This window comes from Mercurialis annua, linkage group LG5, assembly GCF_937616625.2.
Source record: "Mercurialis annua linkage group LG5, ddMerAnnu1.2, whole genome shotgun sequence".
NCBI lineage: Eukaryota > Viridiplantae > Streptophyta > Magnoliopsida > Malpighiales > Euphorbiaceae > Mercurialis > Mercurialis annua.
Genome location: NC_065574.1, coordinates 42369445 through 42433904, shown reverse-complemented (window position 1 = coordinate 42433904; position 64460 = coordinate 42369445). Strand labels below are relative to the sequence as shown.

Below are 64460 nucleotides of genomic sequence, written 5' to 3'. Positions count from 1 at the left end.
TTCTTATAGTAGATTTGCTTTACGCATTTCGTTGGGAAATTCTTACCTAGAGCCGGTTTATGAATTTTCCATGCACCTACCTCATTTCGTCTATGGCAAGTGATAATGACACGTGATAATGACACATATTCCATAATATAGTTTTAATTTAATTATATACTAAATTTAAAATAATAATAAACAAAAATTATTTATTAATAAATTAAGAGCAAATAACTCTGAGTCCTCTCATTATACTGTAATTAACAGTTGGAATGTCATGTAGGATTCACGTTTGCCATGTCAACAAAAATTTACATACCATGCATATTAATACTTCGTCTAAGGGAAGGGCTTATTTGCACCTTTTTAAAAACATTAGGGACTTATATGTTCCTTTCTAGACATTAGGGCATATTTACCCCTTTTTCTTTAATAGTTTGATACCTTTTATTTAAAAGTTCTACTTAATGATCCCTCATTTTTTATTCTGTTAACAATTGAGGGCATCCGTTAATGCTTTTTTATTAAATTAAACAGTTAAAGAAAAAGAAATAGTCAAAGTTTAAATGAAATTTTTTAATCCGAAAATATTCTTACACCATATTAAAATGTAAAGAAAATTCAGGGACTAGTTAGCACTTTTTACCTTCCATCTTCTCTCCTCTGCCAACAACTCTTGCTACCTCCCCACCCTGTGTCGTCGCCACCCTATCCCAGCGATCTGTTTGTCAGAGAGACGAATTAAGTCTGTTTGTCTTTTCAAACAAACAAATTTGTTCGTCTGAAATGGACAGATGTTGTAGACGACCAAAAGAATCCAACTTCGGTGACAGGTTGCGTGTTTTTGAGTTTTTTTTTTTGTAAAACGAAGTCGTTTGAGTAAAGAGCGTTTCTGTCTTTTCGTTCGTATTTAACGGTAAAAACATAAAAAATAATGAAGCCTTTAACCGTTTACATAATTTGAAAGTGAGGGAACGTTATAATAGATATTAAATTGCTAATTACGGTATAAGGAATCTTAGAATAATTTGCTCATAAATTAATTGTATTATTTATAAATTATTATATGAAAGAAGTAATATTACTTTACTTTATTAAACAATGAAAGCAGTAGTTTATAATGTCTTTTTTAATTAATAATTACATTAAAAATATTAAATATTAGTTTTTTTTAATAAAGTTATAATATATTTTATGAATTTTTTATATAATATTCTATCAAAAGTATTTTAATATTTTTAATTTAATTATTAACTAAAAGTTATATTTAAAGTTATAACCATTTAATTAAAAACCTTTAATATCATTTATAATAAGAGAAAATTACTTTAAAATCTCACATTTGTCATAATTCATATTTGGATCCCACTTGTTTGAACATTAAATGATTTGATCCCTCACTTTCGATTCTGTCAACAATTTAGACCCTCTGTCTTTATTTTGATGTTAGTCAACCAAGTTAAAAGATTTAGGGGTAAATTAATTTCTAAATTGAGGGACTAAATCGTAGATAAAAATAAAAATGGGGGACCACGTAGTTTTTTTAAATTTTTTTTTTTTTTGATATAGTCATTTGACTCGGTTGACTAACACCAAAAATAGACAAAATGGCTAAATCGTTGACGGAAATAAAAGTGAGGAATCAAATCATTTGATTTTCAAATAAGAGGGAACAAAGTGTGAATTGTAATAAACGTGAGGGGTTTCAAAGTAATTTGCTCTTATAATAATCAAACCTTTATCGAGAGAACTAGAGTTAACTAATTAAATATAATAATTATTTTAAAATTTGAGGAAATTCAATTATCTGACCTAATTTCATAGAGATTTTCCACAAAATACCCTATTTTCGTAAAATAATTACAAAAGTTTGGCTCATAAATTGCTTAATACATTTGGTACCCAGTTTTATAAAAATATATTTTTTGCCCAATGTTTACTCATCGTATATACACTATAAGTACGCTATAAATACATCATTAATATATTATAATTACACCATAAAAATACTAAAAAAAATAAAAAAAATATACCTGTGAGTAGAGCGAGATTCAGAGGCCGCCCGCCGAGACTTATGGCTGACTTCGATTTGGAAAGGTTTGAAAAATATAGTCGCCACCTTACTCAGTTAGAAAATATCTTTTCTACCGATTAGACTAGTTTATAGGTGAGATTATCACGCATTGAACCAAAAGACGGGAATCGTGGACATTTCAACAAAACTCGTATACTCGACCTATCGATTGCATTCTTATTTACATAACATATCCGGTTATTTCTTATCTCGACATTCATGCAATTCATAGTATAATGTATTGGAAAGTAAACACGTATGAAAATAATAAAGGAAGCACTAAACCACGTAAGACGCGCATATGACTATTTGGACTAGCATGTGAGGCAAGTAGCATGTACTCCTAAACATACATCTAACCATGTGATGTCTATCAAATAACAAAGGATTAAATGCACCAAAAATCATCAACTTTCGCGTGTTTTTGGTATTTAACATAATCTTTAAATTTTGACATATTTAACATGAATTTTCCAATTTTTTGCAATTAAGACCACGTGTGTTTTTCTTTGAAAAATAGTGTTATTTTACATCCAAAACGACGTCGTTTTAATATAAAACGGTGCTGTTTTACATCCAAAACGGTGCCGGTGTCTTTAATTGCAAAATTTTGAAAGTTCATGTACTTTTTTGCCAAAATTAAAAGATTATGTTAAATACTAAAAACACGCGAAAGTTGGTAATTTTGGGCACTGTTTTAAAAACCGGACTGGACCGGCCGGTTGAACCGGTTGAACCGGGGACCGGCCAGTTGTCCGGTCCAATTGACTGCTATGAACCGGAAATCTGGTTTAACCAGATTGAACCGGACTAAACCGGAATGAACCCGGAATTGAAAACCGGGTTGAACCGTCCAATTACCTAATTTTATTATGAAAAATTATTTTTTGCTGATAAAAACGTATTAATCCAAAACTGGGTTTTGATTAAAATTTAAAATTCAAATTAAAGAAACTCCATTAACAGGAAAAGAAGGAAAGAAATCTTACCCACATACAAGAATAAAAACTCAATTAACAAAAAGAAAAGGAAAGAAATCCTTTAAAATACAAGATGTTCAAATTTTAAAAGAAAATATTAAAATACTAACAATTAAGGGAAAAGGAACAAAGTATAGAAAGTTTTAAACAATCTTTGCAATGAGATCTTTGATATTTTACGATATAAAAAGTTTTAATGGAGATGAATTTTTTATAGAGATAAAGAAAGGGAGTGGCTCTCCTCAAGTCCTCAATTCCTCCATTTCCCTCCATTCCACCGTTAGATAAATGACACCACATTAAAATTTATCCAACGGTTATATTTTATTTAGTGATTTAAGATTAGAAACTAAGTTGCATTTCCAATCCCTATCAAATTAAGCGCCAAAATATAGAAAATGAAGAGTTTATTAACAAATAAGCCATTTATGAAATCAAGATCTATTGTAAACCTAAAATTGTTGCTGTTGCTTCGTACTTTCCAATTTTGGCAGACTCGGTCATAGGTATATGTGGCCCACGTTTTAAATTCTCTGAAAATTGTATAGAGCCGGCTGAACCGGCGGTTGAACCGGTTGAACTGGTCAAACCGGAAATCGTTGGGCATACCGGTTCGGTTTTTAAAACACTGATTTTTGGTGTATTAAGCCAATAACAAATAATTGGCTGGTCTGGATCATTTTAAATGCACAAAGCCTAAAACTGAATTTCTAAGTGAGATTGATTTTATTAAGTCATTTTAAATGCCTATACAACCTTATATTTATATTTTCATGGCAATCCTATGATTAGGGGTGTAAACGGGCCGAGCCGAGCCCGAGTTAGGCCAAGCTCGAGCTCGAGCTCGAGTGTGTTTTACAGGCTCGAGCTCGACCTCAAGCTCGACTGGCTCGAGCTCGACCTCGAACAACATTCGAGCTACTCGAGCTCGAGCTCGAGCTCGAGTTGAATTTAATAAAAATAAAAACAATAATAAAAAAAATCAGATTTGATGTATTTTAATTATTTTTCACTATATATTATACAATTTAACCAATTTTTATGATGCATATCTAAATTTAGAGGTGTAAAAATTTAATATAATGATAATAAAATTATTATTGTTAATTTATAACAAGCTCGTTTAGTCCCGTTTAGGCTCGCGAGCCTCACTAGCCTTAGTAAATGGTACTCGAGCTCGGCTCGAGATGGAGCTACTCGAGCTCGAGCTCGAGCTCGACTCGAATGTTTTGAGCCGATCTCGAGCTTTTTTCGAGTCGATCTCGAGTAACTCACGAGTAGCCCAACTCGTTTACACCCCTACCTATGATTTCTAGGTGATTTGTTGGACTTGTTAGGTTTGATTACTAATTTATGTGTTTAATTCCTTTAACCTGTTAATATTTAGATTGGACGTGCTTTTGAAAAGCATTTAAACATTGCAAGCATAGACATAAGGCAGGTGATATACATATAAGGTTATATATACTTTTATACCTTGTAGACCAGAGTGTCTGGCACTCGATGTGATTTGGATGTCGAGGTGGTTGGAATCATGACTCGGTCAGAAAACGGAAGTTCTTTTTCTCATCGATACAGATCCACTGCTATAAACACAAGTCTTCTTTCAAACCTAAAAATGTTGTTTCAACTACTAGACCATTACAATTACTTCACATGGACTTGTGTGGACCTATAAGAGTAGCTAGCTTGTGTGGCATGCACTATGCATTTGTGACTGTTGATGATTATGCTAGATTCACTTAAGGTTATATTCTTAGCTCATAATAAGGATGCTTTTAATTCTTTTAAAGGTCTTGCAAAACGTGTTTAAAAAGAAAAATATTTGCCTATTTCATGTATTAGAAGTGATCATGGAACCGAATTTCGAAATGAGTTTTTCAAAGTGTTTTATGAAGAAAATAGTATTTTTCACAATTTTTCTTCTCCTAAAATGCCTTAACAAAATGGGGTTGTTGAAAGGAAAAATTGCACTTTAGTTGAAATGGCTCGCTCTATGCTTAATGAGTATGATTTACCTCAATACTTGTGGGTTGAAGCCATTACTACCGCTTGCTATGTTTTAAACCGTATTTTCAAAAGACCAATTTTAAACAAAACCTCTTATGAGCTTTTGATAGGAAGAAAGTGCAAGATCTCTTACATTAGAGTTTTTGGATGCAAGTGCTTTACATTGAATACCAAGGATGATCTTGGAAAATTTGACTCCAAAATGGATGAAGGTGTATTCTTGGGTTATGCCTCTACTAGAAAGTCTTTTAGAGTCTTTACCAAGCATACCTTAGTAGTTGAGGAGTCTATGAATGCAATATTTGATGAGTCCTCCAAGGATTTTCCGGAAAAGAACACATTTGCTCATGATTTTATAGGTACCTTTGAGGATCTCACACTTATTGGGAATCAAGAAAATCCATCAAGAGTAGTGGAGGTTCCTCAACCAACAAGGAGAACACAAGATGGAATCCGAATCTCCTCCCTCGGCTCAACCCATTCATGATCTACCTAAGGATTGGGCTTTCATGAAAAGTCATCCTCAAGACTTGATCATTGGTGATACATCAAGGGGCATAAGTATTTGCTCTCAATTTCAAATTTTGCTAATGTTGCTTTCTTCCCTCAATTTGAGCCCAGTAAAGTTAGTGAAGCTCTAGTTGACGAATGTTGGGTGATTTTCTATGCAAGATGAACTCAATAAATTTGAAAGTGATAAAGTTTGGGAGCTAGTTCCCCCTCCTAATGGTCATACCATTATAGGAACAAAGTTGGTTTTCCATAATAAGTTGGATGAAAACGAAGCAATAACTCGGAACAAAGGTCCGATTGGTTGCCCAAGACTATAACCAAGAGGAAGGCATTGATTATGAGGAGACATTTGTTCTGGTTGCTAGATTAGAAGTTATTCGTATGATATTAGCATATGCATCATGCACGAAATTTAAATTTTTTTCAAATGGATGTTTAAAGTGCTTTTTTAAATGGTTTTATTGAGGAGGAAGTTTATGTCAAACAACCTCCCGGTTTTGAAGATTACAAGCATCCAAACTTTGTTTTCAAACTCAACAAAACTTTATATGGTTTAAAACAAGCTCCTGGAGCTTGGTATGATAGGTTGAGTAGCTTTTTGCTTTCAAATGGTTTTTCCAAAGGCAAGGTTGATATAACTCTTTTTAAGAAAACTCATAAGCATGATATTCTATTTGTCCAAATTTATGTTGATGATATTATTTTTAGTGCTACTAATGAGTTTCTTTGTCAAGATTTTGCTACATGTATGACTAGGAAATTTGAGATGAGTCTCATGGGAGAGCTCAAGTTCTTCCTTGCAATCCAAATCAAACAAAATGAGAATGAAATCTTCATCAATCAATCCAAGTACACAAAAGAAATGCTCAAGAAGTTTGGCATGGATACCTCATCAAGTAACATGACGCCAATGAGTACCACAACCAAATTGGACAAAGACGAATCTGGTAAATGCAATGATATTACAATGTATAGAGGTATGATTGGTCCAGTCCTTTATCTTACAGCTAGTAGACCCGACATTGTGTTTAGTATATGCTTATGTGCTCGTATTCAAGCTTGTTCTAAGAAATCTAATTTGCATGCCGTTAAACGTATTTTCAGGTATTTACATGGCACTTTGAACCTAGGAATTTGGTACCCTAGAAATGTGGACCCTAGGTTTCTTGGCTACTCCGATGTCGACTATGGGAGTTGTCTTTTATATCGTAAAATTACCTCCTAGACTTGCCAGTTTTTGAGTCATAGTTTGATCTCATGGAGTAGTAAGAAACAAGTATTTGTGGCTTTGTCAACCGCGGAGACCGAATATGTAGCGGCCGGTTAGCGGCCGGTTATTGTTGTGCTCAAATCTTATGGATTAAGCAACAACTTGTGGATTATGGTCTTGCACTTAGTCACATTCCCATCAAATGTGACAACACTAGTGCAATCAACCTATCCAAGAACCCTATTCAACACTCTAGGAGTAAACAAATAGATATCAGTCATCATTTTATTTGTGATCATGTGAAAAAAGGAGACGTAGTAGTCAAATTCATCGATACCACTAACCAATTTGCGATATTTTTACCAAGCCTCTAAATAAATATCGTATGAATGTAATCATTAGAGAGCTTGGTATGCTTGATGGGAGAAATCTTTCTTGATTAGCATGTTGATGTGTTTAAATTAGTATATTTCTTGTGTGTAATGTCCCATTTTTGTATTTATACGCCTTAAATGCTTAATTGTTTAGACCAACGTTGATGTATATCATATTTAATGATTTTTAATTTTAGTGTCTTTTGTATATTAAATTTTTCTTACTTGTTGAAATTAAAGGCCTGGCAATGCATAAAATCATTTTTCTTCAAAAATTGCATTTTTTTGTCTTGTCACGGGGGTGACAGTCATGTCACAGGCGTGATGTTCTTGACCGTTGTGAAAATGACTCTTTTTGTGTTTCGCGGGCGTCACCTGCATATCACGGGCGCGATCCACTTGATCGTTGCAAAAAACGGCTATTTTTCGAACGTCGCGGGCGTGACACCCTTTTCACGGGTGTGACGCGCAGATTTTCAAAAATCTTGACCGTTTTGACACTTGTCAAAACGGTGGCTTTTTCAAAAACTAGCCGTCTTATTACCGTTTTTCTTAATTATAAATACCCATTTTGAGTAGCTCTCTCATTTTACAGCTCTCTAGCAATTGTTTCTTATATTCTTAAGCAAAATTAATTCTTAGTTCCTCAAACTTCATATTTTTCTTGCAAATTTCATACACATTCCATCATTCATTCATCTTCATCATGACTTCACGCGCAAGAAAGGGTCCAAGGGCTCAAGGTACCTCTTGACCATCATCTTCAAGATCTCCCGCACTTCTGACTCCTCCTCCGCTTAATGAAAATTGGCCACCCAATTTCCATGAACTTGCCACCAAACGAGCAAGGGCTTTAGAAAATTGTTATATTGAGGGTACTCGGTTTCCGGTTCTAACGGATTTTGATAAAGATGGGTTGGATTTCCAAGTGATGGATTTAGTTGTCTCTATGGGATGGCGCAAAATGTTGTTTCAAAATCGGGAAGAAGGGTATGATCAAGTCACAATTCAATTTCTATCTACTCTTCACTTAGTGACTCGGCAAGGCAACAACTTCAGATTTGCGGGGATTACCTTCCAAATTAATGGTAATCTCTACAAATTAACTGTGGCGAAAATTGAGGATGCCCTTGGTTTTGAAGCAGAGTTCCCAACGGATCCGACATAGGCGCTCGAGTTTGAACCACAAGAATTTTGGAGTTCCATAAGTACGGAAACTTCTCATGCTCCGAACACCTCTATTGCTAAGAGTATCAAATCACTTCCTCTTTTCATCATTCATCACATTGTCACTTATTCCCTTAATGCGAGGAATGACGAATGAGAAAGTGACTATCAAGGACTTGGCAATCCTTTATTGCGTGCATCATGGCATGAAGATCACTTGGAAAAGGTATTTCATGGATCATCTCTACGATCTTCCTAAGAGAAAAGGTACGCTTCGAGTTGCTTCATTCATCACGACATTGGTGATCAAGGCGGGTGCCTTCTCTCCGGCATTACAAAAACTTCAAGGGCAGATCTTGCCTTGGAATGCGGCTCCTCTCCATCTCTCCTTCTTTTTAGATAAGGTTGGTCGACTCAAATTGGTCAATAATCATTTTGCGTACATGTTTGGAGAGAATTTGGGAAGGGTTAAGATTCAACAACTTGCCCGAAAAAAGGCAAAGAATGGTGAGGCAAGAGCAAAAGGCGGTTCATGGTGAAGAAGAAACAGTAATTTAACAGAGATTGGGCAAGCTTAACAGGCGGCTCTACCACCTCCTCCACCAGTCTTCGCAAGCTCTCAATATGTTCCTCCTTCGGGTCAATCAACGGAGCGAATTCTCTCGCTCATTTATGGACAACAAGAGCGCACATATGCCTCCTTTGACACTCGATTCACTAACTTAGAGACCCGCTTTGGTCAGATAGAACTTGATGTGGGGTATATGCAAAATTGCATGGATGAGTATTGGGGTGCAATATCCCCTCTTTTCGTCGATGATGACGATGATGATGAAGAGGAAGAAGTGGAAGAAACCAAGAGCAATGAGGATTGAGGACTTCATCTTGCATTTCATTCATATGCATGCACTTTCATTTTTCAATTAAAATTTTTGCATTTTTTATTTGCCAAAAACATCTTGTATATCAACATGTGGTGGAATATATGATTTCTATGTTTGTTTATTTTGCAATGACTTGTACTTGTCGTTTCCTTTCAAATTAATGAATATTTGCCTTTATTTCTCCATATCTTGTTCTTTATAGTATGCTTCAAATTTCTTGCCATTTAACATTGATATCTCTCTTTGGTATGGACTAATCCTTTTTTTGTTTTTGACAAAGGGTTTCTCTTGTTTTTAAACTTCTCTCAAAATTGAAAATTTTGAAAAATGCCTAGGGTTTTATAATCTTTATTACTTTATGCCTCTACTTTATTTTTTATATCTAGTGCATAAAGTGAGGGTAAGTCAAAGTTCATTTGAAGTCCCACAAACTTAGCCATTTAATTAAATTGATTGTCAAAATCTAAAAGCATGAGATTGTTAGACCAATTTCTTTTGATCTCTTTAATTTTTTACTTTGACTAATCAATTTAAAGTTTATAATATTATTTATTAGCGTATAAGAACCTACAAAACTATCGTGGATCGATTCGGAAGCCTCTAGCGAGAATCGAAATTTTTGAATTCCCTCGAATGTAGTAGGTTTTCTCACGGGCATGACAATTTGGCTCTCTAGCGTGACATTCAGGGATGTCAAAACTCATTTTTAAGGCATGATTTCGCAGGGGCGACACATTGGTGTCACGCCGTTAAGGCTCTAACGACTATTTTCCACATCCCCCAACGGTCACAAGCCACCTAGCTGAAGACAATTGGACCACCTGTCCAAAAGGCATGTCGCGGGCGCGACATATAGTATCGCGGGCGCGACATGCAGTGTCACGGTTCAGCTAAAAAACTTCCTTTTTCCTTAAAGATTTAGAGGAGGTTGTTGGGGTTATAAATACCCCCCCATCTACTATATTTATGTCACGACCCAAAATATTGAGCCACAACCGGCGCTAGGGAACGGGAGTGGTAGCTCCGGAACCCGTAGCAAGCCTCAAATCACTATAAATTTTTCGCAAATAATAACAAATAACATTAAACATATGTATAACATATAATCAAGTATTTACACTAACTGTTTAAAACCTCGCGGGCTCTAGTTATCGCACCCTGTACGAACTGGCCTCGCGGTACTATATGCACCAGTTAGCGTATCAAACATTTCACCGACATCTGGTGTCGTGAATAACGTATAAAGCACGTAACTTACAAAATATAAACAAGACAGCAAATAATATGTACAATCAAAATGTACTGCTGTCTAGGCTAATACTCCGTCGACACTGGACTACTATTGCATCACTCACAGAAGTCAGAGAACTATACATACACAGCTGACTTCCGGATTCCAAAATTGGCTTCTAGCTAAGTCCACACACTAAGAACCTGAAAACATCATAGTGAGGGGTCAGTATTTGGGAAAATACTGAGTGAGTTTGCAACTTACTAACGGTATTATTATAAAAACATAGCATCACTTTTCAAGAAAACAATAATATAAAATAATACATATAAACAAGTATTTGATCCGTACGAAACTAATATCCTAGCATGCGACACAATTTTCGAATAATCAAATCATACTGATCCAGATAGTCCGACCCGGGAGTGCTCACACTCTACCTCGTCGATCGCGACCTATCTCTTAATCCTAAAGTGTGAGTCCAACTCACTAGATACGGGGATCCAGACTACACCGTAGCCGAGTGCTCACTCGTATCAAATTCATTGTCCAACTTCGAAATTCATATTCATATCGTGTCATTTCATGTCATATCGTATTAAATCATCTCTCATATGCAAATACACTAGACCGACTCGATACTGGTGATCACACAGCCTATTAACACCCAATAGGTAGATAGTTTCTTCGGATCGCATACTAGTTCCTCGTATATAAAAACTTAATAAAACATATAGCATTTTAATCAATCATATATAATGCAATGCGTGTAAACAATTTACATATATATAAAATAACTTTGATATATATATATATATATATATATATATATATATATATATATATATATATATATATATATATATATATATATATATATATATATATATAATACATGAAAGTAAAGTGCAACTCACTGTGACCGCTATTCACTCTATAATGAAGCCGATGTGGTAGTATGTGTTGGCGTGGGTGCCGCCCAACAACATGCTCGTACTAGTCCTCGTCTAGAGCCCTCACTGCTCGCTCGTATGTCTGTTACATATTAATTAACGTTTAATATTCAGATGTTAATTCCGTGTCGTTATACGTTTAACACTTTTCAATTCTAGGGTATAGTTTCATTCTTAACGTTATCCGTGAACTCGATATTTCTTTATTGTATTCACGATATATCGAACTCTGCTTCTCGTATACGAGAAACATATAATATCCTTAACGTTTCCCATATCGTTAATCTCGTAAAATGTCAAACTAAATTCTCACTTTTTAAATTATCGGGGTCCTTAATCATTTTTAGGGTCTAATATTCGAAAACACTAAATCCCGCTCAATTAGGGCTAAAATCCCATTTTGGTCCCCGTGGACCCACTGTGCGGGCGTGCAAAAGCAATGTGCGTCCGCACACCTTGGGTGTGCGTCCGCACAGTGTGGTGTGCGTCCGCACACCGGTGTGCGATCGCACACTCAAGTGTGCGTTCGCGCACTGTGGTGTGCGTTCGCACACCGTATGCGATTTCGCACACAGCCCCGGAAATGTCGTTTCTGTGCGCCCCATCGTGCTACCACTCGCCAAACACGTATAAAACTTCATTTCCTTCAAAACCCGTATTCTCGTTTTTACCAAAACGCTAAAACGATCCAAAAACATTAAATTTCTAACCTTAACTAAAACAACCATTTAATTCAAATTTTAACACCAATTCTCGATATATTATCTTGAAACGAAGCTTGAAATCCGTAGAGTATTCGATTCTGATGAAATTGCCGCGAAAATCACTCGATTCGAACGTCGAACGGCGAAACGGCGGCGAAACGATCGTAATCGGCGATAATTTCTCAATTCTCTCGATCCTTCTCTGTATCTCTCTGATTCATTTCTTCTTCTTATATAACATGGCTAAAATGCCACTTTGATGCTTGTTCTTTTAGTTTCTTATCATTTATCCTTTAAAGTTTTCATTTGTTCGATTTAGTCCATAACTTAATCAATAAACTCTTAAATTATTACTTTTACGTATTATTTATATCCGATAAATAATACGAAGCTCGATATTAATACTTTCCCGTCAAAACCTAAAATTTCCATTTTCGAGATGTAGTGGCTATATTACCACTTTGGTCCCTGTATTTTATTTTAGACTTTTCTTGACATTTTTCCTTTTTGATTCCAATTCTAACTTTAGAATTGAAATATAATCATATTTTCCGCATGATTAATTTCCCAAAACTGACCTACTTGAAATTTATTTACTTTACTTTTATCAGAAATCTTTCCTATTTCACCACTCTGGCGAGTCCAAACTGGACACGTGGTCCAATTAAATAATTAAACATTATGGGGTATTACATTCTTCCCCCCTTATAAAAATTTGTCCTCGAATTTTCATAAAACTTGTTGGGATCTTAAAATTGTCCTTATACTTTCCTAGATATCCACTTATACGTTTTAGTCGTAGCTTTTTGCTCTCTTCTTATAGCTTCGTACTATCACATAGTTGAAAATCTTCTTGTTGTTATTCTTGTTCATCTGTTATCTTTTGGAAGTAATATGGCTTTAGCATGTCTTTGATATTGAAATCTTTGTATTCTTATCACATGGTTGTCATTAATCATTAACTAATGTTCTCCGGATCCATTATTCTATTCTTAGTCGTCATTGGGTCGCTACTCTCCTCTTCTATACGCGAGTAGTCATGACATGTCGGTTACATACTTAATGACGTACTTATCTTATTCATAATTCTATAAGTATTTTCCTTTATAATCATAATCTACGGCGTCCAATCTTTGTTATCATCTAACGTTGTCACCTTTCTTCCTTAACTGGTTATCGTCGTTTCTTATTTATCTCCATCACTATCTGACACATCTTTTACTACTTCCAATTTCTTTTAACGTAGTTGAACCTGATACCTCTTTTACTACCTTCAATTTCTTTTTCTTTTGCTCTCTAAACTATTGTGAATTTCACGTCGCTCTGTTGGCTATGATCCTTTGCTCCTTTTTCCATTGTCCTAAACGTTCTACTTTACGTTACTCTTAATCGTGTAACTTGTACAGCCGTCTTCTTTGATCGATACTATTCGTATTCTCATTTTCTTATCTTATCTTGATTTGATCCTTTAAAGATCGTTTCAAGTCTACTATTGACTTATCAGCCAAAACTATCTCTCCTTTACGTCACAATTCCTTATTCATGTTGACCTCGTATATTTCTTAACATTTTAATTTTCTTAAGAATCCTTTTTACTGACTAAGCTTCGCTTAACTTCATCTTTACCTTTAATCCTTAATTGATTCAATGGATCCTTAATAACTTATTTACTTTCTTCATCATCATTTATTTTTACTGTATAAACAACTTTCTTTTTCATCTTATACTTCAACTTCTTACTTTCGAGTAGTTCCACTACTATATTCTCACTCTTCAAGGTATCGGCTTAGTACTGGTCATGATCGTTTCTTAACTTTATAATTTCCAAAATTAGGGAATAGTTTCAATTTTGTTATCCTATACACTTTATGCTTCTTTAGCACTTATAATATGGTTCTAATTGTCTTTTAAATAACTTGATCTCTTTATACAATACCGACTTTCGTCTTATCTTTTACTTGTTATATCTGTTATGTCTCCTTTCCGTTTATAACAGCTTGACCGCTGCTGTTCTATTCCGACAATCCTTCTGATATGCTTCTAGAACTTTCCACTTCTCTATTCATCTTACTAAATCTCGAGGGTATATGAGTTTTCCCATTACTATTTCTTTCTTATTATCCATCATTCTTACAACTTAACTTTTCTCCTTTCTGCTAAAGCAACTTATATTACTTAATGCTGATATTAGTGACTTCACTTAATATCAGTCAATTAACATCATTATCTCTTGATCTATCTAACTTTAAACCTTCACATTTTGTAATATCACATGCTTCGTCGTTTCGTATTCCTTCTCTTTCTACTTCTGTATCTTCAAACACTGATATTGATAATGTTATATATCCTTTAAATATCACTTGATGTTCATCATTCATATTATCATCTTCTTGTTCTTCATACTTTTAATCTCTCTCTTCCAATATATCCCTCGATTGTTACGTTACTTATCTCAACATAAAAATAATCATTATATTCTTCATCCTTGCGTATTCGTTACGTTTCTTTCGTTTAACATGACTTTCTGTCATTTCATTATTTATTCTATCATAAGGATAAATACTGTATCCTTAAAGATTGCCAGTGCATCACATCTTAACTGTGTATGCTCTCCGGCGATAACTCCTTATTCACATTCTCCTTTAGCTTCATTAGCTTTGTTGCAATTAATTGTTAACATGGCTTTATTCTGTTATTGGGGGTTATTTTACAAGTCTTATACTTGTTTATTAAGAATCTTTTATTATTCTCCGCAGAGTTTCACATCTGAGTTCACTTATCAAACAAAAGATTTCAAAACATTCTTTGGCTGGCCAGCTCTTTTAAATCATTTAAAATCGTCAATACAATTGTAGCTTAGAGTGATGACACCTCTCATCACCAAAGAGTTGCTCAAAATCGCATATTTCTACATTATTATAAAGATATGATGCATGATCTACATTTTGAAAATCATTTTCTTATGCATTCCTATCATGATTATACAATATCATATGCGATGTCTGAGCACAATTATACCTTGAAAAATCATAAAAAGTTTCAAATTTTTCATAAAATCGTAAGTTAACTCTAGATTGTACACTCTGCGACTATTAATGGCTTTCTTTATACTTATTGGGTATATTATAAATTTTTGTATTGCTGTCACCTTCTGTCATTTTCCTGACTATTCTTCTATCACATCACATCTTTTTGGCCTAATTATCTAAAAAGCCCCCACCTTGAAACAATTTTTCGTTTATACCCTGACCTAGGAAAAAGTTCATTTGTACCCTTTTTTGATTTTTCATTTTCAATTGTACCCCAAAATTTTATTTTTTGGCAATTTAATTAATTAAAGGATGAAAACATTAAAAATAATTAAATAGAAGGGTTATATCATCTTTTATTATTTGAAAAAATACAAATAAGTTAAAAAAATGAACGATTATTTTAAGCTTTTTCTAAATAAAAAAAGTTCAATTTAGTGCTTTAGGGTAGAGTTGAAAATGAAAAATTTAAAAAAAGGGTACAAATGAACTTTTTCCTAGATCATGGTATAAACGAAAAAATATTACAAGGTGGGGTTTTTTTAAGTAATTAGGCCCATCTTTTTCCATATCTCCGATAACTTAATTTAATTTAAAGTTTTCTATTGCTGTAATCTCCACATCTACTTCTTCAACACACTGTATCATATCATATTCAAACACAGGTACCGATGTTCCACATCGATTCTTCTTCCAGTAATCTATCTTTTCCTTTATAGCTTCTAGAACGTAATATAGGAATTACGTTCACGACAAATATATTATATAGTGTTTATTATATTATTGCTTTTGTAAATTATGTTAATATACTCTTTCATTGGTCGCGTGTCTCTTAACCTCACTTCCTATAGGTTCTCACTTTCTGAGGTATTATCCTATAGGCGTATCCTTATACCAATATTCTATTATGCAATGCAGCAAATATATAAACACAACATATTAACATCAATACACAAAATATATAAATCGCTGATACCTGGAGGTGCCTGATGCGGAACGGTAGGTTCCCTAATGACTATGCCTGTGTGTCGGCCCCTAACTGTTCTACCGGAGTTGCCTCCGCCTCTGTGCACAAAATGGGGGTTGGTCCTAACTCTGGAGGATGTGTTGACGTAGTCCGGATGGTATTCACGTCTAAACTAGAAGGGTCGTACTGGATCGCCCTCCCACTCACGCTCAGTCTCGATCCTACGGGCCATCATAGTGAGCGTTCCAAAATGTTCACCTACGTACTCATATAACTCACCAAACTCAGGTCCTAAGCCTCTGACGTATCTACGATTGATGGTTCTATTACCTTCATTCAGATCAGGGACTCCCTCAACCATTCGCAGAAAATCAGCAGAATATAACCCTACTGTTAGCATCCCTCGAGAGAAGGAACGCATCTGTCTCCTAACTTGGTTTAGAGCTATCTGTGCCTGGCCATTTGCTATATCTGCATCTTCTCTCAAATCGCGGTATATCTGCACCCTACTTCTATACTCTGCAATGTCTGATTCTTCTAACAGTTCCTCTTCTTCATACTCTTCCTCTTGAGGATCTACTTCTTCTAACTCTTCTTCTAATTCTTCTTCTAGGTTCTCTGCTAGGTCCTCTTCTGGATCCTTCTCGGGATCCTCCTCCGGATCCTCTTCTGGATCCTCCTCTAGATCCTCTTCCTCACTATACTCTATTTCTGGCGAGTGTACTCTACCTCTATTGCCAGAAGAACTGCCAATTTCTGATACAGACATATAGCCATTCTGATAAATTTCTGGCGATCCTCTATCATCTGCGTGGAATCCGTTCTGATGGACCTCAGATGGTTCGCCTATTTCATTGTGAAACCCATTTTGAAATATAGGAGGCGCTTCCTCCCGTTCTTCAGCAGCATGTGACTGAGCTCCGTTCTGCCAAGACATGCTGAAAAAAAAACAATTTCAAACATAAAGCGACCATCTGGGCCCATTTCCACACGCAATTCCAATATCAACTTATAGAATGCTGTAAACATTTAGCATTTAATCCAGCCGCACGTAGTTTGCAAGCAGATAACCATTTAACATCTCTTGCACGAGTATCAAATACTTAGTCACTTTAGCTGTTCGCATAAACTAACCACAATCACTTAATCACTTAGTTGCCTCAGTCGTCCGTGTATACGGATACTAATCACCTATTAGCTCAATAGCCTTGATTCGCGCACGCTACTCCACATACTGCTAATGCACATATCAAACAAATGCAAGCAACTAAGGTCCGACTCTTTTGCTGCAGTAGTTCCTAGGTTTACTTACTGACAGAGTTTCAAAAATCAGACAGACATCTAAAACAAACTAGCAGTGGTAACTGGACCAACTGCTCTGATATCAACATTGTCACGATCCAAAATATTGAGCCGCAACCGGCGCTAGGGAACGGGAGTGGTAGCTCCGGAACCCGTAGCAAGCCTCAAATCACTATAAATTTTTCGCAAATAATAACAAATAACATTAAACATATGTATAACATATAATCAAGTATTTACACTAACTGTTTAAAACCTCGCGGGCTCTAGTTATCGTACACTGTACGATCTGGCCTCGCGGTACTATATGCACCAGTTAGCGTATCAAACATTTCACCGACATCTGGTGTCGTGAATAACGTATAAAGCACGTAACTTACAAAATATAAACAAGACAGCAAATAATATGTACAATCAAAATGTACTGCTGTCTAGGCTAATACTCTGTCGATTCTGGACTACTACTGCAGCACTCACAGAAGTCAGAGAACTACACATACACAGCTGACTTCCGGATTCCAAAATTGGTTTCTAGCTAAGTCCACACACTAAGCACCTCGAAACATCAAAGTGAGGGGTCAGTATTTGGGACAATACTGAGTGAGTTCAACTTACTATCGGCATTATTATAAAAACATAGCATCATATTTCAAGAAAACAATAATATAAAATAATACATATAAAAAAGTATTTGATTCGTACGAAACTAATATCCTAGCATGCGACACAATTTTCGAATAATCAAATCATACTGATCCAGATTGTCCGACCCGGGAGTGCTCACACTCTACCTCGTCGATCGCGACCTATCTCTTAATCCCAAAGTGTGAGTCCAACTCACTAGATACGGGGACTCCAGACTACACCGTAGCCGAGTGCTCACTCGTATCAAATTCATTGTCCAACTTCGAAATTCATATTCATATCGTGTCATTTCATGTCATATCGTATTAAATCATCTCTCATATGCAAATACACTAGACCGACTTGATACTGGTGATCACACAGCCTATTAACACCCATTAGGTAGCTAGTTTCTTCGGATCGCATACTAGTTCCAGGCGCCCCGTCGTGCTACCACTCGCCAAACACGTATAAAACTTCATTTCCTTCAAAACCTGTATTCTCGTTTTTACCAAAACGCTAAAAACGATCCAAAAATATTAAATTTCTAACCTTAACTAAAACAACCATTTAATTCGAATTTTAACACCAATTCTCGAGATATTACCTTGAAACAAAGCTTGAAATCCGTAGAGTATTCGATTCTGAAGAAATTGCCGCGAAAATCACTCGATTCGGACGCCGAACGGCGAAACGGCGGCGAAACGATCGTAATCGGCGATAATTTCTCAATTCTCTCGATCCTTCTCTGTATCTCTCTGATTCATATCTTCTTCTTCTTATATAACATGGCTAAAATGCCACTTTGATGCTTGTTCTTTTAGTTTCTTATCATTTATCCTTTAAATTTTTCATTTGTTCGATTTAGTCCATAACTTAATCAATAAACTCTTAAATTATTACTTTTACGTATTATTTATATCCGATAAATAATACGAAGCTCGATATTAATACTTTCCCGTCAAAACCTAAAATTTCCATTTTCGAGACGTAGTGGCTAAATTACCACTTTGGTCCCTGTATTTTATTTTGGACTTTTCTTGACATTTTTCCTTTTTGATTCCAATTCTAACTTTAGAATTGAAATATAAACATAATTTCCGGATGATTAATTTCCCGAAACCGACCTACTTGAAATTTATTTACTTTACTTTTATCAGAAATCTTTCCGATTTCACCACTCTGGCGAGTCCAAACTGGACACGTGGTCCAATTAAATAATTAAACATTTTGGGGTGTTACAATTTATGTGGTTAGACATTTTACCAACAACAACAATTACAAGCATTTAATTCAAACTCTCTTAAACATTTATTGTGCATCAATGTGTATTGATTGCTTTTCTTTTTTGTTGATTATCAATTGTTGATTAATCATTAGTGTTTGTAGGTTTATGATTAGCCTTGAAAAATCACTTAGTGAGTTTGAGATTACCTCTAGAAAATGTCTTTGTAAAAGTTAAGTGTTACGCTTCAAAACACAAACCCCATTAGTGGATTTATTACGACTCTCAATTTTTGATTGAGTAGTAGATTATATTCGCTTTATGATCCAAACCACTCTAAATCTCTTGTGTTCTTTCTTCTACCTCTGAAAATCTTAACCACACACTAATCAATTTTTAATTTATAAAATAACCTGGGATTTCAACTTCCTTCGAATAGGGATCTCTTTCCTATTCAAATACAATGCTACTAAGTAGAAATCACTTTCCTATTTGAAGTCTACTAGGTAGTCTCTCAACTACTATATAAAAAGTTTGAGATATGTCTGAAAACACAATTACATTCATATACAAAAAACGTTGCTCAAAACCTAAACTGACTTTAGCATCAAAGAGTTAATCGGACAACCACCGTTCGGCTAGCTATCTACAATGTTTTACAGGTTTCATCAGTGGATTAGAAGGCAGACTCCATCACTTACCAACAAAGGTAAAACTTTTAAAAAAATAGCAGTATAATATCATAAAAAATTGTATGATTTTAAATTTTATGTTAAAATAAATTTAACTTTATTATTAATTTATTATTAGTTTAATTTTATATTTTAAAATATTAATGTTAACAATATAATAAATTAATTAAATTGTATCATCATCTAAAATTATTGACTGCTTAAATTATATACTTTAAAAGATATAAAATTTAAAAATATAAAGACTTAATGTGATGAAAGAGAAAGTTTAAGGGCATATTGGTTAATGAAAAAAAGTACAAGGGTCAATTGTTATCAATAAAAATGTAAAATAAATATTCACTCACTAACGGCGCGTGTAATCCAAACACTGACAATACCTTGGAAAAAAAAAGTCAAGTGCAAGGACGTCGGCTTAGCCTTACATTTTTTTCGTATATGAATCGCACTACTAGAAAATTCATCGCTGCTAAAATCAAGTTTAGCGACGGATTTTGAATCCGTCGCTAAATCCTAAAACAATTGCACTTTTAGTAACTGAATTTTCGTCGCTAAAAGTGGCTGGATGAAGCCGGCCAATTTTTTTCACTTTTAGCGACGGATTTTGTAATCCGTCGCAAAAAGTAATGCAGCGACAGATTACAAAATCCGTCGCTAAAAGTGAATTTTTATTAAAAAATTATAATTAAAAAATATCTATTGAAAAAATATTTTATTAATTAAAATAATACTAATTATAAAATAATTTATTAAAAAAATAATTATTTATTAAAAAATTATTATTCATCAACAAAATAATTATTTAAAAATAATAATTATTTATTAAAAAATTAATTATTTATTAAAAAATTAATTATTTATTAAAACATTATTATTTGGAAAAAATTATTATTTATTAAAAAAGTTATTATATTAGAATGCGGGAGTAAAGTATAAAAGTAGTAAGTTGTTGTTTTTATCTTAAATAATTATTAAAAAAATAATTTATTAATTATTTATTTAAAAATAATTCGTATGAGAATTATTTTATAATACGGGAGTAAATTGCAGGAGTAATGTTTTGTTACTTTATGTTATTATTTAAATATAATATATATAGATAAATAATAAGAATTTGACTTGGTTAAAATGGAGGCACGCGCGAGGGAACTATAGGGTTAAAGATGATTGGGTGGGAGAAATGTGAAGGATGGGTGACCTATTGGGAAGTTGGAAAATTTGCGAAAATTGAGTGTGGGTGATAGTGTGTGGTGTATATAGCAGGTAGATGTGTGACGGTGAGTGACCTAAATAATATTTCATTACGATTTTTATTAAAAAATTATTTTTTTTATATTTTTTAAATTAGCGAAATCCTTCGCTAATTTTTTTAAATCCGTCATAAAATATTTGAGATTCCTTCACTATAAATTTAGCGACAAGAAATTTATTAAACTCGTTTAGCGACGGAATTTAGCATTTAGCGACAGAAAAATCTGTCACTAAATGGCTGTTTTTTAGTAGTTTCGCAAGTAAAACATTTGGCAAACATAAGGACCCAAGGATGGATTTGGTTAAAAATGAAGGGCTTTTTTCATAAACAACCAACATTTATCACATTATTACTTTTATACGGAGACATGTTTTATATTAACTACTGTACACGGGTTTATTATTTTTTTTATACGAACTTTCTTATTTTTTTCTTATTTTCTTCCTTATCTTCCTTCTTATCTTCTTCATTTACTTTTCTTGTTTCAATTCTCATCTTCTCTTTTTTTTTCTTGCCCTCGCCGCTCTTGCCTTCGCCGCTCTTGTCATCGTTCTGTCTCTGTCGTTTTACCTCCGTCGTTCCACCTTCGTCTCGCCGTCATCTTTTTTTTATCATTTTGATTTCAGATCTGAAGTTTTTTCTTCTTCTTTTTCTTTTTTTTTCAGATCTATAATTTGTTTATTATTTACTGTTTTTTTCATCATTAAACATGTATAAATATTATCTTTAAAGAATATAATGATAATTTCATGTTATATAAAATAATTTTATGCTTTTATTGAATAAATTTTTGTTATTTCTACATTTCTACTATGTTTTATTATATTTCTACGTTTTTTTATTTTGCAACACTATTGGTTGATGATCGTTGTTGATATTGTGTTGATTTTATTATTGGTGAAAAATATAAATAGTGATGTTGAATTATTACAATATTATATAATTGATTTTATGTTGATTTTGTGTTGATTTTTCCATTGGTGAAAAATATGAATAATGATGTTGAATTATAATAAAATTACACAGTTGATTTTATATTGATATTAAGTTGATTTTATATTGATTTTAACATTGCCGAAAATGATGCATTAATTTTTGGTTGATTTTATGTTGATTTTTCCAAAAAAAAAACAACACTTTATAAAAAATAATATAAAATCAAATATATGGTAAATAAAAAAATATTGGTTGATTATAATTAAAAAAGATAAAAAAAGTAAAAAATTAATATAAAAAAGCTTTAAAAATTAATATTATCCAATTTATTAAGTGTTGGTGATATTGTGTTGATATCTTGTTGATAGTATGTTGAGATTAAAACTGACGAAAAACGTCAACAGTTAAAAAAATTAAAATCAAAAGAGTTAAAAAATAAAAAAAATTAAATATGTGATAAATATTAAGTGCAGAATTATAATGGTGAAGAAAAAAATTGAAAAAACCGTATGAAAGATATATTTTTAACAAATAAAGTTAGTTTTGTAAATTTTTAAATTGCTCAATGTAAAGATTACAGTTCAACAGTATAAAAGCAAATGGGCTGCCTACCCATGAGCAGAGAAACAAAGAGAAAATTATAATTAAAAAATATCTATTGAAAAAATATTTTATTAATTAAAATAATACTAATTATAAAATAATTTATTAAAAAAATAATGATTTATTAAAAAAATTATTATTTATTAAAAAATTATTATTCATCAACAAAATAATTATTTAAAAATAATAATTATTTATTAAAAAAATAATTATTTATTAAAAAATTAATTATTTCTTAAAACATTATTATTTGGAAAAAATTATTATTTATTAAAAAAGTTATTATATTAGAATGCGGGAGTAAAGTATAAAAGTAGTAAGTTGTTTTTTTTATCTTAAATAATTATTAAAAAAATAATTTATTAATTATTTATTTAAAAATAATTCGTATGAGAATTATTTTATAATATGGGAGTAAATTGCAGGAGTAATGTTTTGTTACTTTATGTTATTATTTAAATATAATATATATAGATAAATAATAAGAATTTGACTTGGTTAAGATGGAGGCACGCGCGAGGGAACTATAGGGTTAAAGATGATTGGGTGGGAGAAATGTGAAGGATGGGTGACCTATTGGGAAGTTGGAAAATTTGCGAAAATTGAGTGTGGGTGATAGTGTGTGGTGTATATAGCAGATAGATGTGTGACGGTGAGTGACCTAAATAATATTTCATTACGATTTTTATTAAAAAAATATTTTTTTATATTTTTTAAATTAGTGAAATCCTTCGCTAATTTTTTTAAATCCGTCATAAAATATTTGAGATTCCTTCACTATAAATTTAGCGACAAGAAATTTATTAAACTCGTTTAGCGACGGAATTTAGCATTTAGCGACAAAAAAATCCGTCACTAAATGACTGTTTTTCAGTAGTTTCGCAAGTAAAACATTTGGCACACATAAGGCCCCAAGGATGGATTTAGCTAAAAATGAAGGGCTTTTTTCATAAACAACCAACATTTATCACATTATTACTTTTATACGGAGACATGTTTCATATTAACTACTGTACACGAGTTTATTATTTTTTTTATACGAACTTTCTTATTTTTTTCTTATTTTCTTCCTTATCTTCCTTCTTATCTTCTTCATTTACTTTTCTTGTTTCAATTCTCATCTTCTCTTTTTTTTTCTTGCCCTCGCCACTCTTGCCTTCGCCGCTCTTGTCATCGTTCTGTCTCTGTCGTTTTACCTCCGTCGTTCCACCTTCGTCTCGCCGTCATCTTTTTCTTATCGTTTTGATTTCAGATCTGAAGTTTTTTCTTCTTCTTCTTTTTTTTTCAGATCTATAATTTGTTCATTATTTACTGTTTTTTCATCATTAAACATGTATAAATATTATCTTTAAAGAATATAATGATAATTTCATGTTATATAAAATAATTTTATGCTTTTATTGAATAAATTTTTGTTATTTCTGCATTTCTACTATGTTTTATTATATTTCTACGTCTTTTTATTTTGCAACACGATTGGTTGATGATCGTTGTTGATATTGTGTTGATTTTATTATTGGTGAAAAATATAAATAGTGATGTTGAATTATTACAATATTATATAATTGATTTTATGTTGATTTTGTGTTGATTTTTCCATTGGTGAAAAATATGAATAATGATGTTGAATTATTATAAAATTACACAGTTGATTTTATATTGATGTTAAGTTGATTTTATATTGATTTTAACATTGCCGAAAATGATGCATTAATTTTTGGTTGATTTTATGTTGATTTTTCCAAAAAAAAAACAACACTTTATAAAAAATAATATAAAATCAAATATATGGTAAATAAAAAATATTGGTTGATTATAATTAAAAAAAGATAAAAAAAAGTAAAAAATTAGTATAAAAAAGCTTTAAAAATTAATATTATCCAATTTATTAAGTGTTGGTGATATTGTGTTGATATCTTGTTGATAGTATGTTGAGATTAAAACTGACGAAAAACGTCAACAGTTAAAAAAATTAAAATCAAAAGAGTTAAAAAATAAAAAAAATTAAATATGTGATAAATATTAAGTGCAGAATTATAATGGTGAAGAAAAAAATTGAAAGAAAATGAAAGAAAATTGAAAAATTAAAAAAACCGTATGAAAGATATATTTTTAACAAATAAAGTTAGTTTTGTAAATTTTTAAATTGCTCAATGTAAAGATTACAGTTCAACAGTATAAAAGCAAATGGGCTGCCAAATCCCATGTTTTGCATAAAAAGCCCAAAAATGAATACCCATGAGCAGAGAAACAAAGAGAAAATTACACATTTGGGCTAAACAAGGGCTTTATTATAAAAATGCTTAGGTTCCTATATTCTTTCATCAATGCTATTTTTTTCTTTACTTTTATGAGCTAAAAACAGTAAAAGATTACATGTTTTACGTGAATCATCCCTACCCTACATCTGTCACTTTCATTTCTATTTCTCCTCATCTTTTTCCTCTACTCACCCTACTCTCTCATCTCATTTCTCTGCTCATCTCCGTCCTTCTCTCTTCCGTTTCTCCTTCCTCTTCTTTTTTCTCTCGTTTCATCTCTCTCTAGAATTTTCTCCTTTTCTAGATATAATCAAGAAAACTCCTTTTCACAAACTGAAGGTCCATTAAAATGCAAAATCAAAAGAACCTAATAGAATTTACACAAAAAGATTGAAACTTTTTTAAAAAATTTTAAAAACCCAATTGGATTTACAAATAAAGATTGGTACTTTCTTGATGAAATTGAAACAAAGATTATATATGAGTTCATCTCGACAAGTGTTGTGGCCATACAAGAAAAACAAGAATTGAAGAATCGAAAGTTGTCCAAATTGGTTGTCCATTTCTGAGATTTGTTGTGATAAAAAGATTAACAGAAATTGGATAAATGAGAGAAAAAGAAAAAAATTGAATAATCTAAATTCGCGTAAATCGAGAGAAATAGGAAGAGAAATGACATAAGGGGTGGTTTGGTTGCAGAGAAAGGTAATGTGTTGTGTATGTGATATATATGGTAAGTGAGTGTTTCAGAATCACTAGACCCATTTCTTTAAAATAAACAATTACTACTTTTTGTAATTGCCATTATCACCTTCAATCTTCAGTTTAATTTGTAGTTTTTTTCCCTTTTGTTTTTGAATATTGTTGCTTCATGGGTTCTAATGGATGCTGCTTCCTTTACATCTGTAAGTGTTTCTTCTTTTTTTATTTAAAGTCTCTTTGCTTTAAGAGTTTTACATCTTTCTTTCTGTTGTTCTTCTTTTAGAATAAACTAGCGTTTAGGCCCGCGCGTTGCGCCGTATTTATTTTATTTTCATTTAATATTTAAATAAAAATATAATAGATTTTTTTTAAGTTTGCAGTTTATTAAAAAAATTATGATAATTTATTTTACTCTTCCTTTGTATATTATTTAATAAATAAACTAATGTAGAGTAATCAAAATCATATCTAATCAATAAAAAAAACAGATACACATTTTTTATTCGATTTTTAAATAAGTTTTCTATTTTAAAACCAGGTGAATTCAACTACAACTTAGTTTAGATTATATATAAAAACCACGATCCCAGATAAAAAAACATAAAAAGAAATATAGAAACCAAACTTTTATTCAAGAATTACATCTGAAAAATGTAAGAAAAAATTAGCTCAATTTCACACATATTATAAAAAGAATGAACAAAGGATCACTTTACCCTCCGAACTTGGCGCAAAGTATCAAAAACGTCCAAATTAGCAAGACGAGATCACTTTTACCCTGAACTTGTCAAATTTGGTACAAAAACCCCCCTCCCACTCTCACCTAAGAGAGTGAGGCACACTTTCTGGTTTTAGAGATGGTTTTTTTTTTTGCTAGGTGGTTTTTAATGGTGAAATATTTAAAATAGGGGTGAACACGGATCCTGCTCCAAAACCGAACCGAAAACCAGACCGAAAATATCCGTTGACCATTGACTTTCCCCGAACCGAACCGTACCAAAAATTTTATTGGTACGGTTCTGGATCTTTTATAAATAACCGTACCGAAAACCGAACTGAACCGTACCGAACCGAAGTACCGAACTTATATCCGAAGAACCGAAATTATATATATATATATATATATATATATATATATTATTCTAATTTTCATTTGATTATTATATTTGTATTAACTTTGAATTACTAAAAATTAAAATTATTTTATAAAATTAAATAATATATATTAAAAATATTAGTCTATATATATAAAAAAATTATTAATTTACATAAAAACAAAATACTTATATATTTCAATGAAAATTATATGAATTTGTCAAGTATTTAATAATTATTAAAAGTATTTTTTATAAATTAATATGAACAACACATATTCATTATTTTCTATCATTGACCAAATTACATAGTTTTAACAAAAATGATATAATTTTATACTTGAGAATATTTAAAAGTACCCTTATCAAATAATCAAAAAATTAATATTAAATCGAACGATAATATACATGTTGTGTCTTTTTATTTTATTGATGATTATTTACTTGTGATAGTTGAAAATATAAAAAATATGAATGAATGAGTAGCTAATTAATTTTAAAAGTCAAAATAATATATTATAATATAGTAGAGATCACATTTTAAATAAAATAATATCCGTGGTTTTAGTGATATCCGTACCGAACCATTAGGACCGAATCCCCGTACCGAACCGTACCGAAAAATAAAATCTCCGAACCGAACCGAACCGATTATTGGTACGGATCCGGATATCTAATTTTTGATATCCCCGACTTTTGGTTTGGTTCCGGAGATTTGTCAATCCCCGGATTCCTCCGAACCGTGCTCACCCCTAATTTAAAATGATCCTAATTTTTTTAATATTTTATAAATTAGTCCCTAATAATTAAAAAAAACAATTTAATTTAAAAATCTTATACATCAAAACTAAATTAACTAAAAATATGAAGGACTTTTTCGTACTTTTTTACAAAATAATTTTAATTTTTTTTAAATTATAATCAGAGACGAACCGACTCGAACCCAGATCTGGGTTTCCAGATCTGGGTTCGCCGGAGAATTTGAAATAGGTGGCGGGTGGGTTTCGGGCGGTTGTTGTTGGGTTTGAGCGGTGGTTGATGAATTTTGGGTGGTGGTTGGTAGAGGTGGAGGAAGACGGATAGCGGCGGCGGTGTAAAAAAAATCCGATGAATTTATCGTTTTTAAAATTTAAATTAAAGATTTAATTAAAATAGATTAATTAGGGTTAAATATTTAATTAGATTAAGTTAATTAGGGTTAATTAGGGTTAATTAGAGTAAAATTAGAATCTCACTCTTCAATTAGGGTGCCACATCAGCATAGGGGTATTTTTGAAACGGTTTTGCCAAGTTCAGGATAAAAGTGATCCGGTTTCGCTAATTTGGACGTTTTTGATATTTTGTGCCAAGTTCGGGGGTAAAGTGATTCTTTGTTCTAAAAAGAATATATAGTCTGGCATGTAGCACAACCATTGACCTCACTTCAACGTAGTTGTATTTCGCTTTTCTTCGTACAAATTCTCATTAATATTAATTTGACTGTATAAATAAAATAACTATATTATTTTATGTGTCTTAGCAAGTTCAAATAAAAATTTGCCATGAATCACCTAATTCAAAATTCCCATGTCCACTATTTAAAAAAAACAACAATGGAAAGCTTGCAACTTTATATCAATTGGAAAACAATAAGGCGTAAATTGATTCCTATTTATTAGGAATCGTTTAATTGAATTAAGTCATTCAAAAACATGAAAACTTTGGCATATTAAAAAATGGTAACATTACCTGTACAGTTCCATCCTTTTGGCAAGGTTAGAAAATTGCTCATTGCCCCTTTTATCATTCCTATATCAGGACAAATTTCTTGGTCAATTGAGCTTATATTTTCACTCTCTAATTTATATTTTACATCTAAAAAATAATTATAGGATAATCTGATCCAAAAATAGAGAATTTTGGAATTAATTACTAAAAAATATAAACTGAATTAAATGACTCCGCGTCATAAAATTAGGGGACGCGTTGATCCTTTCTTCATTGAACCATTTACATTTTGACTTGTTTTCCCATGAATAATCTACAACATCATAAATATTTAAATGAAGAGCATCCAGAAAAAGAGTTGAGCATTTTTATAATCTTCAAATTCTCACTTCTAATAATTCATCTTGTTTTATTTTATAAAAATATAAATATTAAAATATCAAAACTAATTGACCAAACAATTTATCTTATCAGTCTTTTGGATCAGAAAGAATGATTGACACTTACAAAAAATTGCCATTCGTATGAAATATGAAGGCTTTGTAAAATATTTAAATATTTTGCTTTTTTATCATCAGTAAACTTCTAAGCATGTAATGTAATCATATTCAACCGAAAAGACGATATGAAAGTTTAATACTGATAAAAAAATGATGGGTTGACAATGTTTTAGAAAAATAATCTATTTATACAGATTTTTAGAGATACCGTCATTAATATAATAATAATTTTGGTTCAAATATCTGACTAAAATATAATTTAAGACACACTAATGAGTTTTTTTTAGCTTTAATGTTAATACGTTTACATTTTTGTAACATTATGAATTAATTAAGGAAATCATTAAGCTTGCCAGAAATTGTTTGCTTGTAGTGCTGTAACGTTTATGTTAACAAAAATAAATAGTAAATGACCAAACATTTATTAAGATGTGAATTTGGTTATGGTTTAAAAATATAGATTAAAAAATGAATGATTACTTTCTTACTAAATTACAAACATTTATAGGTTCCATAAAAATTTGATGGGTGGTCGATTTTTAAAATGGAATATAAAAATATATATTAGGACATAAAAATAAAAAAATTTGAATGTTTACATTAAGGTAAAAATATATAAATTATTGTAAGATTCGTATCATATAATCTATGAAATGTTAACAATTAATTGTTTTCATATTATTAGTTCAATTATTCACAAACAAAATTAACAAAATCAATTAATAAAATATTATTAAAATAAACTTTTTATGAGAGTAGTAGTTTAATTTTCTTTAAGAAAGATTAATTATTGTGTCATAAATCCAAATAAAAGTTACCAAATAAATAATTAATCTATTATTAATAATTTAAACAAAATTATATAAACAATTATTCTTGTTTTCATATTATATTAGGCTAGTAATTACAAACAAGGTAAACAAATTAATTAATGTAATAATATTCAAATCCAAAAAGGAAAAAGATGAAATGCAAAGATTTAAAAGTTATTTTTAAAATATTTAATTTTTAATTATTACCATAATTATAGATTAATGAGAATTAATGTTATTAAATCATTAGATGTTAGAAAGTGTGAGAATTAATTGCATATTACCTATTAAAAATATTAAAAGAATTGAGTAAGTAATTTTTTAAACGAATGAGAATGTGCCAAATGTCAATTTTTCAAAGTATGGGAAAAAACATCCTGCTTTATATATATATAGTAGATGCTGAAAGTTTTTTGTTTGTTTGTTTTTTCCTTGTTGAGGTTTGTAATTTCTGTTTAATTATGATGTGAACAGAGTAAAAGGAATTAGGGATTGTTGAAGAGAAGAAACCGGAAAATACAAAGCATGGCGTGAACAATATACATATCTATGCTATGCAGATTTTAAGAGTTAGAATTATATTTTATATGTATTTGAGATGTATTATTTATGTATTTGAAATGTTAATATATCGTTTTTTATATTATTACTTTATATAATTATAAGATTATGTGTCAAATGTGTTGTATAGATGTATCTAAGATATATTTTTCAATAAGTTTTATTAATAGTATGTGACTGTTTTCGAGATACATCTTAAATACATATCAGATACATATATTATACATATCAGATGCATGTCAGAAACAGCTCAAATACATTTATTTTTAAATATATATTAATTCATCAAACGTGTTTGACAAGTTTTTTAGATGTATTTATCAGAATAAAAATTAAAATATAATTTATACATGATAAATGTATTCTTAATATGCGTCTTCTCAATACATTTTCGGTGCATCTCCTATACATTTTCGATACATCTCGGATACGTCATCAATACATATCAGAAACAACTCAAAGAATATTTAAATATATATTATATAAATATATGTTTTTTTATATGTATTTTTAGATACATCTTTCATATACAATTAAAACATGATAAATATATTTTTACTACTTATTATTGATAGATAATATACACAATCTACAGAGCATATGACATGTTTTTTATTTTAATGTATGTTATAGATAAATTTCAACTACTCGTAAGTTATATATTCAATGCGTTAAATATATAACTCAAATACAAATATATACATATTAGACACATCTTTTGTACATATCAAAAATAGTTTAGACCTATATTTTTTATTTTAATATATGTGTTATGCGTGTATTTTGAAATGTAGTAATATCGATAGATATTTGATAAATTATCGATAGATATCTGATACATTATGGATAATAGTGGTTGTAATTCAAGTGAGGATGTTTATATTGATAAAAATTGAGTTAAAAAAATCATTACTTATTATTTTTATGTTTCAATTTATAGTGAATAGTAACATATCAAAATATTATTTATATTATTTGATGCGTGAATTTTAATTAAAGCACGTGATACATATATCTTTTAATATAAAATATATTATACATACACCTTAAAAACACATAAATAGTACATATTAATAATATTTTTATTTTATTTATTTATTTAGTTTTGTTTAAGAAATATGAAAAAATAATAATCAGATATGTCCTTGATACATATCTAATACATAACAAATACATAAATGATACATGTTTGAATTTTTGACAAACTGACGCGTGACTGACGCATGCATCTAACACGTGTGTCAGACACATGTCAGACGCATTTTTGACCTATTCTGACGCGTTTTTGACTTTTTTTTATTCGTTTTGTATGTGTCATGTGTTACATCCTCATTGGAAAGGTATTAAATGTAAATTTTCAATTTTTTGAGGTGCTCATGTAATATTTCAGCAAAACTAGCATTGTTATTTTTTTCCTCTTTTTGTATAGTTTTGTATTTTCTCAGAAACAAACATACTTCACACTGCACAAAAAATTGAAAGTTCTGATTCCAAAAAAAAAAAAAAAAAAACGGTCTCAGATTACATAAACACTCGCCCTGCATCACAAGCAACAAATTCTAGACTAACCTTATTTATCTTCTCAACTTTTTCTCCAAGAAAAAAGCAGACAATGCACATATTTGTCATTTTAAGCTTCTAATTTTATTCACAGCCTTTACAATCAATAGCAAGCAGGAAACAGAAAAGCCCATGCCAAAACCGATTTGCACCATCATAGAGTACCTTCTAAGCGGAGTACATCATCATCTTGCACAAGGTCAAATGCGGGTCCTAACCTTCATCATCAGGGAGGATACTCTCTATCGCCTGGGCTCATTTAACGTCTTCCCCTCAAAAAATTCGCCCAGCATCCTCTCCAGATCCTCTGCTGAGTACTTAATGTACTTCTGGGGGTTCTTCCCACTCTCCACGAGAGGCCTGTCATTCAGGAAAAGAATATGACATCAATTCATAGGAAGTTGACCATTCATCAAACTACTGAGCAAGTTAAATTTTCAGTAGATTTTTATGTTATTTCAAGTTGGCCATTCCGAAAGAAATGTGCTCAAATGCATTTCAGTGCAATTATCCGAAACAACTAACTTCAATTAGATTACTTCCAAAGCAGAGGTATCAATTAAAATCAACCTTAGAGTCTTCAGGGTTAAACAATGAAAATATCACCCATATCTCCCCTAAAAGATAGACTAGGAAATGAAAAGGAAAAAACTGGACTATCATTAGTTTAGAATCAAGGTGAATGGCTGTAATGTAGATAGGTAAAAGCATCGCATGAAAAGACAGCAGACATTAGGGATTTAATAAAAATATTTTTCCTTTGATCCCTGTCTAAAATTTTACGTGACTTGTAGAAGTTAAAGAAACAGAGTAAACCAAATACAAAAGGGCCTCTGTGACAATGAACCTCGTCAAAGTAATGCGACTACCATTTAAGCACTTCAAAATGAAATTAAAAACCTTAAGACCAGTACCGAAGTAGTAGTGGTTAACTTAAACTACATCAACAGCACAAGCTGAAAGAATATAATCCTAAATGTAAACTGAAAGGCAACACAGAGAAGTCATTCTTTTCTCTATGCATAACTTTTGTTTTCATTAACAATCCATATTTGTGTCAAATATTCATAGGCGATAAGCTTTAGTTATAAAAGATGCAAAGTCTCAAAATAAAAACTCATAGATTCAGTTTATGTCGAGTGATTAGAAAAATCTGAAGATGAAGTATGAAAACAGCGGAGTAGTACAACCAAGTAAAAACTATTTAATAAAAATTAAAACAAATACAATCTAGGTAAATTTCCTCAGCTACCTAATTTCATTTTAAGGAGATGTTTAGTAGGGGGACAATTTAAGAAAAAGTTTTTTCAAAAGGGTGAAAGATTGTTTGAGTGAGCAATAACTGATTGCATTTGGTTTGAGGTTTAAAAAATTGAATGAAAATACATAAAGACAAAACTGGGGAAATTTTTTTCCTTCAATTTAAAAAACAACGTCAAGTGAACGTCAAGTGAGAAAAGAATGGATGCACACTTAATGCACATCTCATGTAAAAAAACACCTCAACTTTTTTCCCATATAAGGGGTAATACTTGACCCTCATTTTGGCTGCACCATCTTATGAACACATTATTTTCTTTTTTATGTTTATTAATAAATAATATATAATAATAATTTAGTAAAAAAATCAATGTGTCAAACATCATAGAAGAAGTTGAAATAAATGTATTCCAGCCAGTCATCATGACTTTAAAGAATCATATTACCGAAAATGTAATAGTGCCTTGGAATATTATAGGCATCATACGTATTGGCAGTGATCTTCAATTGATGAGATAACATACCCAAAACGTTTCACAAATGATCTGTAGGCAGGTAACAGGACTTCAGCAACTGCTAGCCTTAGAGACTCTCGTAACTCAGTGTCAGGAACAGTCCATTGAGATTGTTTTTGATGAAGCTCCTCGAATTGCATATTGAAAGTCTTAAACCTGCCAATATGGGAAACTCTCTATCCAGGTCACATAAAATTGCAGATGCCAATAAGGAATTATGTTTCAAGAAGAACACAAACTCATAGTAACCTGTCTTTGATCAATCCTCTTGAAGCTCCACTTCCACTTCCTCCCTCACCAGGTACTGCACTACCACCCCCAGATGAGGTCAAGCCTTGTGCAGAGAGGCATTGGAGAATCTGAAAATATAATTTTTTTTAAGAAAACGATATCACTCCTGTCCATATCTTCAAAGATTGTGAAAAAATAATTTAATTGCTTTGAATGTCTTAGTTTTTCTCAGAGAATCAGAAGAGGATAATTTGAATTATCACCTGATATTTAAGGGAGAGCATTCAGGACATATATACAATAAAAGTCCGACAAAAAAAAATTATAAAGTTAAGAAATTTAATTAATTAAAAGATCAATGTGAACGAAAACATTAAATACTATTTGAAGTTTTAGAGATGGGAAACTTTCGCTGCCAAGAAGATAAGACATCATAGTTTCAGTAAAAAAAAAAATTCTAAGCTATCTGCTTAAAACTTAATTTAAGAAGAGCCTCTAAAAGTTTGAGAACTGACACCTTCATGGCACTTCTATCTCTAAGCACTCCAATTATTAAAAAAAAAAAAAAACATAAATTACAAGAGCTGAAACTATCAAGAATTGCTGCATTCAAAATATAATTATGATCCATTAAAAATAAGAAAACAAACCTTTGCCCACGCATTCCTTTTGTATTGATTTGCATGTTGTTGTACAATCCTTCTGTGTCTTTGAACCCAATCATCCCCTAACAAGTCCTTGGCTTCAGATCTGCAGAAAAATTAGACACTGATACTTGCATCTCCATATAGAAGTGAGTAAATTTTTTTAACGATTCCAAAAAAAAGCATAAATCATGTACATACCTGCGCACAGATCTGACCATGTAGTGAATATTATTCATGAGAAATAAGTGAGTCAAAGCTGTATCTTTGTACTGCTTAGATTTTCCATCGAGATTGGTTTGAAGTGCCTGCATTATTCGCATTGTCACAGAAGCTAACTGGGAGCTTGTTTCACCTCCACTATCAAATTCTTGAAAGAGTTGTTTCAGGGTTGATTGGTAGCTGTAAGAATTTAATATATTATTTCAGGTCAACATTTAGAAAACATTCATTATTATACCATAAAATCAAGATGATACTTGAGAAAAGTGGGAAAGTATTTTCTTATTGTAAATACACAAGGCAAAGTATTTTCCCTTGGCAAAGAACCAAAATTATAATCTTTTAAGTCAATCAGAAGGCTCCTAGCTTCCTGAAGATATACTGCACAATCTCGCTTCTTCGAATACAAATGCTATATCACACCAATACAAATAATTGGAACCAATAAACTATCACATACATCAAGAAGTACAGAGTTATATAAGCAGGCAGAAAGAAACCGGCAGTGGAAAATTATTTTTCTTTCCTTTTTTTTCATATTTTCTTTTGAACCGCACGACAGGATTCAATAGGTTAATTGTTAAACTTAAGTATTAATCATAAAAAAGATCATATTTGCAACATATTTTCTTGCATAAAACTTGGGAGTTATTTTATCATCTTGTTCATCGTTTCCTGCCAAGGCCCAAAAGCATCATTCCAATTCGCTTGTTTGGATTTGAGAAAATCTATAAGAATTAGAAACTCCAAATTTTATGGTCTTTCCTCATTAAGGGTAGTTGCAAAACAAACAGTAATAATTATGCATATCACTGTAATCAGAAGGTCAATAATGGATTATTAATTCCAATGATTTGACAACTCTCATTCAAAAAGGAACTTAAGAATATGGTCAGGAAAATCTTTGTGCAGGTCCTTTTCAGCCTTCCTGATTAAGGACCCTACTTTTTAGACATTTCCTTATATAATCAGTAAATAGGATTTGAAAAGAAAGAACAAAGAACTTAACATATTCTTTTTATGCCATCATCGTCATACTTTTATGTACCATGTAGATTTACTTAGCTACTCAAAAGAAATATTTCCAACGGACAGTTTGGTAATTGGCCCAATATCTAGCTAAAATAAAAGAAAATACTTTCCAGGATGTACAATCTTTTCTGGTCATGTGTGTTAGATTCCATCTTAAAACCAATTGGTGTCAAGTGGAGAGGCCCAACCGATATATAGATACATGTCTATTCATACACGATCAATGTGGGATTATATTCAACAATGTGTATTCAATTGGAGCCACGGTCGAGATTCTAAGGATCGTCGCTTTTCTTTAAAATTATCTAAAAGAGTAAGTTACTATAACTTCTAGCACAATTTTGCACTCAAGAGAAAATTTCATTTAGCAGTTAAAATTTATTTAGCAGATTGCACAGAAATTTATTCAGTAAGCAGATAGCTCTCCAAGATAACAAAAATATCCTATGCAAGTCAACGAGGATAGAGAATTGAAAGAATTGTCAGCTGAACTTACTCAAAGAGAAATTTTACGTAGTTAATCACATAGCTTGTCAGAGGATGGACAGTCCCATCCAATACAGCTGTCTTTGTTGCATCCTTTTCAACTGCTTCTTCAAAATCGCCAAATGTTTCTTGAGCTGTTTGAGCAAGCCTTTTAGTTAAACCAAATGTAGATTCCTGAATTTCTGTGCAAGCTTTACCCTTGAAAAGAGCCTCAACCTATAAAAGAGTATATATGTTTAGTTAATATCCGATAGTACATTCTAACACCTTTATCACCGCAAATGCATTTTAGCCTCAGCCACTGGCCCAAGCACCTCAGCATGAATCTATAATGTGTCACTGAAAGAGTTTGCATTCACACTTTTATCCATAATTAGAAAAACAAATGAAACAATTCTAGCCAAGTGCAGTTAAAGATCAGTGAATGTTCGCCTTAAAATACCTCAATTGAGAATATAAAAAAAGAACTGTCAAAACGACTAAAAAACTAGGAGCATGAAATGTATGAATTCCAATGAGATTGTAAATTTAATTGACTGATTAAAATGACATAATTTCGCTGATCGACTAGATCCATGAACCCAAAGGAGAGCTCGTTTTGGGAAATATTTGACAGCAAAGCAGGTACATCTTCAAAGTTCAATTAACATAAATGTTTCCAACTAATAAGTATAAGAAATTAAGCATAAATTTAAACCATAATTAGATGTGCCATTGTCAATGGATAAGTGATTGAGATCATAAGTGACTAGTGTATCAAATGACATTCCAAAAAATAGCAGAGGGTTTAAGCAAAATCAACTGAAAATCATATACAGTAGACCCTCTAATGTTTAATACTCAATAAATTAATAATTCTAATAATTAATACAATTTCAGGGAACCAATTCAATTTTACGTCATATAAGATATTCAATAAATTAATAATTCTAATAATTAATAAATTGTTAATCCACCATATATATTAATTATTAGAGGGTCGACTGTAATGGGTTTTTCAAAAGGACCTCTTTCCACCCACTAGTTCTCTTATGTAATAACTTCTCATTCCAGCTTCAAGGTAATTCAGAATGTTACAACCCACTGAGGTTTAATCTTGAATAAAGCTAGCTTCCAATATCATTATGTGAAACAAATTAAGAAAAAACAATTTGCAACCTTCTCAAACTTGTAACTATAACCATACCTCTGAATGAATTTCTCTCATAATTTCATACATGTCCAGAAGTACAAATAACTTTTCAGGTGACCTTTTGCTTCTGGCAATTGCCTCCCCAAAACTAAGAAGCATTGAGACACTATTAGCAGTACATCCAGCAAAACACTGATCTCGAAGAGCATCAAACCCATCAAATATTTGATCACAAACCCTCCTTTCCCCAGCAAAAAGGACTTTGACCTGCGTAACACACATTTACATCAAATGAAAACTAATTTACAAATATTATAAACATTTGTGCAAGTACTTACAGCAATTCGCATGAAATGAATCCAGTTCCCAATCTTGGCCTCCAATACCTCCCATTGCATCTTTTGCACATCCTCTTTGCTGAGTTTTTCTACTCCTAACTTTTGGAGGCTTTGTTCTAAAACTGAAGAGCGGGTATCCCTGAAAAGAAGATAACAAAGCAATAAGCCAGATGTAAATGCTTATTCATTAATAACTCTCTAGCTTAAAATAACAAGATCAGTGTCTGCTAGAGTAGTGTATGATTATTACATACAAGTATTAGATAATATCAGATGAGATGAGAGAAGGAACAGCAACAGAGAAGCGAGAAAGAAACAACACTAGAAGTCTTCTGATTGCATCTCAGAATCTCAAGTATTTTCATTTTTTCCTTTTGATTTTCAAATGAATGTATGCCTAGCAGGCAGGGTTTCTCACTTCTCACTATTACTCTTTCTTCATGTATTCTTTAGATGTTTAATTAATGTACTCGAAATCAAAAGAGCTGAATTGAGCAAGTTTAACTCAAAAAATCAAGACCCTACTTGAATCTTGAATCCTGCACATTATCTCAATAGCTGAAGACTGACATAACAGTCCTTCAAGCACCAAATCCACGCATTCATCGAAGATTGCTACCCAGCAGTGCCAAGTCAATTGTTCTTGATCGACTATGCAAAATTATATATATATACTTCCTAATTACTATGTTCTTTACACTCCTTGTCTCCTTGTGAGGCTTCTTGCCCCTATAAAATTCATAGATGGACATACTCATTTACTTTTTTCTGCAAGGAGTGCAGGTTTATTCAGCCAGGCACTGCTGCAATATCATTTGAACAATGCAAAACTTTTATATATCACAAGGGCAAGCTTTACTACTTGACAGAATGCCGAATTTAGCAAAAGAATATAAATGGCATCTTCGTCTTTTAGAAACTAAAGCAACTGATTTAGCACAAAAGATGGAGGAGAAAAAGAACGACCCTCATGGTCTATATAGATGCCATTCTAGTACTACTATTACTATATTGGCCATGCAACGCTTGCTGTAATAGTTAGTTACTTAAGATATACAAACATTTAAGTTTATAAGTATTTTATACTGCAATAACTTCAGCCATATAGCTAACAGCCCATGCATCATAATTCTAATTAGTTATAATTGATTATGATCAAACTAATAGAACAACGGAATAGTAAGAAACATATATTAAGACCCCAAATATGAAGCTTTTACCCGTAAATTTTAAGTAATTGCTGCTGGTGTCCAGCTTGAACCATTTGTTGGGCTAAATCATGCAACAAAGGAAGAATCCTTGGAGGAATGAGAGTAAGATGTTTGAAACCCCCATTCTCTAAATTACTATTATGCTGCTCAGAATGATTTCTTCCGCCGTTATGATTTAAAGGTGATCCAGAGGATGGTTGCATTGATTCAGGAAGGCATTCAAAGAGACGATCAGACTCCACAGCTTTGCTGAAATTTTGAGAAAGAAATAAGCAATTAAATTTAACATTATGGAAATTTATTTGGCTTCCAAGAATAAGTACATTATCAGGTCATAAATTCAGCGATACATTCACTCCAGAAAAATCAGTTGAGCAAATCCAAATTACTAGCCATCATGCTCCACAGCATACTGAAAAGCATAAGTATTGCCCAAACAAATGAACAGTTGTTTATGTACAAATTATTGTCATCTTTATTTTTTTTTTAACTTAACTAGGAAAATTTATCAGATAGTTGAATTCTATGAATTTTGTATAACGAATATAAATAAAAATATTTTGTTGACAGCTGTATAGTACTAGCCTTGCAGGTTACATTTGGTGTATTTGATATAGAATACGCATTCTCAACTTAAGAACTTGGTTCTTACTTATGGAATTAATAATTTTCAACTAATTAATTTATTGGAGAAGTTCATCAAGTGAGAAAATATATTAGCGCAGGAATTTCGTTTAGATAGGCTAGCCGTAATTTTGTTGTTTTCAGAAAGTTAAGTTATTGTAGTGTTTAGGAGTTTCAATTAGTAATCCTTGTTGGATAATAGTATTGTGGTGTTCGATAAAACTACAAATTAAGTACTAAGTTTTAAGTGTTGAATATAATAAATACTGAAAATATAAGTGCTCGATTGAATATTTTGTTTGATAAAACAGCTGAAAAAAAATGACTTTTTCATCAAACATGTGATGTTTTGTTGCTGAAACTTTTAATTTTTAATCATTAAAATATGTATAATTAAAATTGAAAACTAATAATTTTAGCAGTATTCACCTCAAAATATATTAGGTGTAAAATAGTCAATATTATTAATAAAAGGTACAAAGAATAAAAGAAAAATTATAAATTATTATTGATAATGATAAATTAAGGGCCTAATTATTTAAAAAAACCCCACCTTGAACTTTTTTTTCGTTTATACCCTGACCTTGTAAAAAAGTCATTTGTATATCATACGTCTAATTAGTATATAAACATAAACTAAAGGATTATTTTAAACTTTCTTTCAAGTGAAAAGAGGCAATTTGGGTAGAGATGAAACCTAAAAACCTAAAATTGGGTACAAATTACTTTTTTACAAGGTCGGGGTATAAATGAAAAAAAAGTTCAAGGTGGGTTTTTTTTTAAGTAATTAAGCCTAAATTAAGTACTGAAAAAAGTGTTTAAAATTTTAAATTAAGTTGTTTTATAAAACTGACAAATTTCACTAAAATTTTAAAAAGATAAGTAAGTAGATTGCTTTTCACAATAAGAAGATGAGATCAAACAAAAATCTTAAATGTTAGAATAACAAGATTAAAACTCCATCTTGCAAAAGCAACATAACAAATGCACTTATTAGAAATAGGTGTAAGATGCAAATACACATACCTGTAAGATGCTAATAGCTGCCTAAACTCCTCTTCTAGCTTTGAGATAGCTTTAGCAAGTAAGCTACTTGCATTATTGAGCACTGCCTCACTACTTTTAAAGCCATTACTACTGCTGAAAAATCGAATATTGCTTCTTAGCTGATCAATGGCCGCTAGATAGCTTTCCAAGTCCTCATGTGGTCCTTTAAGTATTTTCGCCTCTGCCTGTAATGATTACAATAGCCAAAATAGGAAATGCACATGCTCATAAGAACACATCAATCATATTGCACACTGCACAGCACTACAACACAAAGTTTGAGAAAACATGACCAAGTACCACAAATCAGTATTTGATAAATTTCCTAATTAAATACAAAATAGTGAAAAATCAGCAGAGCAAGAAAATGCATGAAAAACTAGTAAACTAGTTTAATGGTGAGGTCTAGGTAGTAAGAAAAAATATTACAGTAGACCCTCTAATAGTTAATATTCTATAACTTAATAATTCTAATAATTAATAGAAAATTGAGAGAACCAACTTCGTTCCACGTCGGATAATTAATAATTCTATTATTTTATAATTAATAAAATTTATAATATATTCTACATGAATATTAATTATTAAAGAGATTTTTTTAAAGAAATATATAACAATTGATGATTTATTTGAGGTAATACTAACCTTAATTCATAAAGTGGAAGTTAAAATACCATCAAACTATAATTTTTTTATTCTTTTGAGTGATTGTAAAGTGTATTTAGTTAGTTTTTTTATAATATAATATTAATATTAGGTCTATTAATGTAGATGCTTTAAAATATCTTTTATAGTTTTTTTTATATAAATTAATAATTCTAATAATTAATAAATTTTTGATCCACCATGTGTATTAATTATCAGAGGGTCGACTGTATATGTGCAAATCACAAGGATGACAGACTAGGGAAAAGAAAATTGGGAAGTCTTATCTACCTAATTGGAACTTAAATTTGTATTTTCGGTGTTTATTGCAGTTCTATTATTGATCAAGAATTATATTTAAATTTGCAAAACTGTAAAATGTAACATCAATTTCAGGATGTACTATCACCATCACCACTAACAATAATTTTCTCATTCTTCTGAGCTGGCTTTGCCTATTTTGTAATCATTATGAGTACCAAAACAATTGGAATTTAAACAGTTAGTGATTATAACAGAACTTTGATTGTTTAGAAAGTTATTTTTTCTTGTTGTGCATGTGTCTGTGCATCTCTTTGTATTCCTTCATCTTTCAATAGATGTTATATTCACTTAGTAACAGACAAGTTCACCTATTTTTATATCTCCTTAACCATATTGAAATTTCCAATGGAGACTTTGCTCTCAAATGCTGGTTGAGAAGTCAACAGAGATTCTTCAGGCAAATCAAAAATAGGGGCATGAATTAAGAATTCTTCATCTAAATAAAACCAACATGGAAATCGCAAAGAACCTACCAAGAAAATGCCATTTTCTTGCTAAGTTATTCAACCAGATGAAGTTCAACAATGAAGATTGAGTTCAATCACAATAGAGGATCTTTGTTAAAATAAACAATTCATAAGGAATTTTTTCTTGCAAATTTTAGAAGTACAGACTCTGTAATAGGGCAACTCGGCTTTTCATATATATTTAAAAATAGCATCTAAGAGAAAATATCAAAAGTAGTAAATATGTTTCTGAAAGAACGGGAGAATATGATAGGCTACATAAGTGTAGGAGATACTGACATTAAACCAGATAAGTGACATAATAATCTTTTCCTCTAATGTAAATTTTTCAAATGCCACTGACCTACCCTAAGGTCCCAATTGGTAGATCATCTTATCGTATGAACCCTAATGAGCAAGATAGATATTAATATATTAATAGGCTATAAAAAAATAAAATATCCACAAATAATTGGTCCATTTGAAACACTTGCTTCGTTTACAACTTACAAGTGATTCATCCACAAGGAATAACAACAGTTTGGTGTGTGTACTAATAGAGAATTAGCAAAAGTACACTCTGTTATGGATGTCTTTGTGGGGAAGAAGTATAGTCGCAGGAATATGAAGCAAATCAACAATTAAATTGGCAGCTGTGGTTTCCTATCTTTTAGTTTAAAGATATACGTTATTCTACTCTTATTAATTAGCATTTAATTACATGTATTAGACTTGTTCAAGAAGTAGTTTTAATGACTGGAGCTGTTTTGGATTAGAATAGGACTCTTTAGATTCCTATGTAATCAGGATTCTCTATTTAAAGAGAATATATTTGGAATAAAAAGGCATCGGTAATTTCAGCTAAAACTTGGAAAGAGCAGTCTCTTTTCTTTCAGATTTTATAATAGGTCACTCGAAGAGAGGGAGAAACAAAGGAAATCTAAAAGATTTCCCGGCGAACAGACCCGTGACGAGATCCTAATCGCGGGACCGTAACACAATCAAGAATAGGTTTCCTAATCCTCATACTAATGAGATGTGGAATACAATGGTTGAATCAACAATCATCTTAGAATCTTACAAATAAACTTATAAAGTAGATAGCACAATAGGCCAGGTAATGATGAGAATACAGCTTTTAAAACCAAAGGTAGCCCTTATGAAAAAGCACCTTGCAATATTTACTAAGTTAGCAATACAATGCTTGCTACATATTGCGCTAACCTTTTTTGATACATGAAGTACAAGGTAGTCATTTTTTCCAGTCTTATACTTCTTACTGCCAATACTAATTGTCATTGTGTTCCGGGTAAAAGTTGGATATTCTAAATTTAGAAGGTTAACTTTGACCATGTAGTTTATGATTTTGCAGAATGGATGATTAATGTCTTTTCTTTAGATATTTTTTTTTTAAGTCTACTATTAGTTCCTTCAAATCTTATTTTGCATCCTTGTCAATCTTGAAAAGCATTAATTTTTTAGTTATAGTGACAAAATGTTCGAAAACATCATACCACTGAGATTTACTAAAGAGAAGTCGAATAGATTTCTCAAAATTTCCTACATTATTAATTCATTTCAGTACAATGTCTATAGGAGTCAAAACTATGTTGGGCATCGATATATGGCTCATATATTGTAGTTTGCCCTACTTCATGCTTATAATTTCAAGCTTGCAGCTTTAACTTTGAAGAAAATTTCCACATAAACCAAGTCAGATGTCATTCAATCAAATTTTACCGAAAATGGTATTAATTGCTCAAGCTTTCCCACGGGCCACGAGAGTCTTCCTAATACTAGACCAGCATTACTAACAGCCCCTAAGCTTCTCAATAATGAACCTACTTCTCCATCTGAATTCCTTTTTCTATTTCTCAAAATCAACCCAATATACTCTTAAGCTACTAACATAGTATTGTTAAGTCTAATACTAAGGAAGAAAATATGTCCATATTTAACATAATAAACATACAATCAAGAATGAAAAGTGGGTGGTGCATCTCAAGCATATGTTAAAAATAAAATTTGGAATAATTCAAAGGACATTTTCAAAATACATGGAGACCAAAAAGGAAGAAAAATAGGAAAAATTGAAATTAAAACATTGTTCATAAGAAGTTGAGTATGAAACTGTTCATGTGTCCCCTTTACTAGTCTAACAAATGAAACATTAAAAACCAAAGGAAAAAGCCTCTAATAATGCCCTCCTTCACAAGCTATGCAGGGAAAAAAATTAACTGCGGTTTATCACAAGTTTTAAATTTAATATCCTTAAACTTCAATTTGCATTGCTAAAATCACTCAACTTAGTTTCTGTTTCATTAAGGAACTTAATGTAATACTAAATCTTAAAAGAGATTTAACATTATATGCTGACATAACTTAGAAATTTGAAACTTTTATCACCTTGTTTACAACTGGAAAAGTTTGTATTTGGTTATTATGATGCCCCAAAAATTTCGCAACAGTGACCTAATTAAACAAAAAAAAACTAGTGTAGTTTGCTAAACACAGCTTAAAATTTTGGGACTGTATTTAAATTTAGTTATAAACCCAGAGACTAAACAGTAGAACCATCCCAAAGCAAAGAAAGGGTTAGAATTGAAACTACTTCTTTATGGTTATTCAAAGGTTTTGCAGTCTATGCTACTTCAAGTCTTCAACATTCGACAATGAACTTACAAAGTCTTCTCCAGCTCAAGAAAAACTTGTGCAATAAAAGAAAATACAAAATATTATTTCTAGTAAATTTCTTAAAGTAGGAAGTTGATTTCATATTCTGCTTTCTTTCACAACACCAAAATTCATTATTCTTTCAATAATTAGTTGTTTTTTTCGATTGCTTGTTTTGGATGCCCATATGAAGCATATTAGAAGAACATTCAAAATTACATAGTTTGGGGACAATCGTCACCTTCACATTAAGTGATTGCTAAACCTCCTACCACAGGACATCTAGCATTACACCTAAATTAAGGGCAAGTTGTACTGATGCAAATCAGTTGGTATACATGTGGGTTAAAAAATTAAATAGCATAAATAATTCTTTTACGAAAAAAAAAATCTAACAAGGAAGTCTACGAAGCGAACCTGCCGAGAGATATCGAATTGAGCCAATATAACCTCTGCTGATTTCAAAGTCTTATCAATATTCTCATGAGCTTTCCTTATAGCATGTGTTCTTATCTGCAAAAAAGACCAGACAACACTAAGCGATTTAATCAAAACACTTAATGAAATTTAGAGCCTAAGTGAATGCAAGAACTCGAATCAGTTAAATCTAAAATTACATTTAGTCACGTCTCATGTTTATTCAATTCCATTGAACTCTCTTGACAGAATTCCATTCTATGCAATTCTACTGAACTCTCTTGGTAAAAAAAAAAGGTGTGGAGAGTGATGTGAAAGTGAATAACCTGGGTAGGACGCATAGCGGTTTCAAGAGTAGAAAGGCGGCTATCAAAAGAGCCAAGAATAGTGACTACATTATCAGTTATTGTTTGGCTCTTTAGCAGAGCTTCTCTCATCTTGGCCGCTCTTTCCGTTAACGAATCCACCCCCATCGTTGACACTGCTACCACCATTTTTTCTTCCTTCTTCTTCTTTTCTGCTGTTCAGAAACAAAAAGAAAATGAAACAACTTATCTCCAAGTAACTGCAAAGCCATTGTTCAAATTTTAATTCACAGCTTATAAGCTTCAAGCTTCAAAATTCACATATAAAAAACCTAAAATTTATAGACAATCAGAATATGGATTGATGACCTAAAATCAATCATCATAACACTAAAATGGATCAGATTTCGATCACGCACAGATATCAGAATTGGGTAAAATGGAGCTAAATGCATCAAATTATCGAGAAAATAAACAAGCAGATTTTGATAACTTACTATTTCAGAGTATCGTCTCGTTGAGCAGCCAAAAAAATTCAATAACTTCTTTCAACTTCTCCTGCTGCTATTACAGTCAACCCGACTGGTTAGATCCCAAATTCATCGGTTCAATTATTTTCTTACTTAATCCATACAATAAAACTCGATTTAAATGCTAACAAATAATTAATATTTCTTTTATAATAACCAACTATTATATTTTTGTTAATATAAAAAAAAGTAATTATTGAGATGATCACATTATTTTGTGGTAATTTTCTAAAATACATGTTTTGGTAATTTATTTACACATTTACCTGTCAAGTTTTGATTTTTCTTTTTTATTTATTTTTATTCACGAAAAATACCTTTTTATTTTTTTAATTTTAAAAATACCTTTTTTCGGTTTTCAATTTCAGTTTCGGTTTTTCCGGTTCAGTCGACCGAACCGAACGAACCGACCGACAGTTTTTTTATATAGTATAAGATTAGTGTATATATAGTGCGTATATAGTGTTAATTTTCATTTTTTATAAAAAAAATTCTGAATTTTTATTTTATTTTTTATAGTGTAACAGTAGTGTATATATAGTGTTTTTATGGTGTTTATATAGTGTAAGATTAGTGTATAGGTAGTGTATATATAGTGTATAAGTAGTGTATTTATGGCATTTTGTAGTGTTTTTTGTGGTTTACATCATGAAACACTGCAAATACATCACAAACACTGTAAATACACTATAAACACTGTAAATGCACCATAAATATACTAAAAAACAGCAGAAATACACTATAAATACACCAAAAATTCACTAAAACGTAAATATATTATAAAATTACTATAAATGCACCATAGATCAATTTTTTCTTTACAAAATCAGTAGCAATAAACAAATCTATGAATAAGAGAAGATAAAATAAATAATTATATGAATAATAGAACAATTTTATAAACAAAAAATTATAGATCTACAATAATTTATTTACAAAATATTTAAATCATTACAAAAAAACCTAAAAATTACACAAATCTAAAAACGAGTCGAGAAATCTATAGCGCGAACGGAAAAGACGAATGGACTAGCGCGAACGGAAAAGACGAACGGAAAAACGACCGGAAACGACGAGAAATCCATCGGAAATAGACGAACGGAAGCACGAACGGAAAGGACGAACGGAAAAATAATCGGAGGAGATAAACTGAAAATCAAATGAAAAAAAAGAAGAAATGAAGAAGAAAAGAAGAGAGAAGAAGAGAGAGAAAAGAGAGAAAAAAAAGGTGGCTCTGTAAAAGTTTAACCTAAAATGAGATAAAACTTCTTTATATAGTGGGTATTTTCGGTAAATAAGTTAGCTTATTAGATAACATAGGATAAGAGAAAAAGATGGACTAAAATGGTGTAAATATTTTACCCAAAACAGGTATTTGGAAAATAATCCCTATTATTTTAAGGAACAAGGGCCATTTCACCCCTAACATTATGGGGGAGGAGCAGATTGGCACTGCAGTTTCTAAACGTGCAATTAAACGGACTTTTCTCAAAATTCTTTATTACAAGATCCTGCCTCAGACGCCGTTTCACTCAGTTAGTGTTTACCATAATTGTAATTCTACAAGGGAATGGCTCCTCTTTCAAATTCCCTCCATTTTCTTCAATTCCACTTAGATGGATAATATATAAATAAAATAATAATTTTTAGGGTTTTTATGCAAAATATGAGATTTGACAGCCCATTTACTTTTACACTCTTGAATTGTAATTTTTACATTGAGCACCTTAAAAATTTATAAAACTGGCTTTATTTATCAAAAATATATCTTTTATATGGTTTTCTCAATTTTTCAATTTTCTTTCATTATTTTTAAATTTTTTTCTTTACCATTATATTAATGCACTTAATATTTATCACATATTTAATTTTTGATTTTTTTATTTCTTTTTTATTTTTTTTGATTTTTTTTGAATCTTTTATGATTTTAATTTTTTTTGCTGTTGATATTTTTCGTCAGTTTAAATCTCAACATATTATCAACATGATATCAATACAATATCAACAACACTTAATAAATTGGGTAATGCTAAATTTTTAAAGCTTTTTTATACTAATTTTTACTTTTGTTATCTTTATTTTTTAATTATAATCAACAAATATTTGTTATTTATCATATATTTTATTTTATTTTATTTTTTATAAAGTGTTGTTTTTTTTAGAAAAATCAACATAAAATCAACCAAAAATTAATGCATCTTTTTCGGCAATGTTAAAGTCAACATAAAATCAACTTAATATCAACATAAAATCAACTATGTAATATTATAATAATTAAACATCATTATTTATATTTTTCATTAATGGTAAAATCAACACAAAATCTACATAAAATCAACTATATAATATTGTAATAATTCAACATCATTATTTATATTTTTCACCAATGATAAAATCAACACAATGTCAACACAATATCAACAACGATCATCAACCAATCGAGTTGCAAAATAAAAAAACACAAAAATACAATAAAATACAGTAAAAATGTAGAAATAACATAAATTTATTCCATAAAACCATAAAATTATTTTATACAAAATGAAATTATCATTATATTCTTTAAAGATAATGTTTATACATGTTTCATGATGAAAACAGTAAATAATTAACAAATTATAAGTCTGAAAATAAAAAAGAAGAAGAAAAAGAAGAAGAAAACTTCAGATCTAAAATGAAAACGATAAGGAAAACATGACGGCGAGACGAAGGCGGAATGACGGAAGCAGAACGACGACAAGAGCGGCGATGGCAAGAAAAAAAGAAGAGAAGATGAAAACTGAAACCAGAAAAACTAAATGAAGAAGATAAGAAAGAAGATAAAGAAGAATAAGAAAATCCGTATAAAAAAAATAATAAACCTGTGTACAGTAGTTTAGCAATATAAAACATGTGTTTGTATAAAAGTAATAATTTAATAAATATGGGTTGTTTGTGAAAAAAGCCCTAATTTTTATTTATTTGTGTTTACACCGGCCCAAAAAAGTCAGCCAAAGACAATGGTGATTCTAGAGCATATTGGGCTAAATTGGAGATCAGACCCACAATAGTTGATTTGTTTAGTTTAGCTATAGAATAAGTCAAAATAAAACTTTGTGTTTCACTAGAAGTGTTATTTTGAGTTATTAAGTCCTAGTCTGTTTTTATTTTCCTATTTCATAGGGGGTTTGTTCCTATAAATAGTTATTTTTGCAAATTAATAAAATCTACATAATTTTATCAACAAACACAACTCAAGCTCAGGCTTTTTATCTTAGTCTCCAGATTAAAAATTTAACTTAGGAATATTTGGAAATCAATAACGCTTTAGATTCCTTAACCTCCGGATCGATATTGTTGGATTTAGTTTAATTGGTTACTCTGTTCCATTTAGTGAGACGTGATCAATTTTATTCCAATTAGAGCATCAAATCGAAACAGTTCCCATACAACTTCAAAGATTCGAACTCGGTCTGAAAACCATGCGAACATTTTTTGGCGACTTCACTAGGGACGCGTTTATGGTTAGCACAAAAGTTGGAAATTTAAAAGACGATCAGCGATTGACACGACCCAAATTCAGAGATCGTGACCGGCGCTAGGGTATGGGTATGGTTGTACCGAAAACCTGTAGCTAGTCTCGCGAATAACCACATAATACAAATAAACCTGCAGAAAACCACTGTTCAGGGGCAATCGAGACTGCAATCTAATTCTAACAGTTTAAATAAACAGTTGTATAATCAAACGCTCGTCTCAAACACGAGACTCTAACAGCATGCCTTATATAATAATAGAATTCCAAACTATAACATGTCGACAACATAAATAAATAGTCGGACCAATCCGACAAAGCAAAGTATGAACAACCATAAAAGACTAACTAGTTCTACGTCCGTGTGAGAGTATAAAAACAGTTGACTAGTTTTATTAAAAACAAAAGAACCTCCGAAGGAACCAAGAAGTCGGAGATCAACCAAAAGCGATCAAAATCATAAACCTGGAAAAAATGGGGAAAACAACGGGGTCAGATATACTGAAATGAGTTCATACAACTATTTACATTTAGATATTAAAATACACAATTTACTTAATAAAGCGGTAAATAGCGATATAAACTCACTGCTTGCTAATCCACATGAAAAGTCTGACAAGCAAACTAAACCTGGTTCGACACTGGAGTATGAACAGCTGACGAGTCTAAGAAAACATAAACAGGTATTAAAATCAATCCTAACTCTATAAAGTACTAGACACCACGATTACAAGGCATCTTCTTACAAATCGGGCGACCCAAGTCTAACCCGAACCAAAACCAACCAAAGTAAAACTGGAGTTTAATATTTGAAATATTCATTGATAAACTATAAAAACCAATTTAAAAATAAGGAAACTCATATCCTAAGTCATTATAAATCACCAATTCCATAAACATAATATGTAAGCGTAAAACTAGTTAGTCCCGTAATTAAACCAACATGTACCAACACAAACATGTACCAACATTCCAAATTCATATAGATTAGTAGCACATAATACACGTGATATAGTAAGATTAATATAATTGAAATTCCTTTGAACTAAAGGGTTAGATTTCAAACTTTAGAAACTAAAGTATAATTTTATAATATTATAAGAATAAAAAGAATGAATTGTACAATCTGCCATAGGAAAGTGATGTATACACTTTTCAAATTATGTTAGGTTGTATATATAATTAAATAAAAACAAAAATAATATTAAATGTGCAATAATTCAATCATAAAGTAAAGAAGAATCATAGAAAACTGTGTCCTGCCATTGATTCAAACCACAAACAATAACACATGAATCCAAAAGTAAAACAACCTAATCATAAATCTGAAATTGAATTTTACCCAAATAAATATAAGTTTCAAGGATTTATGCGAATAATATAATACATGTTGGAAGAATCAATTTGAACAACACAGATGAAATGTGACGTTTCTCTCTTTTCTTTTTTTTGTTCGATGTTGTTGTATTCAGATAAAAAAATAGTTAAAAGTCTTTATATACAATTAGCTAGATTAGGATTTTATTTAAAATATATGAAATTCCAACTTTAACCCTTATCTTATTATTATCCTTAGTTTACTTTATTTAATTATTATTAATATTATTATTTTATGTTATTTTATTCATATTATTATTATTATTATCTTACTTTATTTTATTAATATTAATGTTATTATTATTATTTCCCGAATATTACACAATAAATGATGGATTTTTATAAGGCCCACAAGTGACGACGGACTAAGCCCAAAGTTTATTCAATAAGTCAAACGAGACAACCTAACCACAAAAACAATCAACCCAACAACATAATTTACAACAAAAAGAGAAAAAATATGGGTATTACAGCGATTCACTCGTTCTGCTACTCGTGCGTTAACTGAAAGAAAATCAGTGTTCTCAGGCGATTACGATTCTGACATCGAAGTAATAATGGCTAAGGACAAAACAGTAGCTACCGTATCTACGATGCCCGGCTCACAGGGAACCGCAACGAACATTTCGGCCAAAGAATCGTCTCTCGATCACGAGGATGACTCGGCCGATTACTCACGCGATTTGCCTCCCACTCGACCATCTCTTTCTCATGCCGATTTTTCTTCCATGCGAAACAAGATCGCACAAGAAAATCGGCTAATGTTCGATGGCGTCGAATATCAAAACCATGATGACCGATCACACGGTCCTGCAAAAGGAGATTCACTCGGATGTAAAGGTCATGTCAAATGCAATTGAAAACATGGGAAAAATAATGACAGGACAATACTTAGCCGAGACCTCCAATAGAAAGATCGGTCTTGTACCCCAACCAACTAGATTCGGCTCGCAAAATACCAATGCCGATAATTGTCAGCAGAACAATAAGTCGGGGATGTAATATGGATCGGCTAAAATCTTATCTCGAGAGGATGTGGAGACAAGTTCGACAAGAGTACGCGACACATAGGGTTGGTAAAGAAGGAATAAACGAACCTCTCATAAATTTACAAACCCAGGTGCAAGAGGATCCCTCCAGGATTGAAGGGATCTCCACGAACGACGACTACGGTCGATACAACCGATCCGGACTGTTGACGGAACTTGAAAAGTTGGTTGTCGATCTAAGGCCAATTTCACGACCATCATATGTCAAATCATATCCGGATTGGATCGGCAAGTTGTATCCATTCCCGCGGGGATACAAGATACTAGAGTTTAGTTTGTTTTCCGAAGAAGAAAAGGATCATTCGACGGTCAAACATGTGGCTAGGGTTTCCGCGCAATGCGGTGAAGCAGGGGCACATGACTTTTGGAAGTTAAGGTTATTCGCTAGTTCACCGACCAAAATGGTATTCACCTGGTATGCACATTTGGCGCCGAACTCGATCGGTACCTGAAAAGATTTAAAAACAAGGTTCCATGAAGAATTTTATAAAGCTCCGCCGGATGTCACACTAGCCTATTTGGCCCGTATTTCTCAGCTCCCGAGCAAGACTATGGAGAAATATATTTCCAGGTTCCGCAACTTACGAACTCGTTGTATGACAACTATTGCTGAATCGGATTGTGTCCCTATGATGATCAAGGGGATGACTTTTGCTATGAAATAGAATTTTGAGGGACACCGTTTCAGAGATCTTTTTGAGCTCGCAAATTGGGCGATGAGTTATGAGAGATTGTTGAAAGAGAAAGAACAAAGGCACGGTTCGTCTAAAGGAACATATTATCTTGATCAGATGGACGTAGCGGTGGTGACGGATGAAAGCGAAGACGAATCAGATGAAGAAGTTTGTTTGGCCGAATTCTTAGGTAAAAAACCACAAGAATGTTCAGGTTTAAGAAAACCAGGTTTTACCAAGAAAAACAAAAGTGCGGCCATTCAGAAAGATTACTCGTTTAATTTGATAAAGGTTGACGATATATTTGATGCACTGTTAAAGGATGGTCAGATAGTGTTGGGAGACGGACATGCGATCCTACCAGTAGACCAAAGAGTTGGAAAAGAATACTGCAAATACCACAACTCCTGGAGGCACAATACCAATAATTGTGTAATCTTTAGGAATGTGATCTAAAAAGCCATTATCGATGGAAAACTTCAGTTTCCAACCAGAAAAGAGACCGAAACAAAATGTGTTACTATCAACACGGTTCAGCCACATTTTGAATGAGTTTTTGGGAGCAGACGTGTCATAGAAAGATGGGATTTGGAGCTACCACTCCCATTCCCTAGCGCCGGTCGCGGCTCAATAATTTAGGTCGTGACAATTGTGGTATCAGAGCAGTTGGTCCAGTTACCTCTGCTAATATGAGTTTTGTCGGTTAAGTGACCTAGGAACTACTGCAGCTATAGAGTTGAGTTCTGTCTGATCCAAGTAGTTGGCATTGTTGTTTTGCGATAAGTATGATTGATTGGTTTGTGAAGTGCTTGTTGGTTTGTTGTGACAAACGTATATGAGATACACGCGCGTATGTTGTTTCTGATAAGATATGCATACGTGATATGCATGTCCAGATGGAACCTCGAGGAGATGAAATTCTACGATGAGGTAGTTGATGTTTTGGCACGCTTAAGCTAGATACTATCGAAATGATCGATTGAAACACCAGGAGGCGGACAGCGAAGAAGTGTAAAGCTACAGAGGCGGAAGGACTGGCCGGATATAGAGTTTAAAGGTCTAGAGAACTTAAAAAAACTCAAATTTTATAACTTCTTATAGTATTTGTTTATCTAAACGATTTTAAAAGCATAATTGTGCCTAGACCCGCGATTGACATTGATAATTGCCACAACATTGATAGAACTGCATCACTACATGCATTAATAGGACATGCATCATATGCATTATGCTCAGACAAAAAGGTGAGATGTGGCAACTTTTTGGGGATGAGAGACGTCACCCTAGTGCACAATTTTGTTAAGGTTTAAATGAAATTTTGAATTAAATTTCAAAATGAGTCGTTTTGTTTGGAAGAGTTTTCAAGGAGTTTTGTTTTTATGTAAGTATACCTAGACCATAACTCTGAGACGAAAGCGAAGTGCTCGCGAGTAAGCTGTGATCAAGGCCACGAGAAGATCGAGTACGTATAATTGCAAGAACATAGAAGTTATGCTTCTAGGATATGAACTTAGTCTTGAGTTAATGAGCTAGAATATAGTTAAACTCACAGATGTATTGGAAGATGATGTGTACCAGATTAGTGGTAAGCTAGAAAGTAAGTATCTCTTTGACAAGACGTCAAAGATATTAAACTACGGTATAAGAGAAGGAGTATCTAAGAAGACATAAACAAAGGATTGACGAGTATATACCATAGTTCATGGAACATGCATAGTTTGCCATGCATCGACATGATAAGCCTTAGATATGATCTACGAATCATGAAGGTTTAGTAAAACCGTGATAACTTCCCATTTGAGTCGTTGGATCAAGTTGTCATTGGAACATGATGTTCCTAAGACGGTTATCTGAGTATTAACCGTTGCGATTGTCAAACCGAGAACTTGAATTGGTTTTCATGAGAGTATCAATGATGGATATATACGGATAAAAGTGATGAGCCAAGGAGATGTGGACGAGAATATGAAAGACAGAGTATAGAATTGGATTAACTGAGTATAGTTAATGTCAGTTTTGCATGGGATTGAATAGTTTAAAATGTAAGATTCAGCTTGCTAAGTATAACCAACACCAACCCGCATAGAAGTGAATAGTTTGATACGATAAGAAATGTCGAGAAATAAACAACAAGTGTTGCTATAAGTGAGTTAGAAGTTGGAATTTCCATCACAAGTTTGCGATTATGAAGCGGATCAAAGGATTAGGGTAAGTACAAATAGGATGAATATACGTGAAGCATGGGATCTTAGATTGCAAGTTCGGATAATAAGGGTGAAGTGCATAGTGCAATCGATATAGGAGACTGATGATGACCTTTGAAAGGTTTGATGCATTGTGTAGCATCGAATTCATCGGACGTATGAATAAAACCTCGTACATCAAGATAAGTGAAAGGATGTGAGAAGAAACTCAATATCAGGATTGAGCCACACTAAAGAAAGTGATACCAAATAGATCGAGATAGAAGATAGGAAATGAAAGTAAGGTATGCCAAAGGTATATGACTTGTATGACAAGGTACAAGAATTCAAAGATAGATTAAGGACACAAAGAGATCGGTTAAGATAATAAGAAATAAGAAAGCACAAGAAACCTACGTATGTTGCAAGGAACTCGATAGGAGTGATCGAGGAATGAAAAAGAGAAAAGTCAAGTGGAAAATTGACAAGGAGATTAAAGGAATGGAACCCTATGTAGTCATAGACACATAGAACAAAAAGAGATGAAGATAATATAAATATAGTATTGGTCTTACTGACAGTCAAGATGTCAGTATGAATATGATAAGACGATATGTAAGCAATCAAGAAGACATCGTGTCAAGGAAGTTAAGTGAAGTATACTATAACCCCATGTCGATGATCGATGAAATTGGTGCTAAAACAAGAAGTACCAGAGATACGAGATATAGTGAAGAAGAATACAACAGATGAATGAGAGATACGATAGGAATAAAGACATGGAACACAGAAAGAGAGCCTTGATAAGAGTAAAAATACTCCACTTTTTAGGTGTGTTTTTGACTCGGTAATTGCATATTTTGATTATTTTATTGGTGTTTTATTGTCTTATTATTACTTTGAGCGTTTCAGGTGAAATATGCAATTATAGCGATAATCAGGGTATTTTTGGTGAAATTCAGAAGTTAGGGATCGCAAAGCAAGTTGGAGTAAAATTGAAGGATCAAAACTGCAAATTGTCAGGTTGAAGGGTGAAGTATGCGAACGGGTTTCGAGTATGCGAGCTCTTCACGAGCCAATTGGGAGTTACAGAAGCTTCAATGAAAATATGTGTGGCCAAGTAAATGGGTGTGCGTTCGCACACCCCATCAGAAAAACGGAGTGTGTGTTCGCACACTCCCAAGAGAAGGAAGAGTGTGCTTTCGCACACTCCCTTGTGTGCGAACGCACACTACGTGCTGAATTGTTTTTAATCGGACAAAAATGCGCCTGTTCGTCAGCAATCTCCAAACAAGTTTTGAGGGCAATTCTGGGATTTCATCACCGCTCAACCTAACTACATCAGCAACATTGGGAGCCGTATAAATACTAGACTTAATCATTGTAATAGGGTCGCGTAATTTTTGTATTAGACAACAAACCCTAGTTTCTTAGTTTTCTATTGGTGTTCGCAATTGGATTCATCGTTGATTATTATTTTCTACTGCAATTATTATTAGATTACTTCGAACAAGGTACGATTGATTTTAATTTCATATTCAGTATTCAATTTAATCTTAGAATGAGTTCTTTAATTATTGTTTTTAGTAATTTTATTATTATGTCTAGCTAAACCCTGCATTGGGGATTATCAATCAAAATTATGTCTGTTTAATTGAATTGGATTTATGGGTTCTTGTTCTTGATGAGTTTTAATTATTGTGTTTAACGCTTAGCCTAAACTGATCACTTAGTTTATGCCATATGTTTTAGTTTTAGCTCGATAGAGTAAAATTGGAATAGAACAATATAATTAAGAACGCAGGAGTTGATTGTGCGAGAGTGAATTAACGAGTACGTGTTCTTTGAATTTGCTTAACAACCATTAAATTGATTTATACATAGGTTAATCATTGTGCGAAAGTGAATAATTAACCTAGTATTAGTTAGTTTAATGCTTTTGCCTGTAATTGCTCGAGAGAGAATTTTAGGTGCTTTAGATTAGTTCGAACCTCATCAGAACAATACAATCCATAACCCGAATCAAGCAAACAGCATAACGAAGATTGATAATCCCTGCTTTTCCCATTATTGTTAAAACATCATTTGAATTAAAGCTTTAGTTTATTTAATTTACAATCATTAAATTCTGTCTTTTAAATTACACAACAAACACAATTATCTTTCCGACTATTCGAATCGAGTCTCTTAACTGGTCTTCTTTAGAGCTTTCTCTGTGGGTACGATATCCGGACTTCGCAGTCTGTATTACAAGTTGGCTACGTACGCTTGCGTATTTTTACCAACAAGTTTTTGGCGCCGCTGCCGAGGATCGAACCCGGGTCACCCGCGTGACAGGCAGGAATACTTACCACTATACTACAACGACCATTCATGAACAACGGCAGAGCACTCATTGATGTTCATGATGGCAAGCTGATATTGAGAATTGGGTATGAAAGCGTCGAGTTTGACATGAGAAAGATCACACGCCATCCCAATTCAGGAGGAGAATGTATGCGGGTAGACATGGTGGATGAGTTAGTGGAAGAAAAACTAGCAGAGACAAAAACCATCATGCATTCTATGCCAAGTAAAGAGGAAGAAGCTGAAGAGGAGGAGTACATAGAGGAACCAGGCCTTGAACCGTTGTTGAAAAGCAAGCACATTACTCCTCCCTCTTCAGAGAAGCCACCAAAAGTGGAACTCAAGACCTTGCCTGCACATTTGCGATATGCCTTCTTGGGAGCTGATAGCACTTTACCAATTATCATCAGCAACAAGCTCACCAAGAAGCAAGAGCAAAGGGTCATTGATGTAGTCAAGGGACGTATCTTGGCTATTGGGTGGCAGATTTCAGACATTAGAGGGATCAGCCCTTCAGTAGTGATGCATTAGATTCATTTAGAGGATGAGTTTAAGGCATCTGCACATAGACAGAGACGGCTGAACCCAAACATGAAGGAAGTGGCTCACAAGGAGATTGTGAAGCTACTTGATGCGGGCATCATCTATTTCAGATAGTTCATGGGTGAGCCCAATTCAGTGTGTGCCTAAAAAAGGCGGGATGACAGTTGTAGAGAACGAAAAGGGGGAGCAGATTTCTACTCGCACAATTACTGGGTGGCGAGTGTGCATTGACTACAGGAAGCTGAACGCCGAAACTAGGAAGGATCACTTCGCGCTTCCTTTTATTGATCAGATGCTAGAGCGGGTGGCAGGACATGCTTTCTACTGTTTTCTGGATGGTTACTCTGGGTACAATCAGATCATTATCTTCGCAGAGGACCAAGAGAAGACCATATTCACTTGTCCATATGGCACTTTTGCCTACCGCCGCATGCCATTCGGTCTCTGCAATGCGCCTGCTACATTTTAGAGGTGCATGACTTCGATCTTCAATGATATGATTGAAGACATCATGGAAGTGTTCATGGACGACTTTTCAGTCTTCGGGAACTCCTTCGAGTGTTGTCTTCGAAATTTAGACAGAGTCCTGCAGAGATGCGAAGAGACGAATCTGGTGTTGAACTGGGAAAAATGCCACTTCATGGTGGAAGAGGGCATTGTTTTGGGGCACAAGATATCCAGAGAGGGTATCGAGGTTGACAGGGCAAAGACAGAGGTGATCGAGAAGCTTCCACCTCCAATTACAGTGAAGGGAGTCCGTGCCTTTCTCGTGCACGCAGGTTTTTATCGCAGGTTCATCAAAGACTTTTCTTCCATAGCGCGTCCTTTGACTACCTTACTTGTCAAGGACGCGCCTTTTTTGTTTACTGATGCCTGTTTAGCTTCTTTTCTCAGGTTAAAGGAAGCATTGGTCACTGCCCCAGTCAACTCTAGTCCGGATTGGGATCTGCTCTTTGAGATCATGTGCGATGCAAGCGATCAGGCTTTGGGAAGCATTCTGGGGTAGAGGAAGGACAAGAAGCTTCATGTCATCTATTATGCGAGTCGCACTCTAACAGGAGCTCAGCTAAACTACACTACCACAGAGAAGGAAATGTTAGTTGTGGTGTTCTCACTGGATAAATTTAGGCAGTACCTGCTTGGCTCAAAGGTTATCATCTACACAGATCATGCTGCACTATGATACCTTTTTGCCAAGCAAGATGCAAAGCCTAGGTTGATTCGATGGGTCTTGCTCCCGCAAGAATTTGACTTGGAGATCAGAGACAAGAAAGGGACAGAGAATGTGGTAGCAGACCACTTGTCGCGGTTAGAGGTTCCCGAGCCAGTGATAGAAGGCGAAGTCATCAATGAAAGGTTTTCTGATGAGGCACTTATGCTCATTAAGGATATAATGAATCCATGGTATGCAGACTTCGCCAACTATCTCTCAGCTGATATTATGCCTCCTGACATGAGTAGCCACCAGCGCAAGAAGTTCCTCTCTAATGTTAAGCGTTATCTCTGGGATGAGCCATATTTATTCCGAGTCTGTGCAGATGAGATGATTCGGAGATGTGTTGCAGAGGAAGAAATGTTGGCCATTATGACTCAGTGCCATTCTTCAGATTATGGGGGTCATTACGCTTCGGGTAGGACAGGAGCACGGGTACTAGAGAGTGGGTTCTATTGGCCTACACTGCACAGGGATGTGAGAGATTTTGTGCAGCACTATGAAAGATGCCAGAGAACTGGCAATATTTCGAGGCGCGATGAGATGCCTCTCTCTTCCAATCAGGAAGTAGAGATTTTTGACGTTTGGGGTATTAACTTCATGGGATCGTTCGCTATGTCGTGTGGCAACCTATACATCCTGGTGTGTGTCGACTATGTGTCGAAATGGGTGGAAGCAGCTGCTCTACCTACTAATGATGGAAAGGTGGTCATAGTATTCCTGAAGAAGTTGATAAATCGATTTGGGGTACCACGAGCGATCATCAGTGATGGGGGTTCACATTTATGCAATTGACAGTTTGCCGCACTGATGAAGAAATACAATGTGTATCATAGAGTGGAAACCCCTTATCATCCCCAGACAAGCGGACAAGTTGAGGTGTCCAACAGAGAGTTGAAGCGCATCCTTGAAAAGACAGTGAATGGTTCTCGCAAAGACTGGTATCAGAAGTTGGGTAATGCACTATGGGCTTATCAAACGGCATTCAAAACTCCAACCGGTATGTCCCCTTACAGACTGGTCTACGGAAAGGCATGTCACTTGCCTGTAGAGCTTGAGCATCGCGCATATTGGGCCATTAAAGAACTTAATTTCGACTCTAGGCTTTCGAAGCATAAGCGACTTCTACAGCTAAATGAGCTTGATGAGTTTCGCTTATCAGGATATGAGAATGCAAAGCTGTACAAGGAAAAAACCAAGAAATGGCACGATGCTCATATTGTGCCAAAGAAGTTTACAGAAGGCAGTCATGTGCTACTATACAACTCTCGCTTGTGCATATTCCCTGGCAAGCTGAAATCGAGATGGAGCGGTCCCTTTAAAGTGCGACATGTAGCTGAACATGGCGCAATTGAGCTCGAAAATGCGAGTGGGGAGACTTTCAAAGTCAATGGACAGCGGTGCAAGTCGTACTTAGGTCCTTTGACGGACGAAGGAAGAGAGTGTTACACTCTCGATGCTCCAAACTGAGTCAGGTATTTACGGTCAATGCTAGCGACCTTAAACAAGCCAATATTGGACAGCAGTCCAATTTTATCGCTTTATTTTTATTTAAATTAATTTTATTTCTCTCGTCATTTATTTATTTTTATTGTTTAATTTAGACGTATCTTTTTGTATGTTATTTCGTGTTATTTTGTCTTGTTCAGATTTATCCCACGTGTTTAATTTTTGGTGTGTACAGATAACAGTGCTGAAACGATGAAGATATTGAGCAATAAATAGAGTGTGTGAACGCACACTCTAGAGTCTGCGAACGCACACTCTAGAGTATGCGAACGCACACTCTATTTGATAAGTATGCGAACGCACACTCTATTTGATAAGTATGCGAACGCACACTTTGGAGTGTGCGATCGCATACTTATCTTTTCCCCACATCAGCGTGTTTAATGCAGTTAAAGGGTTTCTTTATTTTTTTTTAATTTCAGGTTGCAAGCTGGGGTCTCACCATTTATTCCCACAACCACCATTCCTTACCACGCAGCCTCCACCATCTCAACCTCAGCGGCGCTACAACCACCGTTCCATCTCAACGGCGCTACAATCACCAAGACCACCATCGTTCCATCTCAACGTCTCCCTCTCAACGCCTCCGTCACCGGTGCTGTCACCACCTCAAGTGAACCACCGGCTGCCACCATCACCTCCGGGCTCCACCATATCAACCTCGCCGGCGCTGCATAGCTCCACCTCACCTCCGACCAGAAGTTCACCGCAAGACCAGTCCTCATCACCAACTCACTGCCGCTGCAAACACAATCCACACCGGCTGCCTCAAGCAACCACCGCCGCCGTTAATCCAGCTCTAACCGCTGCCGCCACCTTTCAACACAGGCTGCCACCATCAAGTCACACCTCCACATTCAAGCTTGGGGTCTAAAATCAGTTGGGGTTCATTCAAAAACAGTGAGTAATCCGATTCTCTGCCTTTAGTTTCAGTTTTCAATTCAAGTGGAGTTATGCCTAGGGTGAGAATTGCTGAGTTTGAGGAGGAAAAAAATAGGGGTCAAAATGTTGAAATAGGGCATTCTAGTCGTGGTTCTGGTGCAGGACAGCAGAAAAATCAGACAGAGGAGTGGGTCGATCTTAGGGCTCAATACCATGCTGACATTACAATTTACAGTGAGGAAAAGGGCAAATTGTACAGGAGTCTGGTTGACAAGAAAGTTGTTTTTCCGAGGGCACTTGATTGGGATACTCTGAAAACTCTAGAGCTGGATAAAGAGGTTGAGGCGCATCTGAAAAGGTTGCGTTTGCACAAAATTAAAGATGTTTGTCATGACAGAGTAGCAGGGTTATATTATGAGTTTTTCATGACTGTTCATCAACCGGTTAGGGCAGTTTTGTCTCTCTCTTTCAGATTCAAGGGGCAGGACTACTCAGTTACTCCTAAAAATATTGGGCGGTACTTCAAGTTAGGAAAAGGTGGGATGAAAGATCTACCTCCCACTTTCGATAAGCATGCCATTTGGAAGGATTTGTCAGGAGAGGGACGATTTGATACTAGGTCTGCAAAGACCAAGTCTATTCAGGAGCCGTCTATTTACATAGTCTACAAGTGGTATGTTGAGACTATCTGTGGGCGATCAGAGTCAAATAAGGTGTCTCTGACAGATTTGATGGGTCTGAACTCCCTTCTACACACTGAGACAAACAGGATTGACATGGCTTACAGGATCTATGTGATGCTTTGTGATTTGCCTAGTCAGACGGGTAAAGCACGTGTAGTTGGCATGGGTCACTTGGTTCGTGAGTTGGCTATCTGTGTTGGGCATATACACACGAGGAGTTACTGGCGAGACCTGACAAGTTTGAGTGCGTCTAGCTGGACATGGATCATCTTCAGTCTACAAATTTTCTTGGCAAGAATGGGCACATTCAGGCACCTACTGAGAGAAGAGGGCAGTATAGGAGGCGACTGGGGTTAGCACACAGGGCACCGTTTGTTCCTGAGGGTTTTGAGGCTCACAGAACAGCTTGTGACGTGACTGCAGCTGCTGAGGATACTGGGACTCAGGCTACTGGGGTACCTCCTGCAGAGGCGGTACCGGTACAGCCACAAGATGACGCTGTATGGAGACAGCGGATGGAGGCCCGTCAGCTTCAGATGGATGCTCGGATTAGGAGGATGGAGAGAGAGCAGCGCGCACACCAGCGTATGCAGAGAGTGCATATGAGGCGGTCTGATCCAGAGGGCGATTACCCATCGCCAGTTTACTCGCCTTCACCACCACCACCGGAGGACTTTTAGAGTTTTTTCTCTTTATCCCTTTCACTTTATTTTCCGCTTTTATGTTTTGCTTGATTTTGATGCATTGGGGGCAATGCATATTGTAGTGTGAGGGAGGGGAATAAAACTATGTTTTCTTTTAATTTGCTTTTCTTTTGGTGTGTTTTACTTTATGTTTTTATTTTATGTTGTTTCTGTAGGATGTTGCCTTTTACTTTTGTTGATGAACCCGTGGGGTGTATCTATATGATCCTATGTTGTTGATGTTCGTTTTTATGTTTACCGTGCTTTATTGTTCAGTTTGTGTTAATGCCATGATTAGATGCCGAGTCAGAATTGTCAAAACTTTAGTGTTTTTGTCTCCCCTAGTTAATGAGTTGGTTAATGTTGGTTTTTAAGTTTGAACAACTTGTTGAGAATGACAGTTAAATAACATGCCTTTTAGCCGACATATATTAATAGGACTGAGGTGAAAATCTATACTTTGCAAACGCTGATTTATGTTGAAAGTTGTGATTTAGGACATTAAAACTTGACAAGAACATTGTTAAACATTTAATTTTCTGAGCATTTAAACAGGATGTATAGTGAATCACAGAACATTAACCCAATTTTGAGATGTTTTGAGCTTTATTGAGCATATATTTTTCATGTCTCATTTTATTGTGGTGTGAGACAATATTTGTTAGTTCTCTAGAATTTTCCAGGTGTCCGCAGTAAAATTACAAAAATAGATTAAATAACTTGAAAATGATAATGGCACTTAGGTTTATCCATTTCTTCAAACCACTTTAAAAGCCTACCCAATTTCCCCTAGATAAACCAAGTTGAGCCTTAGCCTTATTTTTTTGATACACCTAATTGTACACATTTACCTTTTCTCATTTACCTCTTTCTACCCATTGACTTGACAAATTGAATAAGTGTTAAAGGAACTAGTGTGAGGATGGTAAACATCCTAAGCTTGTGCTTGTAGTTGATTATCTCTTGTATTATATGTGCAGTATGCCTCGAAAAAGTTCAGAAAAAGAAAGCAAGAAAAAGAAAAAGAAAACGAATGGAAAGTAGAAAAATCGAGCTTAAAAGAAAGAAAAGAAAAAGAAAAATAATTGTGAACTCAAGGCATGAAAAGTAAAGAAAAAGAGATTAAAAGTTTGTTTGAGCTTGAAAATTTAAATGTTTGTTCCTTTTGATATTTGTTTAGTTTGTCAAGTCATATTACCCATATTTGCTTACCTATATCACACCTTAACCCAAACCCCATTACAACCCATTGAAAATTCCATATTGATTCTGGTTACTTGTTTTGATTAGTAGTGGAATTGTGGAATATTGGCAAACCTATGGTAGAATTGCATGTATTGACAAGAGAGCTTCAGTTTTATTACCCTTAAACAGTTGTGTGTGCGAGAGTACCATGTGAGATTCATGTTTCGTGATTTCTATTTGGTTTGCTATATATTTTGTTTTTCCGCTCATAACCTGATTTTCACTATTGTTCTGAGAGTGTTTAAATTGCCCTAATGATCTGAGTGATTCAGAAATTATGCAGGAGTGAGTATAGTTGAGTAGTCTCGGTGCTATTGGTTTATGTGTGAGCATTTGGCACTGTTATTTGATGTTATTTTCTCTATGTTGTTTTGCTTAAACGCTTGTATTTTGACTGATTCATTAGCTAGGGGGGTATGTAAATTCATTAGTTTTGTTATTCTGGCAAGGTTATCTGTGTCGTGGTACGACATTATTCTGTGTTTGCTTGAGGACAAGTAAAAGGTAAGTGTGAGGATGTTTGATAGGAGTAGAAATACTCCTCTCTTTAGGTGTGTTTTTGACTCAG

General features: G+C 33.1%; 1 protein-coding gene, 1 long non-coding RNA gene and 1 other non-coding gene across 4 annotated transcripts; 1 reads left to right on the top strand and 2 right to left on the bottom strand.

Annotated features, from left to right (window-relative positions):
* Positions 1–25030: 25030 nt before the first annotated feature.
* LOC126682450 (uncharacterized) lies at positions 25031–30429 on the top strand. The gene is made up of 2 exons (XR_007641450.1): positions 25031–25878; positions 30263–30429. It is a non-coding gene; the product is annotated as an uncharacterized LOC126682450 (long non-coding RNA).
* Positions 30430–31849: 1420 nt separating this feature from the next.
* Positions 31850–46122, bottom strand: LOC126681255 (exocyst complex component EXO70A1-like). Of its 2 annotated transcripts, none has more exons than XM_050376754.2 (13): positions 45959–46122; positions 45483–45676; positions 45157–45252; positions 40631–40836; positions 38990–39229; positions 37770–37908; positions 37486–37698; positions 36310–36515; positions 34761–34961; positions 34566–34665; positions 33934–34043; positions 33694–33840; positions 31850–32269 (listed from the first exon to the last, which is right to left on the bottom strand). In XM_050376754.2, the coding sequence occupies exons 2-13, from the start codon at positions 45648–45650 to the stop codon at positions 32152–32154; spliced, it is 1944 nt and encodes a 647-aa protein (XP_050232711.1). In that variant the 5' UTR covers positions 45651–45676; positions 45959–46122; the 3' UTR covers positions 31850–32151. The 2 variants fall into 2 exon arrangements, with proteins under 2 accessions (XP_050232711.1, XP_050232712.1); XM_050376755.2 differs by having other exon boundaries at positions 45483–45673.
* Positions 46123–57084: 10962 nt separating this feature from the next.
* Positions 57085–57156, bottom strand: TRNAD-GUC (transfer RNA aspartic acid (anticodon GUC)). The gene has a single exon. It is a non-coding gene; the product is annotated as a tRNA-Asp (tRNA).
* Between the last annotated feature and the right edge of the window lie 7304 nt (positions 57157–64460).

Coding starts and splice junctions, on each gene's coding strand:
- LOC126681255 (XM_050376754.2), bottom strand. CDS start 45,650: ATGGTGGTAGCAGTGTCAACGATGGGGGTGGATTCGTTAACGGAAAGA. Junction 40,837..45,156: donor AATTCGATATCTCTCGGCAG/GTTCGCTTCGTA, acceptor TAATCATTACAG/GCAGAGGCGAAAATACTTAA. Junction 37,699..37,769: donor TTCATTTCATGCGAATTGCT/GTAAGTACTTGC, acceptor TGTGTTACGCAG/GTCAAAGTCCTTTTTGCTGG.